This window comes from Ascaphus truei, chromosome 22, assembly GCF_040206685.1.
Source record: "Ascaphus truei isolate aAscTru1 chromosome 22, aAscTru1.hap1, whole genome shotgun sequence".
Classification (NCBI taxonomy): Eukaryota; Metazoa; Chordata; class Amphibia; order Anura; family Ascaphidae; genus Ascaphus; species Ascaphus truei.
This window is the reverse complement of record NC_134504.1, coordinates 6,521,092-6,591,007: the sequence shown is the minus strand read 5'-3', so window position 1 is coordinate 6,591,007 and position 69,916 is coordinate 6,521,092. Positions and strand designations below refer to the sequence as shown.

General features: G+C 55.3%; 4 protein-coding genes across 13 annotated transcripts in view; all 4 read right to left on the bottom strand.

The window, feature by feature from the left end:
* Positions 1–2,755: 2,755 nt before the first annotated feature.
* Positions 2,756–17,633, bottom strand: GRIN2C (glutamate ionotropic receptor NMDA type subunit 2C). The gene is given in 13 exon segments (XM_075579809.1): positions 2,756–8,252; positions 10,046–10,278; positions 10,508–10,695; positions 11,660–11,820; positions 12,770–12,999; positions 13,156–13,281; positions 14,221–14,374; positions 14,596–14,755; positions 15,141–15,352; positions 15,925–16,039; positions 16,202–16,788; positions 17,220–17,524; positions 17,527–17,633. Coding segments are annotated over 13 exon segments (3,600 nt in total). The 5' UTR covers positions 17,621–17,633; the 3' UTR covers positions 2,756–7,217.
* A 20,352-nt stretch (positions 17,634–37,985) lies between these two features.
* FDXR (ferredoxin reductase) lies at positions 37,986–50,979 on the bottom strand. 2 transcript variants are annotated; one of them, XM_075579807.1, is made up of 12 exons: positions 50,753–50,975; positions 49,791–49,888; positions 48,868–48,963; positions 46,005–46,127; positions 45,817–45,930; positions 45,558–45,659; positions 44,314–44,421; positions 43,228–43,312; positions 42,864–43,063; positions 42,503–42,674; positions 42,236–42,409; positions 37,986–40,282 (listed from the first exon to the last, which is right to left on the bottom strand). In XM_075579807.1, exons 1-12 carry the CDS (start codon positions 50,928–50,930, stop codon positions 40,152–40,154), a joined length of 1,581 nt encoding a protein of 526 aa, XP_075435922.1. In that variant the 5' UTR covers positions 50,931–50,975; the 3' UTR covers positions 37,986–40,151. The 2 variants fall into 2 exon arrangements, with proteins under 2 accessions (XP_075435922.1, XP_075435923.1); XM_075579808.1 differs by lacking the exon at positions 46,005–46,127 and having other exon boundaries at positions 50,753–50,979.
* Positions 50,980–54,221: 3,242 nt separating this feature from the next.
* On the bottom strand, positions 54,222–62,017 carry FADS6 (fatty acid desaturase 6). 4 transcript variants are annotated; one of them, XR_012789808.1, is made up of 7 exons: positions 60,438–62,013; positions 60,017–60,183; positions 58,042–58,222; positions 56,714–56,898; positions 56,165–56,344; positions 55,016–56,079; positions 54,222–54,918 (listed from the first exon to the last, which is right to left on the bottom strand). XR_012789808.1 is itself a non-coding variant. In XM_075579805.1 (6 exons), exons 1-6 carry the CDS (start codon positions 60,799–60,801, stop codon positions 55,930–55,932), a joined length of 1,227 nt encoding a protein of 408 aa, XP_075435920.1. In that variant the 5' UTR covers positions 60,802–62,013; the 3' UTR covers positions 54,222–55,929. The 4 variants fall into 4 exon arrangements, 2 of the variants coding, with proteins under 2 accessions (XP_075435920.1, XP_075435921.1); XR_012789809.1 differs by having other exon boundaries at positions 55,247–56,079; XM_075579805.1 differs by having other exon boundaries at positions 54,222–56,079.
* Positions 62,018–66,413: 4,396 nt separating this feature from the next.
* Positions 66,414–69,916, bottom strand: part of USH1G (USH1 protein network component sans) — a 14,946-nt gene continuing 11,443 nt past the window's right edge. For 3 of the 6 annotated variants that reach the window (XM_075579803.1, XM_075579802.1, XM_075579804.1), the window contains exons 2-4: positions 69,844–69,916; positions 67,343–68,212; positions 66,422–66,788 (exon numbers count right to left, since the gene is read on the bottom strand). The exon at positions 69,844–69,916 is cut by the window's right edge and continues 311 nt beyond it. In XM_075579803.1, the coding sequence (XP_075435918.1) occupies positions 67,360–68,212; positions 69,844–69,916 (926 nt within the window). In that variant the 3' untranslated portion in view covers positions 66,422–66,788; positions 67,343–67,359. Of the gene's footprint in view, positions 66,789–67,342; positions 68,213–69,843 lie in introns of all 6 variants that reach the window. The other 3 variants (XM_075579801.1, XM_075579800.1, XM_075579799.1) reach the window with 3 other exon arrangements.

The window sequence follows — 69,916 nt, the reverse complement described above, 5'->3', positions numbered from 1 at the left end:
TTCCTTACAATGCATCTGATCTCAGACGCGCTATTAGAGAGGGTTGGGGTTCCTTACAATGCATCTGATCTCAGACGCGCTATTAGAGAGGGTTGGGGGTCCTTACAATGCATCTGATCTCAGACGCGCTATTAGAGAGGGTTGGGGGTCCTTACAATGCATCTGATCTCAGACGCGCTATTAGAGAGGGTTGGGGTTCCTTACAATGCATCTGATCTCAGACGCGCTATTAGAGAGGGTTGGGGTTCCTTACAATGCATCTGATCTGAGACGCGCTATTAGAGAGGGTTGGGGGTCCTTACAATGCATCTGATCTCAGACGCGCTATTAGAGAGGGCTGCGGTTCCTTACATTGCACAGTGTCACTGTTACCGCCGGTATCACTAGTACACCGTGCTACTTTGTGTTACTACACAAGCCTGTGTATAGTGGCGTGTAGATGCCTGCTCCGCGTCGGCGCACACACGTGTTCGGGGCCGGGAGGTAGGAGCAGCACAGCGCGTGGTGATCACATCCTGAGCATGCAAGATTACAGGGGACTAATTTCTCTTTATATCTCTGACAGGGAATCACAGACAGGTCCCTGCTGCTCCCTGCGTCCCTCACTCCGTCTCTGTCACACGCTGTCTCACAAGTATTTCCATCCCGCACTCCGTCTCTGTCACCATCTCTCCTACTTCACCTTCCTCTCTGTTTGTGTCTGTCTCTGTTTGATGAACCATGGAAGGCAGCACAAGAAGCTGCTCAGTCAGACACACACACACACACACACACGTGAGGGGTCCCTCAGTCTGACAGTGACACACACACACACGGGAGAGGGGCTCCCTCAGACAGTGACACACACAAGGTTCCCTCAGTCTGTGTCACACACACACACACAGGATAGGGGCTCCCTCAGTCTGTCTGTGTCACACACACGCACAAGGTTCCCTCAGTCTGTGTCACACACACACACAGGAGAGGGGCTCCCTCAGTCTGTCTGTGTCACACACACGCACAAGGTTCCCTCAGTCTGTGTCACACACACACACGAGAGGGGCTTCCTCAGTCTGTCTTTCTCTACCCCCTCCTCTCCACCCTCTCTGCCTTCTCCCCCCCATCTTTTTCTCTCCCCGCACAGGGATCAGACAGCTGTTTGATTTCTCAGCCCTCTCTCCATCACTCGGCTTGAGCCGTGCAATGACCGGGATATAACACATGGCCCCGTATTGTGCTGCTTCTCTCGCCACTGTCCACGTAATGAGTTCTGCCGGGCACGGACTAATGTCACCTCACAGCGAAGGAGTTCTGTCTGTGACAAATGGAAACTAATACCCCTCTTTATGGTTTCGCCTTCAGGGTCGATGCTGATCGAACGGCGACAGTTACAGATTCAGCAGCTGAAAGGATATTAAACGTGAGCAGTTTCTCATCATGTGCTGGAGACGGAAATACTTCCCAAGGTCGGATTGTACGTGGTTACAAGGTCACTGTCACACACACAGGAGAGGGGCTCCCTCAGTGTGTTAGTGTCACACACACACACACAGGAGAGGGGCTCTCTCAGTGTGTTAGTGTCACACACACACACACACACAGGAGAGGGGCTCTCTCAGTGTGTTAGTGTCACACACACACACACACACACACACACACACACACACACACACACACACACACACACAGGAGAGGGGCTCCCTCAGTGTGTTAGTGTCACACACACACACACACACACACAGGAGAGGGGCTCCCTCAGTGTGTCAGTGTCACACACACACACACACACACACACAGGAGAGGGGCTCCCTCAGTGTGTTAGTGTCACACACACACACACAGGAGAGGGGCTTCCTCAATCTGTCAGTGTCACACACACACACAGGAGAGGGGCTCCCTCAGTATGTCAGTGACACACACACACACACACACACAGGAGAAGGGCTCCCTCAGTCTGTCGGTGTCACACACACAGGAGAGGGTCTCCCTCAGTCTGTCAGTGTCACACACACACAGGAGAGGGTCCCTCAGTCTGCCGGTGTCACACACACACACACACACACACACACACACACACACGAGAGGGGCTTCCTCAATCTGTCAGTGTCACACACACACACACACAGGAGAGGGGCTCCCTCAGTATGTCAGTGACACACACACACACACACACACACAGGAGAAGGGCTCCCTCAGTCTGTCGGTGTCACACACACAGGAGAGGGGCTCCCTCAGTCTGTCAGTGTCACACACACAGGAGGGGCTCCCTCAGTCTGTCAGTGTCACACACACACAGGAGAGGGTCCCTCAGTCTGCCGGTGTCACACACACACACACACACACACACACACACACACAGGAGAGGGGTTCCCTCAGTCTGTCAGTGTCACACACACAGGAGAGGGGCTGTCACGAATGGCACGCCTGTGAACACGTAACTTGTGTACATGACAAAGGTTAATACACACCGCTATCCCGCTGATGCACGGATCTCCCCGCAGGCCCCCAAAAATGAGTAATCCCTCCCTCAATCCGTCACAAACATAACCTTAAAGGAGCTGCCACCACCAAGGATATAAAAAAAAATCTTACCGCTAGAGGTCCTTGGTCCCATCTACTAGGAAAAATAGGATTAACACACAAAAACGAAATATTGTACTACATGTTGTGTCACTTTGTATGTTGCGCTGGGCCTTTCTGTTTTTATTGTTGTATAATGTGTCCGGAAATGCAGTTCCCTTCGGTAAAGCGTTCATTCAGGGCCCAAAGACAATACTTAAAACATTTTATATTTAATATACAAACGTAGCACAGTGTGTAGTTACATAAAAAAATGTTACAATAAATACAGCACGATATAGGCAGACAGTTTCATCAAATAAAAGGGTCAAACGGAGAACCTATAAATTACAAACGCACCACAACCGTCGCCTCCCAAAGAAGGACTTTAGAGGATGGAAGATCATTATTCAGGTGTGTTGTTTGCATAAAAACACACCTTGTTGAATTCTAAACGCATATCCCAAATGCATGGTTTTTATCCTAAAAATCCCTGCCTTGGAACTGAATAAGACCACAGTCTGGGCATGTCTCTATCTCCCCCCTCAATCGCTAGTGACATTTTTACGGTTTAAGGACAGAAAATAGCCTTTTTTTTTTTTTTTTAAATATGCCTCAGAACATAATATTGAAAGAAAATAAGTGTAGAGTGCTAGTGCTAAAAGGGAAGGTGATGATACAACGTGTATCAATTGTATAGCAAAATAAAGAAGTCCTCTTTGTTTTCTCCCTTAGAACATAATGTCTTATAACTCTATCCCCGGAACCCCTAGAATATTGTCACCCCCCTCGTCGCATTCGCATGAGTTTTTCACAGGCAAAGAGATTATTCTGCACTGGGCTACTTCTAAATTTCGGGGAGGAAACAAATATCTAACCTTTGCGTCCTCACAGTCATGGATTGCTTGGCATCATTTCATTCGTCTGATCGCAAATGTTATTAAGATATATTTGTTCTTTTTGCGAATCGTATCAGATCCAGGATATCTTGTATTTAGTAAACTTACACGGACATGTGGGATGTCTTCCTGGCCACACCCTCTGGCGTTACCCAGATCACTTGAGGAATTTATTTTAAGGCGCATAAAAAGGGCTGTACTTATTTCCACTGTCAAAAATAATCTAGGGGTTTAATCCCCTCCACAATCACAGATCAGGTTTGTTCATAGATAACTCCACTTCTAGACAAACACAGAAAACCTTTTGTATGTCAGATTATTAAAATACTGCATCCCTCAGTCTGTCAGTGTCACACACACAGGAGAGAGGCTCCCTCAGTCTGTCAGTGTCACACACACAGGAGAGAGGCTCCCTCAGTCTGTCAGTGTCACACACACAGGAGAGAGGATCCCTCAGTCTGTCAGTGTCACACACACAGGAGAGAGGCTCCCTCAGTCTGTCAGTGTCACACACACGGCTCCCTCAGTCTGTCAGTGTCACACACACGGCTCCCTCAGTCTGTCAGTGTCACACACACACACAGGAGAGGGGCTCCCTCAGTCTGTCAGTGTCACACACACACACACGAGAGGGGCTCCCTCAGTCTGTCAGTGTCACACACACAGGAGAGAGGGTCCCTAAGCCTGTCAGTGTCACACACATGGAGATGGTGTCCTGTCTCAGTCATTGTCACACACAGGGGACAGGGCGTCCTCGTGTCCTGTCAGTCAGTGTCACACACATGGAGACGGTGTCCTGTCTCAGTCATTGTCACACACAGGGACAGGGTGTCCTCGTGTCCTGTCAGTCAGTGTCACACACATGGAGACGGTGTCCTGTCTCAGTCATTGTCACACACAGGGACAGGGCGTCCTCGTGTCCTGTCAGTCAGTGTCACACACATGGAGACGGTGTCCTGTCTCAGTCATTGTCACACACAGGGACAGGGCGTCCTCGTGTCCTGTCAGTCAGTGTCACACACACATGGAGACGGTGTCCTGTCTCAGTCATTGTCACACACAGGCACAGGGCGTCCTCGTGTCCTGTCAGTCAGTGTCACACACATGGAGACGGTGTCCTGTCTCAGTCATTGTCACACACAGGGACAGGGCGTCCTCGTGTCCTGTCAGTCAGTGTCACACACATGGAGACGGTGTCCTGTCTCAGTCATTGTCACACACAGGGACAGGGCGTCCTCGTGTCCTGTTAGTCAGTGTCACACACATGGAGACGGTGTCCTGTCTCAGTCATTGTCACACACAGGGACAGGGCGTCCTCGTGTCCTGTCAGTCAGTGTCACACACATGGAGACGGTGTCCTGTCTCAGTCATTGTCACACACAGGGGACAGGGCGTCCTCGTGTCCTGTCAGTCAGTGTCACGGCGTCCCCGTGTCCTGTGTCTGAGCTGCGCGTGTGTGTAATATAATTGAAGTAGAATCAGACAGTCTTTCCGAGGAACCATATGGCCGGCTGCCTAATTCTGACGAAGGTGACCTTCCCAGTGATAAGGAGACGGTACCTCCGCAGTCCGCTGGCCCACACTCCCCCTCCCCACAGGGGAGACGTGGGGGGTGAGGTGGGGGTATCCCATGTGCATAGACATTAGTATGGATTAATTCACCGCTCGCCCTTCTTGTGCGTTGCAGCGTATTTTATTATTGCCCCATGTGGCAGTAGACTAGTAACACCTCACTGCCTCTGAAGTGGGAGAACCCCATTCTGAACCCCAGTATCCACTCCTTGTGACCTTCAGCGAGTCACTTCACCCCCCTGTGCCCCGAGCATTAGATAGTAAGCTCTGCGGGGGAGCAGATTCTTATATTTGCCAACGCTGATGATCATTGTACGAGGTGTAATTCGGGGGTGAGGGGTTCAGTATTAACCCCTACACATTTAAATGCAGCATCCCACCTCCCTCCGTGCTTTACACTGCATGATACACAACACACTAACACTGCACACACAACACCCACTGAACACTCGCCCTGCGTCCTGCAAACCACAACACACGCTGCATACTGCACACTCAACACGGCACCCTGTATACTCACACCACACACACACTATACTAACACTGTACATTCACACACACACACACACCACTACACTATACACTCGCCCTGCATCATGCACACACTCCACACTCACCGCACATACACCCACACACACACTGCACCCTTCAGACTCATCCTGCACTCTGCATACTAACACTGCACATTCACACACACACACACACACACACCACTACATTATACACTCGCCCTGCATCCTGCACACACTCCACATATACCCGCACACACACACACACACTGCACCCTTCAGACTCATCCTGCACACATTCATACTGAGGTCCTGCACTCTGCATACTAACACTACCCTCCTTCCCCGCACGCTCTGCACGTGTTTTTCTACCGGCGGCCCATACAGGGGTCCCTGCAATTTTTAGCTCATTTGAAAACTGTACCAAATACAGAAGAATTTACAATGCCTCTGATCTCAGACGCACTATTAGAGAGGGTTGGGGTTCCTTACAATGCATCTGATCTCAGACGCGCTATTAGAGAGGGTCGGGGTTCCTTACAATGCATCTGATCTCAGACGCGCTATTAGAGAGGGTCGGGGTTCCATACAATGCATCTGATCTCAGACGCACTGTTGGAGAGGGTTGGGGTTCCTTACAATGCATCTGATCTCAGACGCGCTATTAGGGAGGGTTGGGGTTCCTTACAATGCATCTGATCTCAGACGCGCTATTAGGGAGGGTTGGGGTTCCTTACAATGCATCTGATCTCAGACGCGCTATTAGGGAGGGTTGGGGTTCCTTACAATGCATCTGTTCTCAGACGCGCTATTAGAGAGGGTTGGGGTTCCTTACAATGCATCTGATCTCGGACGCGCTATTAGAGAGGGTTGGGGTTCCTTACAATGCATCTGATCTCAGGCGCGCTATTAGAGAGGGTTGGGGTTCCTTACAATGCATCTGATCTCAGACGCGCTATTAGAGAGGGTTGGGGTTCCACAGAATTTCACAATATAATTATAGGGTTCCTATAGAAAAACTCTGCTCTACACACTCGCACCCTGCTATTCCCGCTAGTACAGCTTCCTCACCCCTAATTAGCATATAAATAAGATATGCAAATGCGATCTTATCGCTCCTCCCCCCCCCACCCCCCTCTGTCAGGACCAAGGACAAATCCAGCCTTGAGGTGAGAGATAGCTGTGTGTGCAAATATTGCATTGGGGTAACAGGAGCCATGTGACAGATAGCTGTGTGTTTCCTGTGACAGATAGCTGTGTGTTTCCTTGTGGAAGACCACCAGTGATTGACAAGTGAAGTAGCAGTGACCGTTCCACGTTTATACACTCACTGTGACACAGTGACATTATGGGGACACTTACAGCCCAGAGATTAAAGGGTCAGCACACGCCACTAACTGTGTATATAAACAGGACTCTCGTATGTGTATACACCCCTCTATATCGGCGTATATACCCAATGTATGTGTACACACTCTATATTGAGATATACTCCCTGTATGTATATACAACCCTCTATATTGTGTTGTGTGTGTGTATATATACACTCCCTGGATGTGTATACATACCTCTATATCGGTATATACACCCTGTACCTGGGCAGTGCTCTGTCCTCACCTCCCTGCAGAGCTGTGTCCAGTCCTGGCCTCTGGCTCGTCGCCACATCTTGTAAACCGATGGCCCTGCCTGACCTCTGACCTCACACCTCTGACTCCCAGCTGATTCTCTTCCAGGCCTCGGCCAGTTGGGGGTTCCCTGTTCTCTCACCCCCTCGGCAGATGCCCCTAAATGTCCTTTGGGGGGTTGGGGAGGCGTCCCCCGGGCCCCTTATTTGTGTGTAGTGCACAGTCCGTCCCAAAGATGCCACGCTGAGGAGGGGTCCCGGGGTGTGGCGGACCCCGGAGTCTCTGTGGGGCAAGGTGGCAGGCGTTCGGAGTGGGGTCACGGCCCCCCGCAGACAGGCCTCGGGGTGAGGGGGCAGATGCACGGCCCGACGGACCCTCCTGCGGCCCCTGTGGCTTCCCTGACACAGAGGGCAGGAGTGCGGGGCCGGTGAGAGAGGGCAGTGAGGGGGTCCCCAACACCTCGGGTGCGCCAACCACTCCTCACCTTGCAGGCCCCTCATCTCTCGGGGGTCATTGAATGGTCGCCCCGGATGGGGGTTCTGGGAACGGGCTCTGCAAGAGGGGGCTGCACCTGTGGGGGAGGGGGTGGGAGGTCGCTGTGGGGAATCCCACCTGCTCGCCGCGACGTGGGAGCCGGTGCTCAGCCCCCCACCCCCGTTCTGTGCCAAGGAGGACTCTGGGGCTTTTATTCTTGGGGAGGGGGGTGCGTCAGCCTGAGGGTTGGGGCGCAAGGAGTTCAAACCCGGCTGGGGGTCTTCGTCGCGCAGCGGGGGGTACAGAGCCAGCGGGGACAGTGGTAAGGGGGGAGGCAAGGGCCCCCCAGGTCTGATGGCCCCCCGGTTAGGGGATGTCGTGCTTTCCAGCAGCTGCGGCGGGAGTCCCTGCGGTGAGAAGGCCGCCTGCAGGCTCTCACTCCGCTGCCTCCAGGTGCGCAGGGCGTGGGAAGCGTTCTCCAGCGAACCCCCCACCCCCGAGGTGGAGACCAGGTCCCGCGCCGTCTGCAGGACCCTCAGAACATTCACTGGGACCGGGGTCCCGGTCACGTCGGGGTCCGGGCATCGGGGGCCGCAAGACGGACTCTGGACACCGCGAAAGCAGCTGTAAATCCCCTGAGAGGAGAGAGAGAGGAGGTGTGAGAGAGAGGAGGTGTGAGAGAGACAGGAGGTGTGAGAGAGACAGGAGGTGTGAGAGAGACAGGAGAGTGAGAGAGAGGAGGTGTGAGAGAGACAGGAGGTGTGAGAGACAGGAGGTGTGAGAGAGACAGGAGAGAGAGAGAGGAGGTGTGAGAGAGAGGAGGTGTGAGAGAGACAGGAGGTGAGAGAGAGAGACAGGAGGTGAGAGAGAGAGACAGGAGAGTGCGAGAGAGAGACAGGAGAGTGCGAGAGAGAGACAGGAGGTGCGAGAGAGAGACAGGAGGTGAGAGAGAGAGAGAGAGAGGAGGTGTGAGAGAGCCAGGAGAGTGAGAGAGACAGGAGGTGTGAGAGAGACAGGAGGTGTGAGAGAGACAGGAGGTGAGAGAGAGACAGGAGGTGAGAGAGAGACAGGAGAGTGTGAGAGAGACAGGAGAGTGTGAGAGAGACAGGAGGTGTGAGAGAGACAGGAGGTGTGAGAGAGACAGGAGAGTGAGAGAGACAGGAGAGTGAGAGAGACAGGAGAGTGAGAGAGACAGGAGGTGTGAGAGAGACAGGAGAGTGAGAGAGACAGGAGGTGTGAGAGAGACAGGAGGTGTGAGAGAGACAGGAGAGTGAGAGAGACAGGAGAGTGAGAGAGACAGGAGAGTGAGAGAGACAGGAGGTGTGAGAGAGAGACAGGAGGTGAGAGAGAGAGACAGGAGGTGAGAGAGAGAGACAGGAGGTGAGAGAGAGAGACAGGAGGTGAGAGAGAGAGACAGGAGGTGAGAGAGAGAGACAGGAGGTGAGAGAGAGAGACGAGGTGAGAGAGAGAGACAGGAGGTGTGAGAGACAGGAGAGTGTGAGAGAGACAGGAGAGTGAGAGAGACAGGAGGTGTAAGAGAGACAGGAGAGTGTGAGAGAGAGACAGGAGAGTGTGAGAGAGAGAGACAGGAGAGTGTGAGAGAGACAGGAGAGTGTGAGAGAGAGACAGGAGAGTGTGAGAGAGAGACAGGAGAGTGTGAGAGAGAGACAGGAGTGTGAGAGACAGAAGGTGAGAGAGACGTGCACCGACCACACCCTGCGTGCCCCCCGACCACACCCCGTGTGCCCCCCGACCACACCCCGCGTGCCCCCCGACCACACCCCGCGTGCCCCCCGACCACACCCCGAGTGCCCCCCAGACCACACCCTGCATGCCCCCTGACCACACCCTGCGTGCCCCCCGACCACACCCTGCGTGCCCCCCGACCACACCCTGCGTGCCCCCTGACCACACCCTGCGTGCCCCCTGACCACACCCTGTGTGCCCCCTGGCCAGGTGTGGTCAAATTGTTAAAATGTACTGCACAGGGACTTAATGCTCATTACTGATTTATGCCGCTTAGTGAGCAGATCCTCTGACTGCTCTGTGTCTCTCACCCCCCTGCAAGCTCTGAACTCTCACCCTCGCTCTCCCTCTCACACACTCTGTTTTCCCTTATCACATCCTCTAGTCTCACTCCCTCTCACACCCTCTACCTTTCTCTCTCCCCCTCTCAAACCTCCTCACTCACACCCTCTCTACCTTCCTCTCTCACCCTCTCCCTTCCTCTCACCCCGCTCTCCCTCACCCCTATCTTACCCCTCGCTCTCTCTCACACCCTCTCCCTCTCACACCCTCTCTGTTCTCCCTTCCTCCCTCACCCTGTCCCTTCCTCTCTCACCCCGCTCTCTCTCACCCCTATCTTACCCCTCGCTCTCTCTCACACCGTCTCCATCTCACACCCTCTCTGTTCTCCCTTCCGTCTCACCCGGCTGACCCCCAGCAGACCCTGCTCTCCGCACGCGCTGGGCACACAGTGTCTCATCCTCCAGTACACCAGGTGCTCCCAGGAGAAGACCAGCAGGCTCAGCCCCATTGCCACCAGCAGCATGTAGAAGACTCCGGCCATGTTATCGATGTCCAGCTTGCTGCTGACCGCTTCGTTCTTCTCATTCTGACAGATCCCCGACAGCCACACCGTCTCCAGCCTCTGAGTGTCCCCTGAGGGACAAAGCAGCCAATTCCTGAGCTGCATTATCTATCCAGATGACCAATCACTGCGCAGCACCCCTAACCCTGACAGCCAATCACTTAGTAGCATCCCTTACCCTGGTAGCCAATCACTGAGGAGCACCCTGACAGCCAATCACTGACAGCCAATCAGTGAGCAGCACCCTTACCCTGCTGGCAGCCAATCACTGACTTAGTTGCACAGATTTGGGGTACATACCGTCCCCCAGGAACTGCAGCAGCGCAAGGTCGATGGGGCGCTTCCAGCGCGAGTTCTTCTGCAGCGCTATGCCGTAGCCCGTGGTGGCGAACACTTTGCCGCTGCCGATGGTCACCAGCTTGCAGCCCTCGTCCTTCCCCGCCATGTAGTTCAGCACCGCAGCGTCGTAGATGAAGGCTTCCAGCTTCCTATCGGAGTTCACAGCAAGGTTACAGAGAGGTCAGCGGTGACTGGGCCACTTCATGGGCACACAAAGAGGCGAGGGTCAAGGGCATGGGTGGCCGACCGCAGTCCTCAAGGGCCACCAACAGGCCAGGTATTGGGGATATCCCTGCTTCAGCACAGATCAGTCATTATGACTGAGCCACTGATTGAGCCACCCGTGCTGACGCAGGGATATCCTGAAAAGCTGACCTGTTGGTGGCCCTTGAAGACTGGAGTTGGCCAACCCTGGGTCAAGAGTTACAGAAAGGTCAAGAGGTTACAAGCGGGTCAAGCTGCGACACAGAGGTCAGTCAAGGTTACAGTGTCGGCACAGGTTAAGTTAATGGATCCAATGGCGTTTCCTCTAACAAGAGAAGACCGACGATCGTTTACTGACCTCCAGGAAGCCCCAGTTCCAAACCCTCTCGCATGCATAAGGAGGTCCTCACCCTAACCCCACTCTCCCCTGTACCTTCAGGCTCCGCAGAGCCGGCCGCACACGGGAAGGTGTTCAGAACCCCCAAAACTGCGTGAGCGCAACATAAGGGCCCCCAATATTTTTTGGACTGGAAGAGGCACCCTCCTCGTTCATGTTGGAGGACAAATGCCAGTCACACACTCAACGGGAACGTTTCTGATGCAGCCCTACATTGGGCATAAGTAGAGATATAAACGGTGGCGTTGTATCCAACGTCTCGGGTGTTTCTGCCCGCTCTGCCAAGGGTATGTACCCCACCTCCCAAAAATCCTATACTTACGCCCATATAGGGCTTAATCAGAAGGTTCCTTTTGAGTGCAACCTGCTTTTGTTCTTCCCCACAGGTGGAGGACATGCATGGCCCGTACCAGGACGGGTAATATTGCAGCCCTCACTGGTCTCTCCGCTGCCTCTCTCGGGCACTGAGGGGGTTTCAGGGGGAAGTAGGGAGGGGGGGGGGGAGTACACACCCCGTCTTTAAGCTGGAGAGAGCGTCCTCCACCGAGCGCTGATTGTAGCGTACCATGTGACTGTGCATGTCGGGGTAGTTGCTGCGGATGTTTCTCTCCGTGCTGCCGTTGGGGACAGTCCCAAATCGGAATGGGGGATATTGCTCCTGGGGCTTCTGGAACTGCCGGGACAGAGAGACCGGTGATACCCCGAAACCGTCACATTGCCCCCCAGTACCATCCCCGTCAACCGTCACACACTGCCCTTCCAAAACTGTCCCCAGCACCATCCCCCCAAAACTGCCCCCCCGGGACCATTTCCTCTAAAACTGCCACACTGCCCCCCAGCACCATATCCCCCAAATCTGCCCCCTAGGACTATTTTCCCCCAAAATTGCCACACTGCCCCCCAGCATTCCCCCCCCCAAACCGCCACCCTGCCCCCTTTGCACCATATCCCACAAAAAACACCACCCTGCCCCCTGCACCATGTCCCCTCAAACACCACCTCCCTCCACCCCATCACCATGTCTCCCCAAAAAACACCACTGCCCCCCCTCCCCAGCACCATGTCCCCCCAGCCCCAGACTGCTCCTTCCCGTATCAGCGTTCGTGATCCTGCAGCGACAGACAAGAAGTTCCCAATCTGCGTGGGCCTGAGTTTGCTAACGATCAACGTGTTAATGAGGGCTTAATCACCAACAAAATGAGAAATGGATCTGGGTTATCTTCTCCCTCCCAGGGACAATCCAATGTGTCCTCCCACCCTTCTGCTCTCCCTTAAACACGGGAAACGTTCCTAGAGAATGTAAACAAACGCAAGTCTGCGACTTAATGCTGAGGACAGGGCAGGGGGGGGGGGGGGTAATATTGATACGAAATACGTATCTACCATTAAGGACTATGGCCCATATCTACTAAACAGTCTTCTGCCACAAGAGACATCTTCCGGAGATGGAAGACACTTGAAAGCTCCTTTACTTGAGAAGACCGTGAGGTGCCTCCCGAAGATGTGTGTCCTATGGGACAAGATGGCTTAGAAGATGTGGCCCTATGTATTTAACCCATCCAATGCCCGCAGAGTCGTCTGTAACGTGCAGAGCAGTCTGTGTTGGTCCCTCGTGCTCTCACCTTCCTGTCGCTCAGGCCGGACACGGTGTCTATATACTGCTCCTGGATCATGAAGGCAGCCAGGTTCGCCGTGTAACTGGCCAGGAAAATGACAGCGAAGAAGGCCCAGACCAGCACCATGATCTTGCTGGTGGTGCCGCGTGGGTTCTGGTTCGGAACAGAGTTATTAAACACCAGGGCCCAGAGCAGCCAGAGGGACTTCCCAACCGTGAAGCTGGGACCCCCCAAACCTGAGGGGACACAACATTTCCTGTGACACTCACTCTGCCCACATAATTCTCTTCTATCTTTCTCTCTTGATCATCTATCTAATTCTTCTCCCTCCCCCATTCTGTCCTCTCTCTTGCCCCGTTTCCCTTTCTCTCCCTCCCCACTTCCCCTCTCACGTTTTCCATTGCTCAGGTCTCGGTCGTATCCCATGGGGCTGAGATACTCAAAGATGAAGACGGTGACCGCGACCACGGAGAGACACATGACAAACATCATCATCCAGACGGCCGGACTGTACGGCTCTGCGGGAGAGAGACTATTATCATGAGGAGCCCGGCACTGTGAGGACATCATGCGGGGCACGTAGAGGTCATCATGAGGAGCCCGGCACTGTGAGGTCATCATGAGGAGCCCGGCACTGTGAGGTCATCATGAGGAGCCCGGCACTGTGAGGACATCATGCGGGGCACGGTGAGGTCATCATGAGGAGCCCGGCACTGTGAGGTCATCATGAGGAGCCCGGCACTGTGAGGTCATCATGAGGAGCCCGGCACTGTGAGGTCATCATGAGGAGCCCGGCACTGAGGTCATCCTGAGGAGCCTGGCACTGAGGTCATCCTGAGGAGCCTGGCACTGTGAGGTCATCATGAGGAGCCCGGCACTGAGGTCATCCTGAGGAGCCTGGCACTGAGGTCATCCTGAGGAGCCCGGCACTGGGAGGACATCATGAAGAGCCCGGCACTGTGAGGTCATCATTAGGAGCCCGGCACTGTGAGGTCATCATGAAGAGCCCGGCACTGTGAGGTCATCATGAAGAGCCCAGCACTGTGAGGTCATCATTAGGAGCCCGGCACAGTGAGGTCATCCTGAGGAGCCCGGTAGTGAGGTCATGAGTAGTCCGGCACTGTGAGGACATCATGCGGACCCCGACATGCTGAGGTCATCATAAGTATCCTGGCACTGTGAGGTCATCATGAGGAGCCCGGCACTGAGGTCAGGAGGAGTTCGGCACATTGGGGTCATCATGAGGAGTCCAGCACAGTGACGTTATTACTGATAATATAGTAGTAGTATACTACTGATAGTATAGTAGCATTGTGAGACAGATACAACCAGGAGCCTGTTAGTTGGTGGCCGGTGAAAGACGTCAAACTGAATTGTTTTCGAATTCTGCTAAGGAAGGGGTCTAGGAGCAATGCTCTGCGGAGAAGTGTTATGAAGCAACGCTCTGCGGGTCTCACCCAAGAAGGCGGAGGGAGACACAGTCCCATTGCTACGTGACACCAGGACACTGATTCCGGTCTCCACGAAGGGTACAGAGAAATCCACAATCTCTGAGCGCTCCTCATTAATAGTAAGAGAACCGATAGCAAGGTGAGCGCGCTGGTAATACACCTGAGGTGGGGGGTGGGGGGGAGGGGGGGAGAGAGTAAGAGAAGGAAGAAAGGGGGGGGAGAGAGGGGGAAAAAAGAAGGGGAGGGGAAGAGAAGATCGGGTCAGGTGAAAGTGTTGATACACAAGATATCTTGGGGTTCCAGATCCCATGTGTTGGGGGTTCCCTGATATTCTATTTAGCGGTGGATTTGCTGCCGTACACAGTCTCCCCGTGTTCTCACCTCTCCGATCATCCCGTTCCACACGCCTCGCACACGCTTCCCGTGCTTCCCATTGGTCACCAGATAAAGATCGTAGGAAAATTTCACCGTTTTGGCCAACTTCTTTAGGATGTCGATGCAGAATCCTTTACAGCACAGCTTTGAGTAGGGGTCCCCCGAACTGCTGGGGGACACGGAGGGGGAGGGTGAGCTACAAAGGGGGGAAGTGGGAGGAGATTACGAAGGGGATGGGGGAAAGCCACAGGACGATGGACAGGGAGAACAACGGGAGGAGGGTGAGCAACCAGGATTGGTGGGAGAGACGCAGAGGGGTGGGGAGTAACAAGACACCCCATGACTTCCCCCACTTCTAATGCTACTACCCTATGAAGTGACCCCCCATAAAATACAAGACCGGGGTTAGAGCACCAGACACTGAGTGAAGAGAATAGAGTTCATGCCACAATTTATTCTATTATGTGATTGGAGTTTCAGCCCAATCCTGACCCCCTCACCGTCCTCACCCAAATACCCTTCCCCTCTTGCACTCCACCCCCTCCTCATACCTCAGGGTCAGGTTGCTCTGTTTTCGGCAGGGCACTGTGTTCCGGATGCAGCCTCCTGTCACCGGGTCCGTGCTCTCGACGATGACAAATGGCCTCTCCTCCAGGGTGGCAACGGTCAGGTGAAGAGAGTCCACCATGCGCTGCTGACCTGCTCCGTACCGCGGCCACACCGGGTACTTCATCCGGATAATGCCACTCTCCCATTGGCCAACCTGGGACACAGGGACAATACTCGGGTACGAAGGGGACAAATAGGTGACGCGCGTGACGATGTCATCTAAATAGGGAAGCTGTGGGTGACACGGGTCTTTCTGTAGCAATGTCACTGCGGTGGGAGTGGCGGCGTCAGTAGGTCATAGTTCCATTCCATCCGTGTCACCCAGGAAGGGACTCTCGCCTGGGGCGGAATCGGTCATCGGTGGGACAAGTTAAACAAGCCCCCCTCGTCCCCCTGGGCCCTACCTATGGTGTGGTTCCTTACGCAGCAGTGGCAGCAACAGAAGTCCACCCAGGAGGTGATTGCGGAAGTTGGGCCCAGGTTTTGGTGGGGCCTAACTTCTGTGTTAGGACCACCTGGATGGGCCGGGTAAGGCCCTATGCCACCGGTAGGGCCCGAAGAGGGGGTGGGCAGAGTGGGGGTCCTTTAGAAATGTCGGGACACCGTTCAAGCTGCTAAAATAAGTTGCCAGAGCAGCGTTTCGACTGGGAGGGGCTCATAATGGTGGTGGGACCCTAGTGCGGCCCAACATGCTGGACACCTGGTAGCTCCACCGTTGACTCTCACCTCCTCCCACACGCGCTGAGGGTTCAGTGTGATCACCAGCATGGGCGGGTGCAACAGGAATCCCTGGTCATTGAAGGACAGGTCCCTCTGCTGCCAAACCACATTCAGCATGTGCCTGGGAGGAGGGAGGTGGAGAGACGAGGAGAGGAGGAAGATGAAGGCGAGAGCGCATAGGAGAAAAAATAGTGTCAAGTGAAAATGTATATACAGAAGAGAAGGAGAGAGAATAGACGGATGAGATACGAGTTCTACACGGGCCGATCCTTGACCCTCTGACCTGTAAAGGGTGTCATTCCTCTGTTGTTGGGGGGGCGTCAGGCAGGTCCCCCCGAGGTGGGGCAGCTCTCCGTGGCTCAGAAGGTAGTTTTTGGCGCCCACAGCGATCACGGCCACACCGTCTTGCACCTTCTGCCGCAGGCTCCTTCTCCAGCCATTGGTCACCATGCTGACCAGCCCTACCGGGAAGGAGTCAGCCGGCCGCTCTGGAGACCCTATGGTGAAGCTGGGCACGATCCAGACGTGCCCTGGCCCCAGGAGTCTGGTCTCCCCTGCCATGGAGAATAACTCCTCCGCCTCCTCCCGTGAGCAGAACAGCAGTAGCACTGGGGCAGAGACCTGTCGGAGCACCCGCTGTGTCCTCTGGGGGCCGGCGCCAGGCTCCAGAGTTAGCACATCCGGGGGGCCCCAATCCGGCTGCAAGACCTCGCACAGGGAACGGACGGTGCTCAGGAAGAGCCTGTAACCGGGGTAGTGGCTGGTGATGACAGTGAAAGGGCCTAGGTCATATTCCTCCAGCACCTTGAATATCACGTCCAGCTGCTGCTCCACTGAGGCTGCCAGCTGCAGGAAAGAGGAGCCAGGCTCCTGGGGGGCCACAGGAAGGAAAGTTACCCTCAGACCCAGGGCCTGGATACAGCAACTTAAAAGTACCCCCAGAATGTGCCGCTCAAAAGGTTATAAATAATATGTAGTATTCTTATTTATTATACAGATGTAGGATGACTATTAGAGGATTTGAACCCCCACCCCATCTTTGGAGAAGCATCTCACCCACCAATGAGATACCGTAGCAGTGACACTGTGTCCATGCCAGGTCCTTGCCCTCCCCTCGTCTCTCACCTTTGGAGAAGCATCTCACCCACCAATGAGATACCGTAGCAGTGACACTGTGTCCATGCCAGGTCCTTGCCCTCCTCTCGTCTCTCACCTTTGGAGAAGCATCTCACCCACCAATGAGATACCGTAGCAGTGACACTGTGTCCATGCCAGGTCCTTGCCCTCCCCTCGTCTCTCACCTTTGGGCTCAGCACCACGGCGGAGCCTCCGCTAATGCTGATGATGGGAATGAGCGCCTGCGAAGAGATGAAGTCCAGAATCTGGGCCACGGCCTCTGTGCCGACATTGTCCTGGAACACCACCGCGTGGGCTCCTCGCAGAGCCTGGCACAGCTGGCGGAGGAGAGATCCGGGGCTGCTGTCGTTCACCAGCAGGGTGACCATGTGAATGTCCAGAGGGAGGGACAAGGAGCCATCTGGGGTCAGGGGTCCCACCAGCTCCGTCTGCTGGAAGGAGCCTCCGAAAACCAGCGCCACGTTCACCACGGACTCCCGGCACGAGGCAGCAGCGTCTCCATCACCACCGCGGCACAGCCCAGTACCCCCAAGAGCAGCCAACCAAGGAATGCAGCCAGGGACATGTCACAGTCGGAGTCTGCAGAGGGACATAGGACAATGAGATGGGACCTGTAAAACCATCCCTCATGTTCACCCCCACAGCTATATACCTCCTAAATACAGTGTGCGTGTGCGTGTGCGTGTGCGTGTGCGTGCGCGTGTGCGTGTACATTTAGTTAAGTTATGGTGGGTGAAAAAAGTGACAAAAACCCTCCACAGTAAATCATATAGCAAATGGAAATATTACTGTAGGCTCACCTGCATGTCTTAGACAGGTCTGCAACCCTGCCTTTCCCCATTATCACCCAGCATACAGTGCTTCCACTGCAGCAAGGGATTCTGGGAAATGACATGCAAATGTACACCCAGTTTAAGGTGCATAGCCAGTAAACCCACCCACAGACAGGTTCTCATCAGTGTGGGGTTAGTTATGCTGGCTATGCAAACTGAAGCAGGGACAGGTTTCACCACACTTAGTTAAGTTATGGTGGGGTAAAAAAAGTGACAAAAACCCTCCACATTTAAGCATATAGCAGGGGGAGCAGCTGGACGTGATATTCAGGGTGGCTGGAGGAGGGGAGAGGGAGGAGACAGCACTGTGTGTGTGGGATAGGGGAGGGGGGAGCACTGTGTGGGGATAGGGGAGGGGGGGGGGGAGCACTGTGTGGGATATGGGGAGGGGGGGTGAGCACTGTGTGTGGGGATAGAGGAGTGGGGGAGTACTGTGTGTGTGAGATAGGGGAGGGGGGGAGCACTGTGTGGGAAGGGGAGGGGGAGCACTGTGTGGATAGGGGAAGGGAGGCACTGTGTGGGGATAGGGAGGGGGGGAGCACTGTGTGAGATAGGGGAGGGGGGGAGCACTGTGTGGGATAGGGGAGGGGGGAGCACTGTGTGGGATAGGGGGAGGGGGGGAGCACTGTGTGGGATACAGGAGGGGGGGAGCACTGTGTGTGTGAGATAGGGGAGGGGGGGAGCACTGTGTGGGGATAGGGAGGGGGGAGCACTGTGTGGGATAGGGGAGGGGGGGGGAGCACTGTGTGGGATAGAGGAGTGGGGAGTACTGTGTGTGTGAGATAGGGGAGGGGGGGAGCACTGTGTGGGATAGGGGAGGGGGGAGCACTGTGTGGGATAGGGGAAGGGAGGCACTGTGTGGGATAGGGAGGGGGGAGCACTGTGTGGGATAGGGGAGGGGGAGAGCACTGTGTGGGATAGGGGGAGGGGGGGGAGCACTGTGTGGGATAGGGGAAGGGAGGCACTGTGTGGGATAGGGGAGGGGGGGAGCACTGTGTGGGATAGAGGAGGGGGGAGCACTGTGTGTGTGAGATAGGGGAGGGGGGGAGCACTGTGTGGGATAGGGGAGGGGGGAGCACTGTGTGGGATAGGGGAGGGGGGGAGCACTGTGTGGGATAGGGGAGGGGGGGAGCACTGTGTGGGATAGGGGAGGGGGGGAGCACTGTGTGGGATAGGGGCGGGGGAGAGCACTGTGTGGGATAGGGAAGGGAGGCACTGTGTGGGGATAGGGAGGGGGGAGCACTGTGTGGGATAGGGGAGGGGGGAGAGCACTGTGTGGGATAGGGAGGGGGGAGCACTGTGTGGGATAGGGGAGGGGGAGAGCACTGTGTGGGATAGGGGAGGGGGAGAGCACTGTGTGGGATAAGGGTGAGGGGGAGCACTGTGTGGGATAGGGGTGGGGGGGAGCACTGTGTGGGATAGGGGAGGGGGAGAGCACTGTGTGGGATAGGGGAAGGAGGCACTGTGTGGGATAGGGAGGGGGAGCACTGTGTGGAGATAGGGAGGGGGAGAGCACTGTGTGGGATAGGGGAAGGGAGGCACTGTGTTGGATAGGGAGGGGGAGAGCACTGTGTGGGATAGGGGAAGGGAGGCACTGTGTGGGATAGGGAGGGGGGGAGCACTGTGTGAGATAGGGGAGGGGGGAGCACTGAGTGGGATAGAGGTGGGGGGAGCACTGTGTGGGATAGGGGTGGGGGGGGAGCACTGTGTGGGATAGGGAAGGGGGAGCACTGTGTAAGATAAGGAAGGGGGAGCACTGTGTGGGATAGGGGAGGGGGGGAGCACTGTGTGGGATAGGGGTGGGGGGGAGCACTGTGTGGGATAGGGGAGGGGGAGCACTGTGTGGGATAGGGAAGGCGGGGGGAGCACTGTGTGGGATAGGGGTGGGGGGGAGCACTGTGTGGGATAGGGGAGGGGGCGGGAGCACTGTGTGGGATAGGGGAGGGGGAGCACTGTGTGGGATAGGGGTGGGGGGGAGCACTGTGTGGGATAGGGGAGGGGGGCACTGTGTGTGATAGGGGAGGGGGCACTGTGTGGGATAGGGGAGGGGGGGCACTGTGTGTGATAGGGGAGGGGGGAGCACTGTGTGGGATAGGGGAGGGGGGAGCACTGTGTGGGATAGGGGAGGGGGGGAAGCACTGTGTGGGATAGGGGAGGGGGGAGCACTGTGTGGGATAGGGTGAGGGGGGGAGCACTGTGTGGGATAGGGGATGGGGGGAGCACTGTGTGGGATGGGGGGGGAGCACTGTGTGGGATAGGGGAGGGGGGGAGCACTGTGTGGGATAGGGGTGGGGGGAGCACTGTGTGGGATAGGGGAGGGGGGAGCACTGTGTGGGATAGGGGAGGGGGGGGAGCACTGTGTGGGATAGGGGAGAGGGGGGAGAACTGTGTGGGATAGGGGAGGGGGGAGCACTGTGTGGGATAGGGGTGGGGGGGAGCACTGTGTGGGATAGGGGGGGGGCACTGTGTGGGATAGGGGGGGGCACTGTGTGGGTCACAGAGAAGGCACCACAATGGGAGGTATTTTTAGTTGACTCATGAATTATTTATGGCTGGATGTGGCAGCCGATCCTGTGACTCCTCGGTGAGCTGCACACGTCACACTGACATCATACAACAGAACCAGAGCCCAGACACAGCAAACACTGAGCTAGAGAATAACCAAACCTGCTCTGCTAGTACCAGAACAATCCAGAACCAAGCCCACTCTGTCACTACCAGGAACCAGAACAAACCAAAACCAGAGCTCAGACAGAGCCACCTCCTGATCCAAAGCCATGCTGCCAGAACCAAATCAGCACCTGTCCTGTTGTGTCACAAACAGAGCCAACTGGACCAGAACCAGCACAAATCAAAACCAGAGTCCAGACAGAGTCAGCACCTGACCCCAAACCTGCTCTGTCATAACCAGAACCAAACCAGATTCTGCTCTGCCAGAAACTTCACCACCATCAGAACCAGCCTAGACCCAAAAGACATCCAGCACAAGAATCGGCACAGTGTGACGCTGCCTCAGAAGCAATCCTGGTCCAGTAGCTGACCCATAGAGGCACTGTGTATCCAAACACCTCCTGCATACCCTGTGCAGGGGGCAGTTCCTTGTCTGGTTGCCCAGCTCGGGGTGTTAAGTGCCACTCTGTGGGCAGGAAGAACCACTGGAGCCAAATCCTGTATATTACCCCGTTCCGGGCATCCTGGGAGGCTGGCAGCAGCAGAATCTGCCCCGGGTGGGGAGGTCAGCAGCAGGTGAGTCCCCGCATCTCACTGCCCTGCAGGTGCTCGGACACTGGACTCTCCCGGGAGCTGGACCCGACACACTGGGCGGTGCTGCGGTCTTACTTCCCCGGGCTCTACAGCTTGAACTGCTTCATATCACGGAGCCACCTGCTGCCTGTGTGCCGGGTGAGAGAGAGGGGGTGGGCAGAGAGAGGGGGCTTATACAGCAAGAGAGAGGCAGGGAGGAGAGGGACGGAGAGGAGAAGAGAGAGACGGGAGGCTGAGGAGAGAGGTGGATGGAGAGGGGAGAGGGGGAGACTGAGCAATGAGAGGGATGGAGAGGAGAGGGGAGACTGAGGGATGGATGGAGAGGAGAGGGGGAGACTGAGGGACGGAGAGGAGAGAGGGGAGACTGAGGGATGGAGAGGAGAGGGGGAGACTGAGGGACAGAGGGACGGAGAGGAGAAGAGAGAGATGGGAGGCTGAGGAAGAGGGGTGGAGAGGGGAGAGGGGGAGACTGAGCAAGAGAGGGATGGAGAGGAGAGAAGAAGAGAGAGGGGACTGAGGATGGAAAGGAGAGAGGGGAGACTGAGGAAGAGAGGGATGTAGAGGGGAGAGGGGGGAGACTGAGAAAGAGAGGAGTGGAGAGGGGAGAGGGGGAGACTGAGAAAGAAGGATGGAGAGGAGAGGGGAGACTGAGGGATGGAGAGGAGAGAAGAAGAGAGAGGGGGAGACTGAGGAAGAGAGGGGTGTAGAGGACAGAGGGGGAGACTGAGGAAGAGAGGGATGGAGAGGGGAGACAGGAAGAGGGATGGAGAGGATAAAAGAGGAGACAGGGATGGAGAGCAGAAGATAGGGGAGACTGGGGAAGAGAGGGATGGAGAGGAGAAGAGAGAGAGTAAGATAAAGAGATGAGACGACTGAAGAAGGGAGAAGGGGAGGGAGGAGGAGAAGAGAGGGAAGATAGAGTAAGAAAGGGGTGAGAAACTAAAGGGGGGGGGGGTGGAGGAGGAGGAGGATAGACCAGATTGAAAGTGACAGAAGGTCAGAGAAAGGAGAGAGACTCCCCTTCAGTCAATGTGAGAGAGGATCAGCTGCACTGGGCAGGTAATATCCTCTATAACCGACCATCTCTCACCTGCTCTGTGCACAGTGCTGTGCACTTCTCTCTCCCAGCCCACAAGCAGGAGACGATAACACAGGGAAGCGGTCTCATCCCAACCCAGGGAGAGAGAGGCACAGATCCGAGAGAGAGGAGAGGCACAGATCCAACCCAGGGAGAGAGAGAGGCACAGATCCAACCAGGGAGAGAGAGAGGCACAGATCCAACCCAGGGAGAGAGAGAGGCACAGCTCCAACCCAGGGAGAGAGAGAGAGGCACAGATCCAACCCAGGGAGAGAGAGAGGCACAGATCCAACCAGGGAGAGAGAGGGAGAGGCACAGATCCAACCCAGAGAGAGAGAGGCACAGATCCAACCCAGGGAGAGAGACAGAGAGAGGCACAGATCCAACCCAGAGAGAGAGGCACAGATCCAACCCAGGAGAGAGACAGAGAGAGGCACAGATCCAACCCAGAGAGAGAGAGAGAGGCACAGATCCAACCCAGAGAGAGAGACAGAGAGAGGCACAGATCCAACCCAGAGAGAGAGAGAGAGGCACAGATCCAACCCAGGAGAGAGACAGAGAGAGGCACAGATCCAACCAGGGAGAGAGAGAGGCACAGATCCAACCCAGACAGAGAGAGAGGCACAGATCCAACCCAGGGAGAGAGAGAGAGGCACAGATCCAACCCAGGGAGAGAGGGGGCACAGATCCAACCCAGGGAGGAGAGAGACACAGATCCAACCCAGGGAGAGAGAGAGGCACAGATCCAACCCAGGGAGAGAGAGAGAGAGGCACAGATCCAACCCAGGGAGAGAGAGAGAGAGGCACAGATCCAAGCCAGGGAGAGAGAGAGAGAGGCACAGATCCAACCCAGGGAGAGAGGGAGAGGCACAGATCCAACCCAGGGAGAGAGAGAGAGGCACAGATCCAACCCAGGGAGAGAGAGAGGCACGGACCCAACCCAGGGAGGGAGAGAGAGGCACAAGATCCAACCCAGGGAGGGAGAGAGAGGCACAGATCCAACCCAGGGAGAGAGAGAGGCACAGATCCAACCCAGGGAGAGAGAGAGAGGCACAGATCCAACCCAGGGAGAGAGAGAGAGAGGCACAGATCCAACCCAGGGAGAGAGAGAGAGGCACAGATCCAACCCAGGGAGAGAGAGAGAGAGGCACAGATCCAACCCAGGGAGAGAGAGAGGCACAGATCCAACCCAGGGGAGAGAGCGAGGGCACCGATCCAACCCAGGGAGAGAGAGAGAGAGAGAGAGAGAGGCACAGATCCAACCCAGGGGAGAGAGAGAGAGGCAGCACAGAGTACAGTAGATCCAACCAGGGAGAGAGGGAGAGGCACAGATCCAACCCAGGGAGGGAGAGAGGCACAGATCCAACCCAGGGAGAGAGAGAGGCACAGATCCAACCCAGGGGAGAGAGAGGCACAGATCCAACTTAGGGAGAGAGAGAGGCACAGATCCAACCCAGGGAGAGAGAGGCACAGATCCAACCCAGAGAGAGAGAGAGGCACAGATCCAACCCAGGGAGAGAGAGAGGCACAGATCCAACCCAGGGAGAGAGAGAGGCACAGATCCAACCCAGGGAGAGAGAGAGGCACAGATCCAGCCCAGGGAGAGAGGGAGAGGCACAGATCCAACCCAGGGAGAGAGAGAGAGAGGCACAGATCCAAGCCAGGGAGAGAGAGAGAGAGGCACAGATCCAACCCAGGGAGAGAGGGAGAGAGCACAGATCCAACCCAGGGAGAGAGAGAGAGGCACCAGATCCAACCCAGGGAGAGAGAGAGGCACGGACCCAACCCAGGGAGGGAGAGAGAGGCACAGATCCAACCCAGGGAGGGAGAGAGAGGCACAGATCCAACCCAGGGAGAGAGAGAGGCACAGATCCAACCCAGGGAGAGATGAGAGAGGCACAGATCCAACCCAGGGAGAGAGAGAGAGAGGCACAGATCCAACCCAGGGAGAGAGAGAGAGGCACAGATCCAACCCAGGGAGAGAGAGAGAGAGGCACAGATCCAACCCAGGGAGAGAGAGAGGCACAGATCCAACCCAGGGAGAGAGCCGAGGCACCGATCCAACCCAGGGAGAGAGAGAGAGAGAGAGAGAGAGGCACAGATCCAACCAGGGAGAGAGAGAGAGAGGCACAGATCCAACCCAGGGAGAGAGGAGAGAGCACAGATCCAACCCAGGGAGGGAGAGAGGCACAGATCCAACCCAGGAGAGAGAGAGAGGCACAGATCCAACCCAGGGAGAGAGAGGCACAGATCCAACTTAGGGAGAGAGAGAGGCACAGATCCAACCCAGGGAGAGAGAGGCACAGATCCAACCCAGAGAGAGAGAGAGGCACAGATCCAACCCAGGGAGAGAGAGAGGCACAGATCCAACCCAGGGAGAGAGAGGCACAGATCCAACCAGGGAGAGAGAGAGGCACAGATCCAGCCCAGGGAGAGAGGGAGAGGCACAGATCCAACCCAGGGAGAGAGAGAGGCACAGATCCAACCCAGGGAGAGAGAGAGAGAGAGGCACAGATCCGAGAGAGAGAGAGAGAGAGAGGAGAGAGAGAGAGAGAGAGAGAGAGAGAGAGAGAGAGAGAGAGAGAGAGAGGAGAGAGGAGAGAGAGAGAGAGTGAGAGAGAGAGAGAGAGGGAGAGGAGAGAGAGAGAGAGAGAGAGAGAGAGAGAGAGAGAGAGAGAGAGAGACACAGATCCAACCCAGGGAGAGAGACAGAGAGCACAGATCCAACACAGGGAGAGAGAGAGGCACAGATCCAACCCAGGGAGAGAGGGAGAGGCACGGATCCAACCCAGGGAGAGAGAGAGGCACAGACCCAACCCAGGGAGAGAGAGAGAGGCCACAGATCCAACCCAGGGAGAGAGAGAGGCACAGTGGGACATGGTGAGGGACAGAGGTGTGGGACATGGTGAGGGAGAGCAGTGTGGGACATGGTGAGGGAGAGAGGGGGGTAAGGAGGCACAGACAGAGTGAGGTGAGCGACAGGTATCAATATAGTGAAGAGAGTCACTGAGAGAGTAATGAAGGACAGTGCGAGAGAGAGGGAATCTCACATGAGACAGTCACTAACTCACAGCTTACTGATCCCGTCCTCTCCCTGGTTGGTTATCACAGGCCTTCTCCTGGCTGTCTCTTTAGACATCTCCTGTTGTGTCTCTGTGAGGTCTCCGGTAGCAGCTTCCCCTTAATGTCTGTCTCTTCCCCAGATGTGATGAGGTTTTTACCTGTCACTTCCAGCTGATTCTCGGGGCTGTCACGTCACTGTCTCTGGCTGTCTCTGGGCTGTCTCCTTTCCTCTCACTCTCTCACCTCTTCATTGTCATATTACTGTCTCGTCTCGTTCTCACTTTCTCTCCAAACTCTGTATCCCCCCCCTATTCTCTCCCCCTCCCTCTGTATCCCCCCTATTCTCTCCCCCTCCCTCTGTATCCCCCCTATTCTCTCCCCCTCCCTCTGTATCCCCCCTATTCTCTCCTCCGTCCCCTCTGTATCCCCCTATTCTCTCCTCCCTCCCTCTGTATCCCCCCCTATTCTCCCCTCCCTCTGTATCCTCCCTATTCTCTCCTCCCTCCTCAGTATCCCCCCTATTCTCTCCTCCCTCTGTATCCCTCCCTCAGTATCCCCCCTATTCTCTCCTCCCTCTGTATCCCCCCTATTCTCCCCTCCCTCTGTATCCCCTCTAGTCTCTCCTCCCTCCCTCAGTTTCCCCCCTATTCTCTCCTCCCTCTCGATCCCCCCTATTCTCTCCTCCCTCCCTCTGTATCCCCCTATTCTCTCCTCCCTCTGTATCCCCCCTATTCTCTCCTCCCTCTGTATACCCCCTATTCTCTCCTCCTTCTGTATCCCCCTATTCTCTCTCCTCCCTCCCTCTGTATCCCCCCTATTCTCTCCTCCCTCCCTCTGTATCCCCCCTATTCTCTCCTCCCTCTGTATCCCCCCTATTCTCTCCTCCCTGTATCCCCCCTATTCTCTCCCCCATCCCTGTATCCCCCTATTCTCTCCTCTTTCCCTCTGTATCCCCCCTATTCTCTCCCTCTTTTCCCTCTGTATCCCCCCCTATTCTCTCCTCCCTCTGTATCCACCCCTATTCTCTCCTCCCTCTGTATCCCCCTATACTCTCCTCCCTCTGTATCCCCCTATTCTCTCCTCCCTCCCTCTGTATCCCCCTATTCTCTCCTCCCTCTGTATCCCCCCTATTCTCTCCTCTTTTCCCTCTGTATCCCCCCCTATTCTCTCCCCCCTCCCTCAGTATTCCCCCTATTCTCTCCCCCTCCCTCAGTATCCCCCCTATTCTCTCCTCCCTCAGTATCCCCCCTATTCTCTCCTCCCTCCTCTGTATCCCCCTATTCTCTCCTCCGTCTGTATCCCCCTATTCTCTCCTCTTTTCCCTCTGTATCCCCCCTATTCTCTCCCCCTCCCTCTGTATCCCCCCTTTTCTCTCCTCTTTTCCCTCTGTATCCCCCTATTCTCTCCTCTTTTCCCTCTGTATCCCCCCTATTCTCTCCTCCCTCTGTATCCCCCCTATTCTCTCCTCCCTCTGTATCCCCTATTCTCTCCTCCCTCTGTATCCCCCTATTCTCTCCCTCAGTACCCCCCCTATTCTCTCCTCCCTCCCTCTGTATCCCCCTATTCTCTTCTCCCTCCTCTGTATCCCTATTCTCTCCTCTCTCTGTATCCCCCTATTCTCTCCTCTTTTCCCTCTGTATCCCCCCTATTCTCTCCCCCTCCCTCTGTATCCCCCCCCCTATTCTGTCCCCCCTCCCCTGTATCCCCCTCTATTCTCCCTCTCGTTTGCTTTCTAACTTTGTTGCAGCTGTTGGTAAGAGGAGTCTTCTAACAGCCTGCGGTGTGTGTCTGTGTGTGTCTCTATCTCTCTGTGTGTCTGCGGTGTGTGTCTGTGTGTGTCTCTATCTCTCTGTGTGTCTGCGGTGTGTCTGTGTGTGTCTCTCTCTATCTCTCTGTGTGTCTGCAGTGTGTCTGTGTGTGTCTCTCTCCATCTCTCTGTGTGTCTGCGGTGTGTGTCTGTGTGTCTCTCTCCATCTCTCTGTGTGTCTGTGTGTCTGCGGTGTGTGTCTGTGTCTCTCCTTCTCTCTGTGTGTCTCTCTCTATCTCTCTGTGTGTCTCTCTCTATCTCTCTGTGTGTCTGCGGTGTGTGTCTGTGTCTCTCCTTCTCTCTGTGTGTCTCTCTCTATCTCTCTGTGTGTCTGCGGTGTGTGTCTGTGTGTCTCTCTCCATCTCTCTGTGTCTGCAGTGTGTGTCTGTGTGTCTGCGGTGTTTGTCTCTCCATCTCTCTGTGTGTCTGCGGTGTGTGTCTCTGTGTCTGCGGTGTGTGTCTGTGTGTGTCTCTATTTCTCTGTGTGTCTGCGGTGTGTGTTAGAGTGTGTCTCTCTATCTCTCTGTGTGTGCTGTGTGTTACAGTGTGTCTCTGTAAAAGCATATCTGTGTCTGTGTGTCTCTAAGTATGTCTGTGTGTCTCTGTAAGTGCGTATCTGTGGCTGTGTGTGTCTCTGTAAGTGTGTGTGTGTCTGTGTGTATCAGTGTGTGTCTCTGTAAGTGTGTGTGTCTGTGTGTATCAGTGTGTGTCTCTGTAAGTGTGTGTATCAGTGTGTGTCTCTGTAAGTGTGTGTGTCTGTGTGTATCAGTGTGTGTCTCTGTAAGTGTGTGTGTGTCTGTGTGTATCAGTGTGTGTCTCTGTAAGTGTGTGTATCAGTGTGTGTCTCTGTAAGTGTGTGTGTGTCTGTGTGTATCAGTGTGTGTCTCTGTAAGTGTGTGTATCAGTGTGTGTCTCTGTAAGTGTGTGTGTGTCTGTGTGTATCAGTATGTGTTGCAGTATTCATGTCTTTAGGCTGCGCTTATAGTGCTGTGCGACCGGCTCCACAACCGCGTGACGTCAGCCGGCGCCGGAGCTATTGTGATTCCTACACTCTGGTGCCGGAGACCAAGGGAGGGTGACAGGGGGCGTGGCGGAGGTGTGGCTGTGAGTGGTGCGCCCTCATTGGCTGAACCGCTCACGTGCTGTTGACGTCACGCGGCGATCGCCGAAAAAGTCAAAATCCTCTGACTACCGGCGAAAGCGACCGCTCCGCCGCTCTGCAGCGCAGTCGCGCCTAGTATGGGCACCCGCAACAGACTGCATGTACATGCTACGGTGTTGCGCGATGTCGCAGTTGCCATAGCAAGTACTATAAGCGCAGCCTTACTCAATGCCCCACCACCACACACACTTTCTTCCCTCTCACACACTTACTCCCCCCTCCCCCACACACACACACTTACTCCCCCTGCGGGGCCTCACCCCATACCACATTAAGGCTCGTCCCTCCTCGGCCTGTGTGCCTCCCGTCACTCCTCGGCCTGCGTGCCTCCCGTCACTCCTCGGCCTGTGTGCCTCCCGTCACTCCTCGGCCTGTGTGCCTCCCGTCCCTCCTCGGCCTGTGTGCCTCCCGTCACTCCTCGGCCTGCGTGCCTCCCGTCACTCCTCGGCCTGCGTGCCTCCCGTCACTCCTCGGCCTGTGTGCCTCCCGTCCCTCCTCGGCCTGTGTGCCTCCCGTCACTCCTCGGCCTGTGTGCCTCCCGTCCCTCCTCGGATTGCGTGCCTCCCGTCACTCCTCGGCCTGCGTGCCTCCCGTCACTCCTCGGCCTGCGTGCCTCCCGTCACTCCTCGGCCTGCGTGCCTCCCGTCCCTCCTCGGCCTGCGTGCCTCCCGTCACTCCTCGGCCTGCGTGCCTCCCGTCACTCCTCGGCCTGCGTGCCTCCCGTCACTCCTCGGCCTGCGTGCCTCCCGTCACTCCTCGGCCTGCGTGCCTCCCGTCCCTCCTCGGCCTGCGTGCCTCCCGTCCCTCCTCGGCCTGCGTGCCTCCCGTCTCTCCTCGGCCTGCGTGCCTCCCGTCCCTCCTCGGCCTGCGTGCCTCCCGTCCCTCCTCGGCCTGCGTGCCTCCCCTCTCTCCTCGGCCTGCATGCCTCCCCTCCCTCCTCGGCCTGCATGCCTCTCCTCCCTCCTCGGCCTGCGTTCCTCCCGTCTTTCCTCGGCCTGCGTGCCTCTCGTCCCTCCTCGTGCCTCCCATTCTTCCTCGGCCTGCGTGCCTCTCCTCCTTCCTCGGCCTGCAGGCCTCCCGTCCCTCCTCGGCCTGCGTGCCTCCCTTCCCTCCTCGTGCCTCCCATTCCTCCTCGGCCTGCGTGCCTCTCCTCCTTCCTCGGCCTGCATGCCTCCTGTTCCTCCTCGGCCTGCATGCCTCCCTGCCCTCCTCGGCCTGCGTGCCTCCCGTCCCTCCTCGGCCTGCGTTCCTCCCGTCTTTCCTCGGCCTGCGTGCCTCCCGTCCCTCCCATTCCTCCTCGGCCTGCGTGCCTCTCCCCCTTCCTCAGCCTGTGTGCCTCTCCTCCTTCCTCGGCCTGCGTGCCTCCCGTCCTTCCTCGGACTGCGGGCCTCCCGTGCCTCCTCGGCCTGCGTGCCTCCCTTCCCTCCTCATGCCTCCCATTCCTCCTCGATCTGCGTGCCTCTCCTCCTTCCTCGGCCTGCATGCCTCCTGTCCCTGCTCGGCCTGCGTGCCTCCCGTCCCCCCTCGGCCTGCGTGCCTCCCTTCCCTCCTCGTGCCTCCCATTCCTCCACGGCCTGCATGCCTCTCCTCCTTTCTCGGCCTGCGTGCCTCCCGTCCCCCCTCGGCCTGCGTGCCTCCCGTCCCCCCTCGGCCTGCGTGCCTCTCATCCCCCCTCGGCCTGCGTGCCTCCCATCTCTCCTCGGCCTGCGTGCCTCCCGTCCCTCCTCAGCCTGCGTGCCTCCCGTCCTTCTTCAGCCTGCGTGCCTCCCGACCCTCCTCGGCCTGCGTGCCTCACGTCCCTCCTCGTGCCTGCGTGCCTCCCGTCCCTCCTCGGCCTGCATGCCTCCCTTCCCTCCTCAGCCTTCGTGCCTCCCATCCCGCCCTCGGCCTGCGTGCCTCCCATCCCCCCTCGGCCTGCGTGCCTCTCATCCCCCCTCGGCCTGCGTGCCTCCCATCTCTCCTCAGCCTGCGTGCCTCCCGTCCCTCCTCGGCCTGCGTGCCTCCCGTCCCTCCTCATGCCTCCCATTCCTCCTCGATCTGCGTGCCTCTCCTCCTTCCTCGGCCTGCATGCCTCCTATCCCTGCTCGGCCTGCGTTCCTCCCGTCCCCCCTCGGCCTGCGTGCCTCCCTTCCCTCCTCGTGCCTCCCATTCCTCCACGGCCTGCATGCCTCTCCTCCTTTCTCGGCCTGCGTGCCTCCCGTCCCCCCTCGGCCTGCGTGCCTCCCGTCCCGCCCTCGGCCTGCGTGCCTCCCGCGTCCCCTCGGCCTGCGTGCCTCTCATCCCCCCTCGGCCTGCGTGCCTCCCATCTCTCCTCGGCCTGCGTGCCTCCCGTCCCTCCTCGGCCTGCGTGCCTCACGTCCCTCCTCGTGCCTGCGTGCCTCCCGTCCCTCCTCGGCCTGCATGCCTCCCTTCCCTCCTCAGCCTGCGTGCCTCCCGTCCCTCCCTTCCCTCCTCAGCCTGCGTGCCTCCCGTCCCTCCTTGTGCCTCCCTTCCCTCCTCGGCCTGCGTGCCTCCCGTCCCTCCTCGTGCCTGCGTGCCTCCCGTCCCTCCCTTCCCTCCTCGGCCTGCGTGCCTCCCGTCCCTCCTCGTGCCTCCCTTCCCTCCTCGGCCTGCGTGCCTCCCTTTCCTCCTCGGCCTGCGTGCCTCCCGTCCCTCCTCGGCCTGCTTGCCTCCCGTCCCTCCTCATGCCTGCGTGCCTCCTGTCCCTCCTCGTGCCTGCGTGCCTCCCGTCCTTCCTTGTGCCTCTCGTCCCTCCTCGGCCTGCTTGCCTCCCATCCCTCCTCGTGCCTGCGTGCCTCCCGTCCCTCCTCGTGCCTGCTTGCCTCCCGTCCCTCCTCGTGCTTGCGTGCCTCCCTTCCTTCCTTGTGCCTCCCTTCCCTCCTCGGCCTGCTTGCCTCCCGTCCCTCCTCGTGCCTGCGTGCCTCCCGTCCCTCCTCGTGCCTGCGTGCCTCCCGTCCTTCCTTGTGCCTCCCGTCCCTCCTCGGCCTGCTTGCCTCCCGTCCCTCCTCGTGCCTGCTTGCCTCCCTTCCCTCCTCGGCCTGCTTGCCTCCCGTCCCTCCTCGTGCCTGCTTGCCTCCCGTCCCTCCTCGGCCTGCATGCCTCCCGTCCCTCCTCAGCCTGCGTGCCTCCCGTCCCTCCTCGTGCCTGCGTGCCTCCCGTCCTTCCTTGTGCCTCCCGTCCCTCCTCGGCCTGCGTGCCTCCCGTCCCTCCTCGGCCTGCGTGCCTCCCATCCCTCCTCGGCCTGCGTGCCTCCCATCCCTCCTCGGCCTGCGTGCCTCCCGTCCCTCCTCGGCCTGCATGCCTCCCGTCCCTCCTCGTGCCTCCCGTCCCTCCTCGGCCTGCGTGCCTCCCGTCCCTCCTCGGCCTGCGTGCCTCCCGTCCCTCCTCGGCCTGCTTGCCTCCCGTCCCTCCTCGTGCCTCCCGTCCCTCCTCGGCCTGCGTGCCTCCCGTCCCTCCTCGTGCCTCCCGTCCCTCCTCGTGCCTCCCGTCCCTCCTCGGCCTGAGTGCCTCCCGTCCCTCCTCGGCCTGCGTGCCTCCCGTCCCTCCTCGTGCCTGCGTGCCTCCCGTCCCTCCTCGGCCTGCGTGCCTCCCGTCCCTCCTCGGCCTGTGTGCCTCCCGTCCCTCCTCGTGCCTGCGTGCCTCCCGTCCCTCCTCGTGCCTGCGTGCCTCCCTTCCTTCCTCGGCCTGCTTGCCTCCTGTCCCTCCTCGTGCCTGCGTGCCTCCCGTCCCTCCTCGTGCCTCCCTTCCTTCCTCGGCCTGCGTGCCTCCCGTCCCTCCTCGTGCCTCCCGTCCCTCCTCGGCCTGCGTGCCTCCCTTTCCTCCTCGTGCCTCCCGTCCCTCCTCGGCCTGCGTGCCTCCCGTCCCTCCTCGTGCCTCCCGTCCCTCCTCGGCCTGCGTGCCTCCCTTTCCTCCTCGTGCCTCCCGTCCCTCCTCGGCCTGCGTGCCTCCCGTCCCTCCTCGGCCTGCGTGCCTCCCGTCCCTCCTCGGCCTGCGTGCCTCCCATCCCTCCTCGTTCTTGTGGGGCCTCTCTCCGTACCACATTAAGGCATTGGTACCTCCCTCGTTATAGTGGCCGGACATTATTCCCTGTGAAATCCTGCACGTGCTGTTCATAATGGTTAAAGTGTGAGCTCTTTGGGAATCCGTGCTTACATGAATGCGTGGTGGTTTGCATGTGTGTAATGTGTGAAGGTGTCGCTGTGTAGAGCGCTGTGTTCACGGTGTGTGCGTGTTGTCCCTCGTCCCCCTCCTCTCACATCTCTCCCTCATGTGAACATCTCCTGCCCGGGGCACCGAAGTCACATTGAATGTTTCTGACAACTCCTGACATCTCTCCTACCGTTTCGTATTTCGTTTGTAGATTTTTTTTTTAGCAGTTTATCTCCTGTTCTCGACTCTCAGCAGGGCTGGGGTCTCTCTCTCTGGGGGGGTCTCTCTCACCCTCACCCCAGGAATCTCGTCTCTCAGCAGGGCTGGGGTCTCTCTCTCTGGGGGGGTCTCTCTCACCCTCACCCCAGGAATCTCGTCTCTCAGCAGGGCTGGGGTCTCTCTCTCTGGGGGGTCTCTCTCACCCTCACCCCAGGAATCTCGTCTCTCAGCAGGGCTGGGGTCTCTCTCACCCCAAGTATATCTGTTATGTGTGGGGGTCTATCTCTCAGTATGGTGGTGGGGGTATCTCAGTAGGGTGGTGGGGGTATCTCTCAGTAGGGTGGTGGGGGTACCTCTCAGTAGGGTGGTGGGGGTCTCAGTAGGGTGGTGGGGGTATCTCAGTAGGGTGGTGGGGGTATCTCAGTAGGGTGGTGGGGGTATCTCTCAGTAGGGTGGTGGGGGTATCTCTCAGTAGGGTGGTGGGGGTATCTCTCAGTAGGGTGGTGGGGGTCTCAGTAGGGTGGTGGGGGTATCTCTCAGTAGGGTGGTGGGGGTATCTCAGTAGGGTGGTGGGGGTATCTCTCAGTAGGGTGGTGGGGGTATCTCTCAGTAGGGTGGTGGGGGTCTCAGTAGAGTGGTGGGGATATCTCTCAGTAGGGTGGTGGAGGTATCTCAGTAGGGTGGTGGGGGTCTCAGTAGGGTGGTGGGGGTCTCTCTCAGTAGGGTGGTGGGGGTCTCTCTCAGTAGGGGGCTGGGGGTATCTCTCAGTAGGGTGGTGGAGGTATCTCAGTACGGTGGTGGGGGTATCTCTCAGTAGGGTGGTGGGGGTATCTCTCAGTAGGGTGGTGGAGGTATCTCAGTAGGGTGGTGGGGGTCTCAGTAGGGTGGTGGGGGTCTCTCTCAGTAGGGTGGTGGGGGTATCTCTCAGTAGGGTGGTGGAGGTATCTCAGTACGGTGGTGGGGGTATCTCTCAGTAGGGTGGTGGGGGTATCTCTCAGTAGGGTGGTGGGGGTATCTCTCAGTAGGGTGGTGGGGGTATCTCTCAGTAGGGTGGTGGAGGTATCTCAGTACGGTGGTGGGGGTATCTCTCAGTAGGGTGGTGGGGGTATCTCTCAGTAGGGTGGTGGGGGTATCTCTCAGTAGGGTGGTGGGGGTATCTCTCAGTAGGGTGGTGGGGGTATCTCTCAGTAGGGTGGTGGGGGTATCTCTCAGTAGGGTGGTGGGGGTATCTCTCAGTAGGGTGGTGGGGTTATCTCTCAGTAGGGTGGTGGGGGTCTCTCTCAGTAGGGTGGTGGGGGTCTCTCTCAGTAGGGTGGTGGGGGTATCTCTCAGTAGGGTGGTGGGGGTATCTCTCAGTAGGGTGGTGGGGGTATCTCTCAGTAGGGTGGTGGGGGTATCTCTCAGTAGGGTGGTGGGGGTATCTCTCAGTAGGATGGTGGGGGTCTCTCAGTAGGGTGGTGGGGGTCTCTCTCAGTAGTGTGGGGGTCTCTCTCTTAGGTGTGAGGTCTATCTCTCTGTAGGGGGGTGGGGGTCTCTCTCATCCCAGGAATATCTCCTCTCTCTGCAGTATGAGGGTATTTCCCTCTTACCCAATGTCTGTAATTCCTGCAGGATATGGGGGGGGGGGGTTCTCTCCCTCAGGCCCCCGGCCTGTCTCTGCAGGTTGGGGGGGTCTCTCCCTCAGGGCCCCGGCCTGTCTCTCTGCAGGTTGGGGGCGGGGGGTATCTCCCTCAGGCCCCCGGCCTGTCTCTGCAGGTTGGGGGGGTCTCTCCCTCAGGCCCCCGGCCTGTTTCTCTGCAGGTTGGGGGGGGGGGTATCTCCCTCAGGCCCCCGGCCTGTCTCTGCAGGTTGGGGGGGTCTCTCCCTCGGGCCCCCGGCCCCCTCAGGTCCCCCCCCCCCTCACAGTCGGCGGGAGCAGAGCGCTCCGTGTCACTGTGTCTCCATGACCGGTTCTGACGGTTTTCCCTGGAAGGGTCAGGCGCTGATCATAGAAATCTCTACCCAGCAACCTTCACAGGACCTGCAAGTGTGTAATACTGTGTGTGTTACAGTGTGTGTGTGTGTGTTACACTGATTGTGTTACTATGTGTGTTACACTGTGTATTATTGTATGTATTAGTGTGTGTTTTACACTGTGTATTATTGTGTTAGTGTGTGTGTGTGTGTGTGTGTGTGTGTATGTTACACTGATTGTGTTACTATGTATGTGTTACACTGTGTATTATTGTGTGTATTACAGTGTGTGTGTGTTACACACACACACTAACACAATAATACACAGTGTAACACACACATAGTAACACAATCAGTGTAACACACACACACTAACACAATAATACAGTGTATGTTACACTGATTGTGTTACTATGTGTGTGTTACACTGTGTGTTAGTGTTAGTGTTAGTGTGTATTACAATGTGTATATTACAATGTGTGTGTATATATATATATATATATATTTACAGTGTGTGTTACTGTGTGTGTTACACTGATTGTGTTACACTGTGTATTGTGTTAGTGTGTATATTACAATGTGTGTGTGTGTATATATTACAATGTTTGTTACTGTGTGTATGCATTTTCTTGTGTTTATATTATAATTTGTGTGTATATATTACGATGTGTATGTTTCTCTGTGAATTTTATGTATATTTCTATTGCACTAACCAGGTACACAGCGCTATACAGGGTTTACATCACACTTACAGTGCAGGAATAGTGCAGAATAACCGAATACTTCAGTATTAGGAGATACAGAAATACAGGTTACACTCTACACAGGCAGGACAAGTGCAGTGATATAGAACTGCCCCGCAGAGCTTATAATCTAATCTGTGTGTGTTACAGTGTGGATACAGCTATATAGAACTGCCCCGCAGAGCTTATAATCTAAGCTGTGTGTGTTGCAGTGTGGATACAGCTAAATATGACAGTGTTACAGAACAGAAGGCATTGTCACAGGCGTAACACTAAGCTTTTCTGTGTGTGTTTGGTTCTGTGTATCGGACTGTGGGGATAATGTTCCGGTGTCTGGTTCTGTGTATCTTTCTGTGGGGTGCCGGTTCTGTGTATCTTTCTGTGGGGTGCAGGTTCTGTGTATCAGTCTGTGGGGTGCAGGTTCTGTGTATCTTTCTGTGGGGTGCAGGTTCTGTGTATCTTTCTGTGGGGTGCAGGTTCTGTGTATCTTTCTGTGGGGTGCCGGTTCTGTGTATCTTTCTGTGGGGTGCCGGTTCTGTGTATCTTTCTGTGGGGTGCAGGTTCTGTGTATCTTTCTGTGGGGTGCAGGTTCTGTGTATCTTTCTGTGGCTTGCAGGTTCTGTGTATCTTTCTGTGGGGTGCAGGTTCTGTGTATCTTTCTGTGGGATGCAGGTTCTGTGTATCTTTCTGTGGGGTGCAGGTTCTGTGTATCTTTCTGTGGGGTGCAGGTTCTGTGTATCTTTCTGTGGGGTGCAGGTTCTGTGTATCTTTCTGTGGGGTGCAGGTTCTGTGTATCTTTCTGTGGGGTGCAGGTTCTGTATATCTTTCTGTGGGGTGCAGGTTCTGTGTATCTTTCTGTGGGGTGCCGGTTCCAGTGTCTGGTTCTGTGTATCGGTCTGCAGGGAGCAGGTTCCGGTGTCTGGTTCTGTGTATCGGGGTGCAGGTTCTGTGTATCGGTCTGCAGGGAGCAGGTTCCGGTGTCTGGTTCTGTGTATCGGGGTGCAGGTTCCGGTGTCTGGTTCTGTGTATCGGGGTGCAGGTTCCGGTGTCTGGTTCTGTGTATCGGGGTGCAGGTTCCGGTGTCTGGTTCTGTGTATCGGGGTGCATATTCCGGTGTCTGGTTCTGTGTATCGGGGTGCAGGTTCCGGTGTCTGGTTCTGTGTATCGGGGTGCAGGTTCCGGTGTCTGGTTCTGTGTATCGGGGTGCAGGTTCCGGTGTCTGGTTCTGTGTATCGGGGTGCAGGTGATGTCTTATCCTAGATGCCCTGCAAGTTCTCCCGCTGGTTTGGGGGATGAGAAGTGACTGAGCTGTCAGAACTTGGGGGGGGGGGGCAGAACTTCCCTTTGTCTGATAAATTGCTTTTTGTTATCAGTGCGGAGACTGACAGCTCTGTTTCCCTGACCCGGCCCAACCTGTCCCAGCACATCAGGTTCCTTTCTGTGTTTTATCGACCTGTCTTTAGAAGTGACACAGAGCTGAGTATAAATCTCCCTCCTCATCCCTCCCCATCCCCCTCCTCCCTCCATCCCCATCCATCCCCCTCCTCCCTCCCCATCCCTCTCCTCCCTCCCGCTCTCTTCCTTTCCATCCTCTCTTCTAACCCAGCAAGGTCACCCACTTGACCCCCTTCTGGATAGTAAAGCAGGTGGCACACAGAAGTCCTGCAGGGCGGCACGTCTGCCATCGGTGGGCACGCATGCACAGTAATGCCCACCTGCAGTTACACGCTTGCAGAACAATGTCTAGTTGGGCCAGGATCAGCATGTTTATGATTTGTTAGACGTGGCCAAAACCCATCACATATGATGTTATAATACCGCTCTGCATGTTATATACATTACATAACACACACACACACACACACACACACACACACACACACACACACACACACACACACACACACACACACACACACACACACACACACACACACACACTATATTAGTAGGAGGTTGCATTATCCCTGCTTTCCAGTATGCGAGGGGTTAACTCCTCTGATAGGCAGCCCACAGGTAATCCTAATTAAGTTAACTCACCTGCTTTAAAAAGGGGAAGAGGAGATGCCTCTCTGAGCAGCAGTCTCCAGGGCAGACAGAGTCTGCTCACACTTAAGCCGCGCTTATAGTGACGGCGACGTCAAGCTACGGTCGCTGGAAAAATCAAATTGAGATGACTTCCAGAGATCGCGACCAAGCCGTGGCGCTTACTATAAGCGCACGCGACGGCGGCAATGCATTTGTTTTGACGCGACATCACTGGCACTATAAGCGCAGCCTTATGCTGCCCCAAATGGAATAAAGCTCCCAGGTAAGGAGCCAAGTGGTATTTCCAAACATTGTTGGTCTAGTTTAGCTAACCAGCCCGGTAGTTACTGTAGGCTTAACTTTGTGTAGTTCGTTTCCCTAAAGGGGATAGGCTTTTGTTTTATGTTGTGTTTGACTTAAAGGGACGGCGTACCCATTGTCTTGTTATATTTATGGACAAATAAACCCGCCAATATATTATTTCACAAGAAGAAGAACTGTGTTGCCTCCTCACTAACCACGGCCATTCTGCCAACACACACACACACACACACACACACACACACACACACACACACACACACACACACACACAGATAACACTATCTTATGTAAACAAATACAAGATACATTGCGGTAGGTTCATGTTTATTAAACAAGAATTTCGTTATTTTTCTGTAAGATATGACACAAAAAATAACAGTGTGCACACATTCACGCACACACCGACTTCATTAATCGAAAGTGGGTGAAAAGTATGACAATTTCAGTCATGAATAAAGTCCAGGGTCCCCCGTTACAGGGCAGAGCCGGGATACCCCGTTACAAGGCAGGGCAACCCTGTTATAGAGCAGAGCCGAGGTACCCCGTTATAGGGTAGGGCTCAGGTACTCCGTTATAAGGCAGGGCCGAGCCACCCTGTTATAGGACAGAGCTAGTGTAACACGTTACAGGGCAGAGCCAAGGTAACCCATTATAGAGCAGAGCCGGGGTATATCCTGGCGGCTTACTCTCATTCTCAGCACCGTGATAACCCAAGCTGCTGTCAGTGTCACAGTGACCCCTAATGTCAAAGCCTGGAACAGCAGTGTCGTCGTCTTCGTCCCCCCTCCGCACCACATATGAAGGGATCCCCAGAGCGGGAGGTGAAAAGGGATCAACACAAAGTCCCAAACATTACGCACCAGTGTGCATGGAAGGATAGCCAGGAGGAAACCACTGCTCTCTAAAAAGAAGATTGCAGCCGTCTGAAGGTCGCCAAAGAGCACATAGTGATCCACAAGACGTCTGGAACAACGTTCTCTGGAAAGACGAGTCAAAGGTAGAACTTTTTTTTTTTCTTTCATTGAGGCTAAAAAGTTCTATTTGGCAAAAATCAAACACTGCGTTCGAACAGAAGAACCTCATCCCAACTGTCATGTATGGTGGGGGGAGTGTGAAGGTTTGGAGCTGCTTTGCTGCCTCAGGACCTGGACGGATTGCCATCATTGACACAACCAGGAATTCTGCATTGTATCAGAAGATTCTAGAGGAGAATGTCAGGCCGTCCGTCCGTGAGCTGAAGCGAAAGTGGGTCATGTAGCAAGACAATAATCCTAAACATACACGCAGATCTACAGAAGAATGGCTGCAGAAGAAATTCCACGTTTTAGAATGGCCTAGTCACAGTCCGGACCTAAACCCCATCGAAATGTTGTGGCCGGACCTGAAGTGTGCTGTCCATGCAAGGAAGCCCTCAAATGTCACTGAGCTGAAGCAGTTCTGTAAGGAGGAATGGGCCAAAACTCCTCAAACCCGATGTGAGACACTGACCAGCAGTTACAGGACACGCACAGTTGAAGTCATTGCTGCTCAAGGGGGCGCCACCAGGTACTGATAAAATAATTTGTGAATAAATAAAATGTTGAAAAAGTATCATGTTGGTGTGTCATGTGTGTGATCAGGTAATCTGTATCTAGTATTGGGATTTACATCTAATAACATTTCAGGTTTGAAATACAAGTAGTCCTCGTTATCCAACGTTTCACTTTCTAACGAATGGCATAGCCAACGCTTTACAATGGAGCCCTACGGGCTGTTATCCGACGCCGGAATGCGTTACCTGATGCCGGAATGCGTTACCTGACGCCGGAATGCGTTATCCAGCGCTCGCCGCCACTGATTAACACGGGACTCACTTTACAACGGTTTCACTATCCAACGCTACTCCCAGAACGGATTCCGCTGGATAACCCAGGACCGCCTGTATGTGAAAATCCTAAGGGGTTCCCAAATGTTTTCTCGCGACTGTACATGTCATTATACCGTTCTGCATGTTATTCTACCGCTCTGCAGTGTCTATATACATGTTATTCTACCGCTCTGCATGTTATGTATACAACATTATACCGTTCTGCAGTGTCTGTGTAGCTCAGGAAACGGATTATAAGCGGTTACTGACGACTATGTGCGGTTGTTGTGGGGGGGCGCTGTAACGTGGGCACATTGCGTCGGCGCTTCGCGTGCAGAAGTCGCACAGATCGGGGATGCTGTCGCGTCAAAGAAATCAAAAAAAATCCATTAATTAAAAAAAAAAGTACTTTTTACACAAAAAAGTATTAAAATAAACTGTTGTACCCGCTCATGGTCACGTGATGTGATGCGTCACTGTCCGCCGTCGCACGTTACTGGCCTCTGCTTCACGTGTCCCGTGTTGTTATTAGACGTCACATGCACATTAGACAAGGCCACATATCCCGCCTCCTATCTGCAGCAGCGAATCACATTGCAAGACGCTGCTAGTGGCACTCGGGGCGCGTCAGGGCCTGACCAATCGCAGCATCTCCTCGGGATCCAGGATCTTCTCCCGCGGTTTCCCGACCGCCACACCTCGTGCCGTTTCTGCTGCATCAATCTTCTCCCAGTCGGAGAAAGAGACTGGACGGACCCCTGGAGGGGAGAGCCGGGTGGGCCGGGTCAGAGGGGGGTTTGGGAGGGGGAGGGAGATTGGATGGACCTCTGAGGGGAGACGGGGGAAGGCCGGATCCAGGGGGGAGCAGAGACACAGGCACTGGAGGAGAGAGAAGAGAGACCGGAGGAAGGGGACAGACACAGAAGGAAAGAGAGAGACAGAGAGACACAGGGGGAGAGACACAGAGGATGCTCTGTCCTGCGGCACCAGTAACCTTTGACAGGCAGATTCTTCCATGCAATGATGAAATCCTCTTTGAATTTCTGATTGGGTTTGTTTACAGGAACAAGGGGGAAAAAAAGTTCCAAAACACACAAAAATAAGGAGTCTGGGGAAAAGAACAATGCTATGTGTAGGAGAGCCGGGTGAGACAGCCACAGACTGCCAGTGATGAGAATACAAACTGTTACACGGACCAGCAGAGGTAGAAACCCAGGAAGCACTCGCTAGAACAGGGTTCCTAGGAATCCTCGGGTTCCCCGGGCGCCCCTAAAGGGGTTCCTGCAATTTTCTGGTCATTTGAAAATTGTATCAAATACAAAAGAATTTACAATGCATCTGATCTCAGACGCGCTATTAGAGAGGGTTGGGGTTCCTTACAATGCATCTGATCTCAGACTCGCTATTAGAGAGGGTTGGGGTTCCTTACAATGCATGTGATCTCAGACGCGCTATTAGAGAGGGTTGGGGTTCCTTACAATGCATCTGATCTCAGAAGCGCTATTAGAGAGGGTTGGGGTTCCTTACAATGCATCTGATCTCAGGCGCGCTATTAGAGAGGGTTGGGGTTCCTTACAATGCATCTGATCTCAGGCGCGCTATTAGAGAGGGTTGGGGTTCCTTCCAATGCATCTGGTCACAGACGCGCTATTAGAGAGGGTTGGGGTTCCTTCCAATGCATCTGGTCACAGACGCGCTATTAGAGAGGGTTGGGGTTCCTTACAATGCATCTGGTCACAGACGCGCTATTAGAGAGGGTTGGGGTTCCTTACAATGCATCTGATCTCAGACGCGCTATTAGAGAGGGTTGGGGTTCCATCCAATGCATCTGATCTCAGACGCGCTATTAGAGAGGGTTGGGGTTCCTTACAATGCATCTGATCTCAGACGCGCTATTAGAGAGGGTTGGGGTTCCTTACAATGCATCTGATCTCAGACGCGCTATTAGAGAGGGTTGGGGTTCCTTACAATGCATCTGATCTCAGACGCGCTATTAGAGAGGGTTGGGGTTCCTTACAATGCATCTGATCTCAGACGCGCTATTAGAGAGGGTTGGGGTTCCTTACAATGCATCTGGTTACAGACGCGCTATTAGAGAGGGTTGGGGTTCCTTCCAATGCATCTGGTCACAGACGCGCTATTAGAGAGGGTTGGGGTTCCTTACAATGCATCTGATCTCGGACGTGCTATTAGAGAGGGTCGGGGTTCCTTACAATGTATCTGATCTCAGACGCGCTATTAGAGAGGGTCGGGGTTCCTTACAATGTATCTGATCTCAGACGCGCTATTAGAGAGGGTCGGGGTTCCTTACAATGCATCTGATCTCAGACGCGCTATTAGAGAGGGTTGGGAGTTCCTCAGAATTTCACTTAGAGTTCCTTAACCAAAAAAAAAAGGCTGGAAACCTCTGCATTCGAAGCAGGAAGAGATGAAAACCCATGGGGAGGGAGAAGAGTAGATGCTGAGGCAACAGGCTGGATAACCGTCACAGTACCAGAAACTAGAGTAAAAAGGTAACTGAGAAACAACAGGGGAAAAACCACACAGAGCCGAAGACAGAACAGAGGAGAACATACAAAGAGAGACAACACGGGGCAAACCGGAGAGAGAGGACAGAGAGAAGCGGAAAACAGACACAGAAAGGAGTGAAAGAGTGAAGCAAAAACAAAAACGGGGAGAGAAAACAGACAGGCAAAGAATGAGACACCCACCCCTGAGGAGCAGGAGGTCCCGGACGGCTGCAGCTCCCGCCCGAGGATCAGAGCAGCTCAGGACTCCGGAGTTGATGTCCTCCAGCACAGCCTGGGCGGTGTCGAAGCTGTCCGCCATCGTAGTGGTGATGACACCGGTGGGTCCTCTCTTCACCCAGCCACTGCAGTACAGACCTTGGTGGGGGGGGGGGGAGACACGGGAATCAGATTAGGGAAACCGTACCCAGCGGGCCCTCCGGAAGGGGGGTGGGATTAGAGAGCATTCACCTGGACTCTCCTGCACTCTGCCCATGGAGTTTGCGATCACCCCCTGCCGGGCGAGGAAGGGGAGAGCCGGGGAGATCGGGAGACTCCTGTATCCGATGCTGCTGAAGATCAGACCGCAAGGTATGTCCTCCACCCGCCCCGTGGGGAAAGCCACTGCTGCCTCTCCTGCACCCTGTGGAAGAGGAGTGGGGGTAAGAGAAGGCCGTGTCAGACCATGGGACATTCGGCCACACACCTCCAGCCTTGTGGGACACACACGCACACACACACCTCCAGCCTTGTGGGACACACACACACACCTCCAGTCTTGTGGGACACACACACACACACCTCCAGCCTTGTGGGACACACACACACACACCTCCAGCCTTGTGACAGACAGTCGGACTCCGGCCGCTCTGCCTCCGTCCTCGCTGGACAGCACAGCCTGGGGGCTCCTGAGGAAGCGCAGACCCCACTGTCGCTCGGCCTGAGCCCAGTGAGCGGCATCCTTCTCCCCGGGCTCCCTCAATGCCGACTTCACCAGCAGCTCGGTCAAACGCTTCCTGGGGCGGGGGAGGTCTGGCGAGAGGAGAGCGTCACGATGGGTGGGGTAGGGGACAGAGAAGAGTGGTCAAGGTGTTGACATAGGAGAGACAAGAGATAAAAGGAGAGAGAGTCAAGAAAGGAGGATAGGAGGCGGCAAAGGGGACAGCGGAGGTCCACGGCGGTCTCCCTTCTCTCACCTTTAGTGATGTCCTCCAGGCCCTGGAAGTCGGAGGGATCGAGCCTCGGGCGAGTCCCTGGAAGGTGTAGCATCTCCCGCAGCTCCTGGGGGCGAGAAATCGCCGGAAGACGCGCTGGGATTGGCTGGTAAAGGAACGGCTGTCTGTGACATCACAGCGCGGAGGGCGTTACGGAGATAACGTCCCGGTGCCGAAAGTGCGCAGCTCAGGGGGCTTCCTCACAAATACCCGGTGAGGTAATAACACTGCAGGGACCGCCCCACTACCGTACGCCACGGATCGGTGGCTCTTAATGTAAAGGCCCGGGACCCCGAGCCACATACTGAGAGTAATAATAAATAGCGTAAGCAGTGTGTGCAGCACCTGTGGCACACAGCCCGAGCCACGATCTCTCGCACACGTCACATTACCTGTGGCACACAGCCCGAGTCACGATCTCTCGCACACGTCACATTACCTGTGGCACACAGCCCGAGCCACGATCTCTCGCACACGTCACATTACCTGTGGCACACAGCCCGAGCCACGATCTCTCGCACACGTCACATTACCTGTGGCGCAGTGCCACGATCTCTCGCACACGTTACATTACCCATGGCGCAGTGCCACGATCGCTCGCACACGTCGCATTACTTGGCGCAGTGCCACGATCGCTCGCACACGTCGCATTACTTGGCGCAGTGCCACGATCGCTCGCACACGTCGCATTTCCGGCCACGCTGCTCCGAGGTTGCGGTGGGAATGTTTTGCGGTCTCGGTACCGTGTCTGTGTCACATGTGCAGCATCGCTGCGTCTCGCAGCGTACCCGCAATGTACACATACCCAGCCTCGTGCACAAGGCGCAGAGCATTCCCACCCCGCGCTGCACATTTACCTGTGCAGAGCATTGCCCACTCCGCACTGCACAGAGCATAAACACCCAGCGCAGAGCATAGATGCGCGGCGCGTTACCTGCGCAGAGCTTCACATTAACCTGTCCAATTGTGTTAACAATACAGCAACGAGGGGTTAACTTTCCGTTTGAAAAGACCCGCTTTACCCCCAGCGCAGCGCAAACGCGGCAGGAGACAGGTTTAGGTATTTACCTTTATGGTGAACGCAACCTGCAGAGGCCCGCGGCGTCCGACCAGCCAAACCCTCCGCACTCGACTGTGTGTCAGAGAATCCAGCGCAGTGCGCGTGACATCCGTCCTCTACGGGAGAAGGGGCGAGGGGTGGGCAAGAGGGAAGGGGCGGGGGGTGGGCAAGAGGGAAGGAGCGGGGGGTGGGCAAGAGGGAAGGAGCGAGGGGTGGGCAAGAGGGAAGGAGCGAGGGGTGGGCAAGAGGGAAGGAGCGAGGGGTGGGCAAGAGGGAAGGAGCGAGGGGTGGGCAAGAGGGAAGGAGCGAGGGGTGGGCAAGAGGGAAGGGGCGAGGGGTGGGCAAGAGGGAAGGGGCGAGGGGTGGGCAAGAGGGAAGGGGCGAGGGGTGGGCAAGAGGGAAGGGGCGAGGGGTGGGCAAGAGGGAAGGGGCGGGGGGTGGGCAAGAGGGAAGGGGCGAGGGGTGGGCAAGAGGGAAGGAGCGAGGGGTGGGCAAGAGGGAAGGAGCGAGGGGTGGGCAAGAGGGAAGGAGCGAGGGGTGGGCAAGAGGGAAGGAGCGAGGGGTGGGCAAGAGGGAAGGAGCGAGGGGTGGGCAAGAGGGAAGGAGCGAGGGGTGGGCAAGAGGGAAGGAGCGAGGGGTGGGCAAGAGGGAAGGAGCGAGGGGTGGGCAAGAGGGAAGGAGCGAGGGGTGGGCAAGAGGGAAGGAGCGAGGGGTGGGCAAGAGGGAAGGAGCGAGGGGTGGGCAAGAGGGAAGGAGCGAGGGGTGGGCAAGAGGGAAGGAGCGAGGGGTGGGCAAGAGGGAAGGAGCGAGGGGTGGGCAAGAGGGAAGGAGCGAGGGGTGGGCAAGAGGGAAGGAGCGAGGGGTGGGCAAGAGGGAAGGAGCGAGGGGTGGGCAAGAGGGAAGGAGCGAGGGGTGGGCAAGAGGGAAGGAGCGAGGGGTGGGCAAGAGGGAAGGAGCGAGGGGTGGGCAAGAGGGGGAGCGAGGGGTGGGCAAGAGGGGGAGCGAGGGGTGGGTAAGAGGGGGAGCGAGGGGTGGGTAAGAGGGGGAGCGAGGGGTGGGTAAGAGGGGGAGCGAGGGGTGGGTAAGAGGGGGAGCGAGGGGTGGGTAAGAGGGGGAGCGAGGGGTGGGTAAGAGGGGGAGCGAGGGGTAGATAAGAGGAACAACAAGAATAAGTTCATGAGGACAGGTTGGTAGAGACGGGGCACAGGGAAGAGAGACCAGGCACAGGATGGACGGTGTGAAGGTCACTCACCCTCAGAAGTTCGAGCGGGGACAGCAGTATGCGAGCGATATCCACGGCCACGTTCCCCTGCCCCAGGATGACAGCGGTGTCACTGCTCAGGTCCGGACACAGCTGTGACAGGGAGAGGCGCGCACACACCACAGTCACTGCGACACTAGTGTCAGGACTGGCCCCTAGGAGGTCAGCACAGGAGACCGTGGACAATCAGAGGGTCAACGTCACATCGCCCGCCTCGCACACCACACGCCACACGCCACACGCCACTTACATGTCGGTTGTCCGGCAGCCCGTTGTACCAGCCCACAAAGTCCCTGGCAGAGTACACACCGGGCAGCTCCTCCCCCGGGATCCCCAGCTCTCGCTTCTCCTCTGCGCCATAGCTCTGCGGGATGGACACGGTCAGGGGAGATGGACAGAGACAGAACAGCAGGGACCACCGCCCCGCTGGGCACTCACCAGCACCACGGCATGATACGCGCTCTGCAGCTCCTCCAATGTCACGTCGCCACCGACCGTCACGTTCCCAAAGAAGCCGCAGCGCTCGGACAGCGCCGTCTGCGTGAAGGTGTTTATCACATTCTGTATGGGGCAGGGGGACCGGGAACAGGGTGAGAGGGGGCGGGAGACGGGGCGGGAGAGACGGCGGGGGACGGGGCGGGAGAGACGGCGGGGGACGGGGCGGGAGAGACGGCGGGGGACGGGGCGGGAGAGACGGCGGGGGACGGGGCGGGAGAGACGGCGGGGGACGGGGCGGGAGAGACGGCGGGGGACGGGGCGGGAGAGACGGCGGGGGACGGGGCGGGAGAGACGGCGGGGGACGGGGCGGGAGAGACGGCGGGGGACGGGGCGGGAGAGACGGCGGGGGACAGGGCGGGAGAGACGGCGGGGGACAGGGCGGGAGATACTGACTGGCACCGAGTTTGAACCAGGGGAACCAGGTTCAATTCCCGGTGTCAGCTCCTTGTGACCTTGGGCAAGTCACTTTATCTCCCTGTGCCTCAGGCACCAAAAACATAGATTGTAAGCTCCATGGGGCAGGGACCTGCGCCTGCAAAATGTCTCGGTAAAGTGCTACGTATAACTAGCAGCGCTATACAAGAACATGCTATTATTATTATTAACAGTGTAAGAGACGGCGGCAACAGGGTGAGGGACAGACAGAAATAAGAAACAGGGCGAGAGAGACGCACACACAAGGAACAGGGCGAGAGAGACTTAAATCATAAGCTCTGCGGGGCAGGGACCCTTATTCCTAATGTTACTTTTATATCTGAAGCGCTTCTCCCCGTTACGTGTTATATTATTATGTCCCGTGTGTTACTGCTGCTGTGCGCACGTGGGTAGCGCTATATAAATACATACATACGTACGGAACACCCTGTGTGAGAGAGACATGCAGACAGAGAGAGACCAGGAACTGGGTCAGAGGGTGACAGATGCAGACAGAGAGAGAGAGACATGCAGACAGAGAGAGAGAGAGACATGCAGACAGAGAGAGAGATGCAGAAGTGAGAGATGCAGACAGAGAGAGAGAAAGAGAGACATGCAGACAATGAGAGATGCAGAGAGAGTGAGAAAGAGACATGCAGACAGAGAGAGAGAGAGATGCAGAGTGTGTGAGAAATGCAGGCAGAGTGAGAGATGCAGAAGTGAGAGAGAAAGAGACATGCAGACAGAGAGAGACCTGGAACTGGGTGAGAGGGTGACAGATGCAGACAGAGAGAGAGATGCAGACAGAGTGAGAAAGAGACATGCAGACAGAGAGAGAGATGCAGACAGAGAGAGAGAGAGAGAGAGAGAGATGCAGACAGAGAGAGAGATGCAGAGAGAGTGAGAAAGAGACATGCAGACAATGAGAGATGCAGAGAGAGTGAGAAAGAGACATGCAGACAGAGAGAGAGAGAGATGCAGAGTGTGTGAGAGATGCAGGCAGAGTGAGAGATGCAGAAGTGAGAGAGAAAGAGACATGCAGACAGAGAGAGACCTGGAACTGGGTGAGAGGGTGACAGATGCAGACAGAGAGAGAGATGCAGACAGAGTGAGAAAGAGACATGCAGACAGAGAGAGAGAGAGATGCAGACAGAGAGAGAGAGAGAGAGAGAGAGATGCAGACAGAGAGAGAGATGCAGAGAGAGTGAGAAAGAGACATGCAGACAGAGAGAGAGAGATGCAGAGAGTGAGAAAGAGACATGCAGACAGAGAGAGAGAGATGCAGAGAGTGAGAAAGAGACATGCAGACAGAGAGAGAGAGATGCAGAGTGTGTGAGAGAAGCCAATCCTTAAATGTCAGCTCTTCCTGCAGCTCACAATAACCCCAAATCGCCCAGCGGGATTATTACACATAACGCGGGCGCTGAGCGTTCCCTGGAACGTACTGTATATAATGCAGCCCACGCGAGAACACCACGTCCCACCACGTCCCACCCGCAGCACAAACACCACGTCCCACCAGCAGCACAAACACCACGTCCCACCAGCAGCACAAACACCACGTCCCACCCGCAACACAGACACAGCGTTACAAAGCCACACGGCTTATTATCGGGACGGCAGCTCCGACCTTGGGATTTGAAGCCGGTGCACACGTGTCCCTCGCCCCGGGGAGACCTTGTGAGAGACGGGTCTCTTATCTGCCGCGCCCGTTATCTACACAGACTGTTCAAGGCCTCAGCTCTTATCTCCCATTATCTCCCACACGCTGCAGCCTCGCATATCTGCTTCCAATCCTTCAACCCAGGGGGGGAGGATCAACTCCAGTGCTCCAGATACTCCCAACAGGTCCGGATATCCCTGCTTCAGCACAGGTGGCTCAATCAGTGGCTCAGTCGAAGACTGAGCCACCTGTGCTGAAGCAGGCACTGATTGAGCCACCTATGCTGAAGCAGGCACTGACAGCCACCTATGCTGAAGCAGGCACTGACAGCCACCTATGCTGAAGCAGGCACTGATTGAGCCACCTATGCTGAAAGGGACGGATTGAGCCTCCTGTGCTGAAGCTGGGACTGACAGAGCCACCTGTGCTGAAGCAGGGATATCCTGAAAACCTGACCTGTTGGTGGCCCTTGAGGACGGGAGTTGAGCCCCCCTCTAACCTCTTCCCCAGAACCGCCAGCGAGAGATCTGATCAGTGGGAGGCCGGGATGATACACAGTACCACTACTTTTTAGAAACCTGTGTGTGTGAATACATTAGAGAAGCTGGAAGCGTGTCACTGGCGTGTTGGCTCCCTTGGTATGGGCTGTGCCCTTCGATCTCCTGTATGCCCACCGAGCCCGGGCACTGTGCCAGGTGTGACCTCCCCCACCCCCATCCCACTCACCTTTACTTCAGGGTGATCGGGTGCCACACCGAAACGCACCAAGCCAAAGGGCACCGGCAGCTTCTCATAGATATCCACCCGAGCCTGGGGGTGGTGCTGAGGGGGAGAAAGTCTGGCATGAGGGGGGGCACAGAGGGGCAGAGCCTGGGGGCGGGGAGGGGGGGCACAGAGGGGCAGAGTCTGGGGGCGGGGAGGGGGGGCACAGAGGAGTAGAGCCTGGGGGCGGGGAGGGGGGGCACAGAGGAGCAGAGCCGCGGGGGCGGGGAGGCACAGAGGAGCAGAGCCGCGGGGGCGGGGAGGGGGGGCACAGAGGAGCAGAGCCTGGGGGCGGGGAGGGGGGGCACAGAGGAGCAGAGCCTGGGGGCGGGGAGGGGGGGCACAGAGGAGCAGAGCCTGGGGGCGGGGAGGGGGGGCACAGAGGAGCAGAGCCTGGGGGCGGGGAGTGGGGGCACAGAGGAGCAGAGCCTGGGGGCGGGGAGGGGGGGCACAGAGGGGCAGAGCCTGGGGGCGGGGGGGTAGAGCCCGGGGGCGGGGAGGGGGGGCACAGAGGGGCAGAGTCCGGGGAGTACAGATGGGCAGAGTCTGGGTGGGGGGGCACAGAGGGAAAGAGCCGGGGGGGCGCACAGAGGGGCAGTGTCCAGGGGGCGCACAGATGGGCAGCGTCTGGGGGGGGTCACAGAGGAGCAGAGCCCTGGGGGAGGGGGTCTAGAGGGCAGTTCCTGGGGGGGGGGGCGCACACAGAAGGGCCAGAGCATCTCACTCCGCTATTGGCGGTGGGTTATATAACCTTGGTGTTTACCATAACTTTGCAATGTTTCTGTCCGTTCCGTACCCACCCCCTCCCCCCCGTGCCTGCCGGAGTTGACCCAACCCCCCCCCTCTCTCCCCCACCAGTACGTGGGGTCCGGGGGAGGCTCCGGTACCTTCAGGAGGTGCTGTGCCGTGTAGAACCCGGCCGGGCCGCTGCCAACAATACAGATCTGCGGAGCGTGGGGGGCCGAGGAGAGGGGTCTGCGGACACCTGGATACAGAGGAAAGAGCGGTCAGGACTCTGCAGAGCATTTCTCCCCTACTCCCCCACACAGATTCTGCAGAGCATCTCCTCTAACCCCCTCCATTTGATTCCTGCAGAGCATTTCTCCCCCAACCCCCACCTCTCAGATCCCTGCAGAGCATTTCCCCCCCCACCTCTCAGATCCCTGCAGAGCATTTCTCCCCCCCCCACCTCTCAGATCCCTGCAGAGCATTTCTCCCCCCCCCACCTCTCAGATCCCTGCAGAGCATTTCTCCCCCCCCCACCTCTCAGATCCCTGCAGAGCATTTCTCCCCCCCCCACCTCTCAGATCCCTGCAGAGCATTGCTCCCCCCACCTCTCAGATCCCTGCAGAGCATTTCCCCCCCCCACTTTTCAGATCCCTGCAGAGCATTTCTCCCCCCCCCCACCTCTCAGATCCCTGCAGAGCATTTCTCCCCCCCCCCACCTCTCAGATCCATGCAGAGCATTTCTCCCCCCCCCCACCTCTCAGATCCCTGCAGAGCATTTCTCCCCCCCCCCCCACCTCTCAGATCCCTGCAGAGCATTTCTCCCCCCCCCACCTCTCAGATCCCTGCAGAGCATTTCCCCCCCCCCCACCTCTCAGATCCCTGCAGAGCATTTCCCCCCCCCACCTCTCAGATCCCTGCAGAGCATTTCCCCCCCCCCCACCTCTCAGATCCCTGCAGAGCATTTCTCCCCACCCCCACCTCTCCGATGCCTGCAGAGCATTTCTCCCCCCTCTCAGATACCTGCAGAGCATCCCACCTAACCCCCATACTTCTCAGATTCCTGCAGAGCATTTCACTATAACCCCCACCGTCGCTGATACATGTCCCCCGTCTCCCTCACCCTGTGCGGCTCCTGCGGGCAGAGCTCGGCCCCCGGGGGTCAGCAGGCGGCGGGAGAGACCGCACACCCAGCCGCCGTGCGGAAACATGCTGTGTGACGGGTGCCGAGTGAGAGCCCCGCCCCGCGCATGCGCTCCTCCCACCCCTGGCCTGAAGCCGCACAGGCATCCCGGCGCCATGACAACGACCCCGCGCGTGCGCTCTTCCCATCCCTTGCCTCACAGGCATCCCGGCGCCATGACAACGGCCCCGCCCACAATGGCGCGGAGTGATGCGCTGGCCAGGCGCGTGGCGCTGCGTTATGACGTCACTGGGAGCTGCCAGAAGTTACTAGTGTCATTGTTAGGTCTGTTATTGTTTATACGAGTAGTTTTTCTAAATGATGTCATTGTGATTGCTATTAATAATTATTATGCATGCTGTCATTTGTATTGTTGCTATTAATAGTTATTATTATGCATGCTGTCATTTTTATTGTTATTAATAAAGTTATTGTTGTTAAATGATGTTATTGTTTTATTATTACTATTATGCATGTCTATCTGTATATAGCCCTATCCACGCACGCATCCTATCTTATCCACGTACGCACCCCCGCAATCCATGCATGCATCCTGTCCTATCCACGTACGCACCCCCGCAATCCATGCATGCATCCTGTCCTATCCACGTATGCACCCCCGCAATCCATGCATGCATCCTGTCCTATCCACGTATGCACCCCCGCAATCCATGCATGCATCCTGTCCTATCCACGTATGCACCCCCGCAATCCATGCATGCATCCTATCCTATCCACGTACGCACCCCCGCAATCCATGCATGCATCCTGTCCTAGCCACGTACGCACCGCCGCAATCCATGCATGCATCCTGTCCTATCCACGTACGCACCCCCGCAATCAATGCATGCATCCTGTCCTATCCACGTACGCACCCCCGCAATCCATGCATGCATCCTGTCCTATCCACGTACGCACCCCCGCAATCCATGCATGCATCCTGTCCTATCCACGTACGCACCCCCGCAATCCATGCATGCATCCTGTCCTATCCACGCACGCACCGCCGCAATCCATGCATGCATCCTGTCCTATCCACGCACGCACCCCGCTATCCATGCATGCATCCTGTCCTATCCACGCACGCACCCCGCTATCCATGCATGCATCCTGTCCTATCCACGCACGCACCCCGCTATCCATGCACGCATCCTGTCCTATCCACACATGCATCCTGTCCTATCCACGCGCACCCCGCTATCCATGCACGCATCCTGTCCTATCCATGCACGCATCCTTTCCTATCCATGCACGCACCCTGCTCTATCCACGCGCAAACACCGCCCAATCCACGCACCCACCCTGCTATCCACCCACGCCCTGCCCTATCCATGCACACACCCTGTGCAATAGTAGTGCCGCAGGAGGAAGCCACAACCTCTACAATAACGAAAAATTGGTTAACTGAGGAAGAAGTTCATAGGCGGCTTGATAAAATTAAAGTAAATAAGGCACCTGGCCCCGATGGCATACATCCAAGAGTCCTTAAGGAGTTAAGTTCAGTAATAGCCAAACCATTACATTTACTATTCAAGGACTCCATTTCCACAGGCTCAGTACCACAAGATTGGCGTAAAGGTAGGGTGACCAGATTTGTCCCAGCAACAACCGGGGCAAATCTCATGCATGCCAGATCGGCATTTCCCAGCTGCTTGTGCGCATGCGTGATCGGATCTTGCCGGTCGCACATGGGCACGAGCAGTCAGGAAGTGCTGATCGCACATGTGCAGTCGGCAAGCGCTCTTTGCGCATGCGTAGTCGGTGCTCGCCAGCATGACAGAAAACCGGGAGAGAGCCTGAAAAAGTTATTACAGAGCCCGAAAAACCGGGACGTCTGGTCACCCCAAGGACTCCATTTCCACAGGCTCAGTACCACAAGATTGGCGTAAAGCAGACGTGGTGCCTATATTTCAAAAGGGAGCTGGATCACAACCAGGGAATTACAGACCTGCAAGCCTGACTTCAATAGTGGGGAAACTACTTGAAGGTTTAATACAGGATAATATTCAGGAATACCTAATGGAAAACAAAATGATTAGTAATAAATAGACAGCGTGGATTTATGAAGGATAGATCGTGCCAAACTAACCTTATTTGTTTCTTTGAGGAGGTAAGTAGGAATTTAGAAAACATATAGGCGTAACTATAGACTAACTATACAACCAGGGTTTCTGGGAGAAACGATCTAACAGTAGTTGCTAGGCAACAGACAAACCAGGGAGTGAAGGATACATTTGTTGCAGTGTAACACTGAACAGTGACAGGAATCACATCACAGGGAGAAATGCACAACTAGTTTCAAGGCAAGTGTGCTGTCATCCAGAGAGCAGGGAAAACACAATCCTGTTCCAGGACACCCTGTATGAGACATGCAAATACACCACAATTCCATGTGTATAAACAGAATGGTTCTAGCTGTGGGTGGCAGCTTGTTAATGGAGGGAGCTTCCGACTGGCCTCATTAAAACCTATTTATAGATTACATGTAGTTGCTGCTGTATGGAATAGCGCTGTGGATTCTATACATGCATCATGTTATATCATGTCTGCAGTAGAGATTTGTACACACTGTGTTCCTTGCCCTGGTTGGGAACATCACACTGGCACCTGCTTCTTATCTCCAGCTCTTAACAGGACACAAACTCCCGAGTGTAGCAAAACGCCGGTTTGGTTTATATGAATAAATCGTGTAGTTAGAGTGTATCGATCTATTGAAAATGTTTCCTTTCTGATACAATCGATCACATAGCAACGTGCAGTGTCTACTTTTTAAGAGTGTTAAGTGAGTCCAAACAGGGAAAAGCTGAAAATCCCGGGACATTTGAACGATTTGCAGAAAACTGTCCTGGACTGTCCCGGCTAAACCGTGACATCGGGTTACCGTATGGTGACCAGGATACATACTGCATCCAGACCATGTGAGTGAATAATCTATTTCTATTGTGATAACTCCTTTACAAAACGTTATCACACGCTAAGTTAATTTTTTCATTTTTATATATACACCGCGATTTGAGTGCGTTCCTGATCTTCGTTTTCGTGTCCGGGGGTACCGTGTATAGATGCATCATCAGTGGGAATGAATCCCAAACATATGTACCCATTTCATTTCATTAAAACCCCTGGGAGTCACTTGTCCCCAATATCCACAATCTCAGGGGCAGGTTCTCCCAGACCGACCCTCCCCCTCCTCCCCAAAATCCAGTGATCCTTTCACATTAATGGTCCCCAGAGGGGGTCAATTCATTATTAGCCTTTATTTCTGGCATGCCGGCAGATCCCGCAGCGGGGTACGGTCTGCTGAGGCGTGGGACCCCCATGACAAGACAGAGGAGAACATGTACAGGTACAAGAAGGTAACGAGGGGCCCCGCTCCGTTCTGCCAAATTAAACTCGTTCAAGCAGCACAGTAATTAATTAAAGTTTATTAAGTTATAGCAGCATTTGTAACATGTCGGGAAGGGCCCCAGCCCTGGCTCCTGGGTCATCGTAACCTTTGGGTGATCGTAATTCCCGAACTCGGGTGATCGTTACCCAACCCCTTGGGTCATCGTAACCCCCTGACCTTCAGGTCATCATAACCCCTGACCCTCGGTGTCATCGTAACTCCTGACCCTTGGGTCATCGTACCCGTGACCTCGGGGTCATCGTACCCCCCCAAACGTCAGGGTGATCATAACCTGACCCTCGGGTCATTGTAGCCCCCTGACCTCGCCTGAAGGATAAAACATGGTGAAAGGTTCAGGAGCCCGTAGGAATCCCTCGCTCACCCCCACCCCCTCCCCAGCAGAGTTTGGATGTGGTGCAGGAAGGAAGCGAGAGGTTCTAAAGCAAAGACCCTCGGGGGGGGGGGACGCTTGCACGGAACCGGCTCCAGCGGAATGGGACAACTCGACGCCGACCATCTCGTTGCTACGGTTCTAGACCACGGCTCCAGAGTGAAGGGCAAACACATTGATGGACATATTCCATTGCAGTGCTCTGCTAGCGGCCACTGCTAGTGCTGCCAGGTGTCCAGTACTGAACTGGTCTGTCCCGTATCTGGACACTCTGTCCAGTTAAAAATGAGAGGTAATACTGGCCATGTATGTGTATATCGGTATTACCTCTCTGGGTGTATGTGTATACCGGTATTACCTCTCTGGGTGTGTATGTGTATACCGGTATTACCTCTCTGGGTGTGTATGTGTATATCGGTATTACCTCTCTGGGCGTGTATGTGTATACCGGTATTACCTCTCTGGGCGTGTATGTGTATACCGGTATTACCTCTCTGGGCGTGTATGTGTATACCGGTATTACCTCTCTGGGCGTGTACGTGTATCCTGGTATTACCTCTCTGGGCGTGTATGTGTATACCGGTATTACCTCTCTGGGCGTGTATGTGTATACCGGTATTACCTCTCTGGGTGTGTATGTGTATACCGGTATTACCTCTCTTGACGTGTATGTGTATATCGGTATTACCTCTCTGGGCGTGTATGTGTATATACCAGTATTACCTCTCTGGGCGTGTACGTGTATCCTGGTATTACCTCTCTGGGCGTGTATGTGTATACCGGTATTACCTCTCTGGGTGTGTATGTGTATACCGGTATTACCTCTCTGGGCGTGTACGTGTATCCTGGTATTACCTCTCTGGGCGTGTATGTGTATACCGGTATTACCTCTCTTGGCATGTATGTGTATACCAGTATTACCTCTCTGGGCGTGTATGTGTATACCGGTATTACCTCTCTGGGCATGTATGTATGTGTATACCGGTATTACCTCTCCGGACATAGTGTCCTGACCGGCTTGAGTGGCTGTGGGATTTCTCCAAGCAGGGAGGGAGCAGGGCTGTGGCTAGGGGCCTGGGCAACTTTCTCTGTCCTGATTGGCTGCATTACCCAGCAGCAGCCAATCAGGAGGAGGTGTCAAGAGCCTGGGAGTTGGGTCAAGGAGAGGAGGAAACAGCATGGAGAGGTAAGAAGTGTGTGTGTCGAGCACATTGAATCTTTCACTATTGAGTCCAGTATTTTTGGAGAAACCACCTGGCAACCCTACGCCTCGGGCGTGTGGCCCTCTCCTGCCCCGCTGCGGGCGCCACTGGGCGCAGCTTCTCCTCTGTGGGTCACTTAGTGAAGCTCCACCAGTTCAGTGATAGGAGGCGCCTGGACCATCAGCTCGTCGTACCTCTGTAGGAAGAGCCGCAGGCGAGACATGTAAGTGTCCTCCAGGTAGGGAAGACGCCGCTCTCGCAGGAAGGTGGACACCACAGGCTTCACCTGGGGTTGGGGGAAGAGAAGGCCATTGGAAGCCGTGCTTTTAGAATCGGGCGCCCACCGCCCCTCCTCCTGAGTGACCTCTGACCTTCAGACACATGTTGTCGGAGAGCTGTGGGAAGAGGTGATGCTCCACGTGGCAGCTGATGAGCGAATGTCCGAAGGTCCAGTCCAGCAGGAGGTTCCGGGGCAGGTTCAGCACCCCGTGACTGAGGAGCCACAAACGGCGAGGGCGGTGAGAGGGCGAGAACATGGGGAGCCCAATGTGCTGGTGGGGAAACGGTGAGACTTGAGAGACCTAGAGATAACTCACTGACACCCGACACCCTGACACCCCACTAACACCCCACTAACAGTACACCAACACCCTACACCCCACTACATCCAACGAACACCCCACTAACAGTACACCAACACCCTGACACCCCACTAACACCCTGCGGACATCCCACTAACAGCCTACTGACACTCTACTGATGACTCACTAACTCCCTACTGATACCCCATTGGCACCCAGACATCGTGATCCCATTCCCTCACACCCATTCACCCTATGCCCCCCGTACCCTGCTCTCCTCACTTCTACATACCCCGTTTCTAACATACCCCCAACCCTCCCACCCCACATGCCTGTTACCTGGAAGATGTTAACATGTATGAATGGGATCGCCAGCAGAGCCCGGGAGAGGAACATGCAACCGAGAGCTGACCCCAAACTGAACCCCGAGACCTGAACCAGCAGCAGGAGGTGGCACCCCAATCCCAGAGAGATGCAGCAAAGACTGCGCAGGGCTCGGTTATAGGGCATCTGCTTCATATAACCTGTGCACGTGCAGAGACAAGGACAGATACAGGGGGTGTGCATGCAGACATGGGGTGTACAGGCAGGCTCGGGGTGTGTGCAGGCAGGCACGGGGGTGTACATGCAGACACGGGGGTGTGCAGGCAGGCACGGGGTGTACACACTGATACAGGGGGCATACAGGCAGACACAGGGAGTGAACAGGCACGGGGGGTGTTCAGGCAGACACGGAGGTGTACAGGCAGACACGGAGGTGTACCGGCAGACACAGGGAGTGTACAGGCAGGCACGGGGGGGGGGGGTACAGGCAGGCACGGGGGTGTACAGGCAGACATGGGGGGTGTACAGGCAGACACGGGTAGTGTACAGGCAGACACAGGGAGTGTACAGGCAGACACAGGGAGTGTACAGGCAGACACAGGGAGTGTACAGGCAGATACAGGGTGTGTACAGGCAGACACATGGTCTGTACAGGCAGACATAGGGTGTGTACAGGCAGACACAGGGTGTGTACAGGCAGACACATGGTGTGCACAGGCAGACACAGGGTGTGTACAGGCAGGCACGTGGGTGTACAGGCAGACACGGGGGTGTACAGGCAGATACAGGGGGTGTACAGGTAAACAAGGGGAGTGTACAGACATACACGGGGGTGTACAGGCAGACACAGGGTGTGTACAGACAGACACATGGTGTGTACAGGCAGACACAGGGTGTGTACAGGCAGATACATGGTGTGTACAGGCAGATACATGGTGTGTACAGACAGACACATGGTGTGTACAGGCAGACACAATGTGTTTACAGGCACGGGGGTGTACAGGCAGACACAGGGTGTGTACAGGCACGGGGGTGTACAGGCATATACAGGGGGTGTACAGGCAGACAAGGGGAGTGTACAGACATAAACGGGGGTGTACAGGCAGATACAGGGGGTGTACAGGCAGACACAGGGTGTGTACAGACAGACACCTGGTGTGTACAGGCAGACACAGGGTGTTTACAGGCAGGCACGTGGGTGTACAGGCAGACACAGGAGGTGTACAGGCAGATACATGGGGTGTACAGGCAGATACAGGGGGTGTACAGGCAGACAAGGGGAGTGTACAGACATACACAGGGGTGTACAGGCAGACACAGGGTGTGTACAGGCAGATACATACTGAGCCCCACTAGCAGGGTGAGGACGGGCAGTGCCAGCGGTGCCAGGAACATGTAGACTCCGCGGTTTAGCGCCGGAGACTTCCAAACGCTGGAGTCCCCCAGACCGATGACATTTGTATGACCGTGATGGAGCTTCACGTGTCCGTCTTCCCCACACGGCACTGGGAGAGAGCTGCACACCTGTCACAGATACAGCTATACATGTAAACACACATGGGCACATACTGATACACCTATACATGTATACACACATGGGCACATACAGATACACCTATACATATATACATCTGGAGCACATACAGATACGCCCATACATGTACACACATGGCACATACAGATACACCTATACATGCACACACACATGGGCACATACTGATACACCTAAACATGTACACACACATGGGCACATACAGATACACCTATACATGTATACATCTGGAGCACATACAGATACGCCCATACATGTACACACACATGGGCACATACTGATACACCTATACATGTATACACCTATACATGTATACACATGGCACATACAGATACACCTATGCATGCATACACCCAGAGCACATACAGATACTTCTATACATGTATACATACCTGGAACAGATATGCCTATACATGTATACATAGCTGTCAGGTACAGATGCACTATATATACCTGGCTACATACAGTATGGACATATACCTATATCCTCTTTTACACATACCGATATCTACATACATATATATATATATATATATATATACACATACACACACACCTGTACACAGAAATGGTGCTGTTACCATAACATAACCCAGATACACATATCCCTGTACACACATATATCCCTGTACACACACACACATCGCTGTACATACACTTGTACAAAAACTTACACATGCACAAATATCCCTGTACACACGCACACATATCCCTGTACACACAAACACACATCGCTGTACATACACCTGTACACACACACACACACCTGTACACAGAAATGGTGCTGTTACCATAACATACTCCACATACACATATCCCTGTACACACATATATCCCTGTACATACACCTGTACACACACACACACACACACACACACGCGCGCACACATATCCCTGTACACACACATCGCTGTACATACACTTGTACACAAACTTACACACGCACACATATCCCTGTACACATACACATCGCTGTACATACCCCTGTACACACACACGCACATCGCTGTACATACACCTGTGCACACACATACACACATGCACACATATCCCTGTACACACACACATCGCTGTACATACACCAGAACACACACACGCACATCGCTGAACATACACCTGTACACACACACACACACACGCACACATATCCCTGTACACACACACATCGCTGTACATACACCTGTGCACACACATACACACATGCACACATATCCCTGTACACACACACATCGCTGTACATACACCAGAACACACACACGCACATCGCTGAACATACACCTGTACACACACACACACACGCACACATATCCCTGTACACACACACATCGCTGTACATACACCTGTACACACACACACACATCGCTGTACATACACCTGTACACACACACACACATGCACACATATCCCTGTACACACACACACATCGCTGTACATACACCTGTACAAACACACACACATCGCTGTACATACACCTGTACACACACACACACACACACACATCGCTGCACATACACCTGAACACACACACATCCCTGTACACACACACATCGCTGTACATACACCTGTACACACACACACACACGCACATCGCTGTACATACACCTGTACACACACACACACACACACACACATATCCCTGTACACACACACATCGCTGTACATACACCTGTACACACACGCACACATATCCCTGTACACACACACATCGCTGTACATACACCTGTACACACACACACACCTGTCTATCCAGTCCCCCACCCGGATACCTCTAGAAAGAAGACGGCCCAGAGCCTCGCCAGGTTGGGGGATTGGCACAGCGCCCGGTGACTGGCCATGTGACTCCCCTTCACCGTGATCACCGCGTGTGCCAGTCCCAGCATCAGGAAGCCCAGCGCACTGAGGATGGGGTTCTGTGAGCCCAGACACAGGAAACCTGCGCGAGAGGAGGGGCCGGGCAGGTGATCCCCAAAATTCAAGAGCACCCTCTTTATTATAGTACGCACGTACTGAGACACCTTATTTTTCTCCCCTTCTCTCCTCCCTTCACTGTTTCTCCCCCATTTTCTCCCTTCCTCTTCTCTTCCTTTCCTCCCACCACCTCCTCCTTTGTCCTCGTTCCCCCTACTCTTTCATCCCTCCCTTTCCTCCCACTCCCCGCTCCCTCCACCCCCAGGTGAAGTAGGTTACCTGCAGGTAACGAGCCCATTGCCAAACCAAGGATGCTCCAGTCGATGCCGTGTCTCTGCCACCACCCGCTCCTCTTCCACTCGGCCCGAACCATCCCGGCGAGTTCCTGCATCCAGCGGCCTTCATCCTTCCCAACATTCTGGGGGGGTTCCGTGAGGACGTGGTCCTTCCATGTTCTCCTCCCATCACCATCAGTGGAGCTGCGTCTGTCCCCCCCTGTCCTTTGTCTTAGTGACACCTCCGGTGTCAGTGTGTGGTCTTCTCCCTCCTCTTGGTCCCCCGACTCTAGACCCCCACCCGTCTCTCCTGTCCCCCTGTCATTGGCATCTCCTGGGATAACCACCTGCTCCTCCTCCTCCTCCATCTTCTTGGAACGGAGACAGAGAGAGCAGAGTGGCAGACTGTCACCGTGGGGGTCACAGTGACAGGATGGTCACCGAGGAGGTCACAGTGACAGGACTGTCACCGAGGTCACAGTGACCAGATGGTCCCCCAGGGGTTACAGTGACAGGACTGTCACCGAAGGGTCACAATACTGTCACCGAGAGGCCACGACAGATGACTCAAACCAAAACCCATGCAGGGAAGTAGAACATGTCCCCAATAATAACAGGGACCCCAAAAGTGCGATATTCACGCAGACTCCCCCTTCCCGCACACGCGTCAGTACTGTCACCTGTCCCAATACCACCTCTCTCCTCTCCTCCTCGGATCTGTCTCTCTCTTCATTATTTTTCCTGGTATCCCTAATTTCATGTCGCTCCCCAAATCTCTGTCGGCCCTCCCTCTCTCACCCAACCTCTCCCTCCCTTCTCACCAAACAAGAAGAGCAAGACAGACAGCAGAGCAGGGAGGGGACTGCAGACAAAGAGAGGGAGAGAGACAGGGAGGGAGGGTGGAGGGAGAGGGTTGGAATGTGATGGAGCGGCAGAGAAAGGGAGGTTGTGGAGAGAGAATGAGAGGTGGGATGGGATGGAGAGACAGAGAAAGGGGGGAGGATGGAGAGAATGAGAGGTGGGATGAGGGGGAGAGAAGGGGAGGGGAGCGTGAAGAGGTGGGATGAGGAGGAGAGAGGTCGGATGAGGTAGAGAGAGTGAGAGGTGGGAGTGGAGAGTTGGGAAGAGGTGGAGAGAAGGGGAGAGTGAGAGATGGGAGTGGAGAGGTGGGATGAGGTGGAGAGAGTGAGAGGTGGGAGTGGAGAGGTGGGATGAGGTGGAGAGTGAGAGGTGGGAGTGGAGAGGTGGGATGAGGTGGAGAGAGTGAGAGGTGGGAGTGGATAGGTGGGAAGAGGTGGAGTGAGAGGTGGGAGTGGAGAAGTGGGATGAGGTGGAGAGAGTGAGAGGTGGGAGTGGAGAGAGTGAGAGGTGGGAGTGGAGAAGTGGGATGAGGTGGAGAGAGTGAGAGGTGGGAGTGAAGAGGTGGGATGAGGTGGAGAGAGTGAGAGGTGGGAGTGGAGAAGTGGGATGAGGTGGAGAGAGTGAGAGGTGGGAGTGGAGAGGTGGGATGAGATGGAGGGAGAGAGATGGAGTGGGGCGGAGAGGTTGGGATGAGATGGAGGGAGAGAGATGTAGTGGGGCGGAGAGGTGGGATGAGATGGAGAGAATGGAGGGGGGTTTAAAGAGATTAAGAGAGAAAAGGAGGTGGGAAGAGACTGTAAGAGAGAAGGGGGAGGGCGGGGGGGGGGGGGGCGAAGGAGAGACTGAGAGTGACAGGAAGTGATAAAAAATGATTTATTCCAAGCAGTCACTTTATATCTGCAGATATATCACGGATAAGGCTGTGTTATACTGAGGCGACCTTATACTGAGGAGACCTTATACTGAGGCGACCTTATACTGAGGCGACCTTATACGGAGGCGAACTTATACTGAGGCGAACTTATACTGAGGCGACCTTATACTGAGGCGACCTTATACTGAGGAGACCTTATACTGAGGCGAACTTATACTGAGGCGAACTTATACTGAGGCGACCTTATACTGAGGCGACCTTATACTGAGGCGACCTTATACTGAGGCGACCTTATACTGAGGCGACCTTATACTGAGGAGACCTTATACTGAGGCGAACTTATACTGAGGCGACCTTATACTGAGGCGACCTTATACTGAGGCGACCTTATACTGAGGCGACCTTATACTGAGGTGAACTTATACTGAATGGGGAGATCTGAATCATATCAGAATGCTCAACCCATGTATTCACTTATACATACAAGTAGCGTGTACACAGACCAACATACATATATACATACAGGGAACGTGTACACAGACCAATATACATACATACATACAGGGAGCATGTACAGTACACAGACCAACATACATCTATACATACAGGGAGCATGTACACAGACCAACATACATATATACATACAGGGAACGTGTACACAGACCAACATACATCTATACATACAGGGAGCATGTACAGTACACAGACCAACATGCATCTATACATACAGGGAGCATGTACAGTACACAGACCAACATGCATCTATACATACAGGGAGCGTGTACAGTACACAGACCAACATGCATCTATACATACAGGGAGCATGTACAGTACACAGACCAACATGCATATATACATATAAGGAGCATGTACACAGACCAACATACATATATACATACAGGGAGCATGTACACAGACCAACATACATATATACATACAGGGAGCATGTACACAGACCAACATGTATCTATACATACAGGGAACGTGTACACAGACCAACATGCATCTATACATACAGGGAGCATGTACACAGACCAACATACATATATACATACAGAGAGCATGTACACAGACCAACATGCATCTATACATACAGGGAGCATGTACACAGACCAACATACATATATACATACAGAGAGGGTGTACACAGATCGACACGCATATATACATACATGGTGCATGTACACAGAGCAACATGCATATATACATACATGGTGCATGTACACAGATCAACACGCATATATACATACATGGTGCATGTACACAGATCAACACGCATATATACATACATGGAGCGTGTACACAGACCAAAATGCATATCTACATACAGGGAGCGTGTACACAGACCAACATGCATATATACATACAGCTAGGGTGTACACAGAGCAACATGCATATATACATACAGGGAGCATGTACACAGACCAATATATATATATACATACACAGAGAGCATGTACACAGAGCAACATGCATAGCTACATACTGGGAGCGTGTACACAGACCAACATGCATATATATACATACAGAGCGTGAACGCAGACATAAAGAAACATGCAAAGGGGGATATCCATTAAAATGTGATAGTTCCGATCAGGACACTATCGCAAGGAAACATGAATAACCCCCATAGTGTAATATCCACGTGTAAACCATACATAAACATGTATGTAATCTGTCTGCACATGTAACACTTCTCCGTGCTACATCTGTATATTCTCCGCACAGGCGCAGGGGTCATCACACGGTCCCCACATGTCTGTGTCACGTGGGCAAATACTCACATTATATCCGCATGTGTGACATATATATTCATACATCTACACGCATTCTGCGAGGCGGGGCAGGTACAGCGTCCTGTATACTGCAGGCATGGTTCTCACTCACCCCACACTTTGAATGTGCTCATTTCTTGATAAACATAGTAACAAGTAACTGTATGTGAGCAGACAGTATACACACACTGTGAGCAGTCCGTATACACACACTGTGAGCAGACAGTATACACACACGGTGAGCAGACAGTATACACACACTGTGAGCAGACACTATACACACACTGTGAGCAGACAGTATACACACACTGTGAGCAGACAGTATACACACACTGTGAGCAGACAGTATACACACACTGTGAGCAGTCCGTATACACACACTGTGAGCAGACACTATACACACACTGTGAGCAGACAGTATACACACACTGTGAGCAGACAGTATACACACACTGTGAGCAGACAGTATACACACACTGTGAGCAGACAGTATACACACACTGTGAGCAGACAGTATACACACACTGTGAGCAGACAGTATACACACACTGTGAGCAGACAGTATACACACACTGTGAGCAGACAGTATACACACACTGTGAGCAGACAGTATACACACACTGTGAGCAGACAGTATACACACACTGTGAGCAGACAGTATACACACACTGTGAGCAGACAGTATACACACACTGTGAGCAGACAGTATACACACACTGTGAGCAGACAGTATACACACACAGTGAGCAGACAGTATACACACACTGTGAGCAAACAGTATACACACACTGTGAGCAAACAGTATACACACACTGTGAGCAGACAGTATACACACACTGTGGGCAGTCCGTATACACACACTGTGAGCAGACAGTATACACACACTGTGAGCAGACAGTATACACACACTGTGAGCAGACAGTATACACACACGGTGAGCAGACAGTATACAAACACTGTGAGCAGACAGTATACACACACTGTGAGCAGACACTATACACACACTGTGAGCAGACAGTATACACACACTGTGAGCAGACACTATACACACACTGTGAGCAGACAGTATACACACACTGTGAGCAGACAGTATACACACACTGTGAGCAGACACTATACACACACTGTGAGCAGACAGTATACACACACTGTGAGCAGACACTATACACACACTGTGAGCAGACAGTATACACACACTGTGAGCAGACAGTATACACACACTGTGAGCAGTCCGTATACACACACTGTGAGCAGTCCGTATACACACACAGTGAGCAGACAGTATACACACACGGTGAACAGACAGTATACACACACGGTGAGCAGATAGTATACACACACGGTGAGCAGACAGTATAAACACACGGTGAGCAGACAGTATACACACACGGTGAGCAGACAGTATACACACACTGTACACTGTGAGCAGACAGTATACACACACTGTGCACTGTGAGCAGTCCGTATACACACACTGTGAGCAGACAGTATACACACACTGTGAGCAGGCAGTATACACACACAGTGAGCAGAGTATACACACACGGTGAGCAGAGTATACACACACTGTGAGCAGTCCGTATAAACACACTGTGAGCAGACAGTATACACACACTGTGAGCAGACAGTATACACACACTGTGAGCAGACAGTATACACACACTGTGAGCAGACAGTATACACACACTGTGAGCAGACACTATACACACACTGTGAGCAGACAGTATACACACACAGTGAGCAGAGTATACACACACTGTGAGCAGACAGTATACACACACAGTGAGCAGAGTATACACACACAGTGAGCAGAGTATACGCACACGGTGAGCAGACAGTATACACACACAGTGAGCAGAGTATACACACACTGTGAGCAGACAGTATACACACACTGTGAGCAGAGTATACACACACGGTGAGCAGACAGTATACACACACGGTGAGCAGACAGTATACACACACGGTGAGCAGACAGTATACACACACTGTGAGCAGACAGTATACACACACTGTACATTGTGAGCAGACAGTATACACACACTGTACACTGTGAGCAGACAGTATACACACACTGTGAGCAGAGAGTATACACACACTGTGCACTGTGAGCAGACAGTATACACACGGTGAGCAGACAGTATACACACACTGTACACTGTGAGCAGACAGTATACACACACTGTGCACTGTGAGCAGACAGTATACACACACTGTGCACTGTGAGCAGACAGTATACACACACTGTACACTGTGAGCAGACAGTATACACACACTGTGCACTGTGAGCAGACAGTATACACACACTGTGAACTGTGAGCAGACAGTATACACACACGGTGAGCAGACAGTATACACACACGGTGAGCAGACAGTATACACACACTGTGCACTGTGAGCAGACGGTATACACACACTGTACACTGTGAGAAGAGAGTATACACACACTGTGCACTGTGAGCAGACAGTATACACACACTGTACACTGTGAGCAGACAGTATACACACACTGTGCACTGTGAGCCGCCCTCTGCGTCCTGTCCCTGCTCACGGTGTCAGGCACTGTGCACACCAGGGGCAGGTCCCCCTCTTTGTCCTCTGCTTGTATGTGGTGGGGACACACACACATATTTGTTCCCATAGGATGAGTGCACACAAGGTGTGGTCGCTGCTCCAGCAGGTGTGGGGTTAAAAGGTCTTGGCAGGTGAATGGACAGTGCAGTTTGGGGAGTCTTGTGTCCCCTTCTGTGGCACACAGCATGGCGTGGCATGGGTGGGTGGCCCCCGTGTGGCTGCTGAGTTATCTGGCACCAAGGATTGGGTTCTTCTCATTAGAAACCGCTATCTGTAATGAGAAAAGAACATGTGTGTGACTAACGTGGTCAGGGCCGTGTGTGTGTGACTAACGTGGTCAGGGCCGTGTGTGTGTGACTAACGTGGTCAGGGCCGTGTGTGTGACTAACGTGGTCAGGGCCGTGTGTGTGTGACTAACGTGGTCAGGGCCGTGTGTGTGTGACTAACGTGGTCAGGGCCGTGTGTGTGACTAACGTGGTCAGGGCCATGTGTGTGTGACTAACGTGGTCAGGGCCGTGTGTGTGTGTGACTAACGTGGTCAGGGCCGTGTGTGTGACTAACGTGGTCAGGGCCGTGTGTGTGTGACTAACGTGGTCAAGGACGTGCCTGCCATGCCTGTGAGGGGGAGGGTGCGGGGGCTCTATTAGGAAGTGATGATTCTGCGTTGGGGGGCTGACCTACCTTCAGGGGGTGGGTGGAATTAACCCCTTGGTGCCTAATGCCACGAGACAGAGGACACGGAAATAATAACAATCCATGTGACCTTGATGTAAATATAGAGGTGTGTCCCCACAGCCGGGCAGTATTATTGTTGTATACACTCACAGTGGTCAGCAGGTCGTTCATAACTCCGTGTCCCCCATGGCCGGGGGTCTCTCCAGCGCCTGCTTCCTCCTCTGGACCCCATCCAGGATTTTCTTGCGGGTCCCCAGGGGGATACTGATGCTCTTGAGATCGTGGTCGGAGCAGAGGGTGAGGGCTGCCAGGTCGATCTTCTCGTCCTGTAGGACGGTGACCAGATCGGACATCTGCAGTGAGGCCAGGAAGGTCTCCAGGGGGCTGGTGTCCGGCTCCTCTCCATCCTCCAGCCCCAGCTCCTCCTCGTCCCAGGGCAGCTCCTGCGCATTCCTCCCCTCCAGGCTGCCGGCGCTGCCGATGCTGTCGTCCAGACTCGGGGAACGCTTCAGCCGGCTGCGCAGCTTCATCTCCTCCACCTCCCCGGCCTGCGGGCCGCCACCGCCCTCCTCTCGCCCCACCCCAAACAGCCCGCTGCTCAGATAGTTCCTCCTGAACACCATCGTGCCGAGACCCGGGCGAGTGAAGAGCGAGTCGTGTCCCGAGTCCGTGCTGACCTCAGAGTGGGCAGAGTCTCCGTGCAGTCCGGGGTCGCTGACGGCCCGGGTCAGGGAGTCCTCCTCGTGCAGGAACATGTCGCGCAGGTGTTGGCGCCCGCGCTCGCGGGGGCTCGCGTAGGTGCCCTGCTTAACGAACATGACGTCGTTGCTCAGCTGCAGCCCGGTGAGCGAGCGCACGCTCTTCCTGCCGTCCTCGTAGATCTTGAAGGTTCCGTCTGTCTGCTTCCTCTTGTCCAGCTTCTTCTGCATCTTGGTCTTGCCCTTGGCGGTGCCCACGGCGTGGGAGTATGGCATTGTGGCGAGCAGCGTGGCACTTGGGAAGCGCTGGCTCACGGAGCTGCTGGAGAGACAAAAACGGGCATTGAGATTTGATCAAAATCACAGATTTGAGCAGATCTGAGACTTTTCCTCCCTCCCCACCCCACCCCCCCAGCACCCGGGTCCACCCTCCCCACCTTCCCCTCCTGCTGGGAAGCTGCTCCCTGCATACACTACTCCTTCAGTAGTAGAGTTCTACCTCACAGTGTCCGAGTCTCCCACCCTCGTTCAGAGTAACATCCCGTCCTGGGGTTTCTTATCTCAAAAACATGTTTGTCTCCTGAAACCTACTGAGATGTTGGTGAAAGTCACACACACAAACCCACCTCTCTCCTCTTACACCCCTTGTCCCTCTCAAACCCCTCTCCATATCACCCCCCCCTTCTCCATATCACCCCCCCTTCTCCATCTTACACCCACCTCTCCATCTCACACACCTCTGTGCCTCTCATACCCCCTCTGCTTCTCACACCCCCTTCTGCTTCTCATACCCCCTCTGCCTCTCATACCCCCTCTGCTTCTCACACCCCCTTCTGCTTCTCACATCCCCTTCTGCTTCTCACATCCCCTTCTGCTTCTCACACCCCCTTCTGCCTCTCATACCCCTTCTGCCTCTCATACCCCCTCTGCCTCTCATACCCCCTCTGCCTCTCATACCCCCTCTGCCTCTCACACCCCCTTCTGCTTCTCACACCCCCTTCTGCTTCTCACACCCCCTTCTGCTTCTCACACCCCCTCTGCCTCTCACACCCCCTCTGCTTCTCACACCCCCTTCTGCTTCTCACACCCCCTTCTGCTTCTCACACCACCTCTGCCTCTCATACCCCCTCTGCTTCTCACACCCCCTTCTGCTTCTCACACCCCCTTCTGCTTCTCACACCCCCTCTGCTTCTCACATCCCCTTCTGCTTCTCACATCCCCTTCTGCTTCTCATACCCCCTCTGCCTCTCATACCCCCTCTGCCTCTCATACCCCCTTCTGCTTCTCACACCCCCTTCTGCTTCTCACACCCCCTTCTGCCTCTCATACCCCTTCTGCTTCTCATACCCCCTCTGCCTCTCATACCCCCTCTGCTTCTCATACCCCCCTCTGCCTCTCATACCCCCTTCTGCTTCTCACACCCCCTTCTGCTTCTCACATCCCCTTCTGCTTCTCACACCCCCTTCTGCCTCTCATACCCCTTCTGCTTCTCATACCCCCTCTGCCTCTCATACCCCCTCTGCCTCTTATACCCCCTTCTGCTTCTCACACCCCCTTCTGCTTCTCACACCCCTTTCTGCTTCTCACACCCCCTTCTGCTTCTCACACCCCCTTCTGCCTCTCATACCCCCTCTGCCTCTCATACCCCCTCTGCCTCTCACACCCCCTCTGCCTCTCACACCCCCTTCTGCTTCTCACACCCCCTTCTGCTTCTCACACATCCTTCTGCTTCTCATACCCCCTCTGCCTCTCATACCCCCTCTCCGATCCCCTCCACCCTCCTCTCTTGTATCCCCTCCACCCTCGTCTCTACATCCCCCGTCTTCCTCCCCTATATACGGAACATTCGTGTTCTCCACTACTATAAGGATTACTATATACACCCTGCACACTGCAACCCTGTCCCCCTGGAGGTGAGGTCTCCAGCCCGGTTGTCCCGTAGCGAGGTGTCACCTGGAGAAGCTGGAGAAGCTCATGGTGTCCGAGTGGTCAGACAGCTCCTTGCGGTAGCGCCGTTCCATGCGCT

Excerpts from the sequence above, each read along its gene's own strand:
- FDXR (XM_075579807.1), bottom strand. The coding sequence starts at position 50,930 with ATGGCGCCGGGATGCCTGTGCGGCTTCAGGCCAGGGGTGGGAGGAGCG. Across the intron at positions 46,128-48,867 it reads CCGATCACCCTGAAGTAAAG|AATGTGATAAACACCTTCAC; the intron begins GTGAGTGGGATG and ends TGCCCCATACAG. Across the intron at positions 40,283-42,235 it reads GGACCTCCTGCTCCTCAGGG|GGGTCCGTCCAGTCTCTTTC; the intron begins GTGGGTGTCTCA and ends TCTCCCCTCCAG.
- FADS6 (XM_075579805.1), bottom strand. The coding sequence starts at position 60,801 with ATGGAGGAGGAGGAGGAGCAGGTGGTTATCCCAGGAGATGCCAATGAC. Across the intron at positions 56,899-58,041 it reads CACCCTGCTAGTGGGGCTCA|GTTATATGAAGCAGATGCCC; the intron begins GTATGTATCTGC and ends GCACGTGCACAG. Across the intron at positions 56,345-56,713 it reads TACATGTTAACATCTTCCAG|CACATTGGGCTCCCCATGTT; the intron begins GTAACAGGCATG and ends TTTCCCCACCAG.